Here is a 60,631-nt window from a genome sequence, read left to right on the forward strand (position 1 = left end):
TCGTCTGCACAAGATGTTTTAAACCGGATGCTCTTCCTGACGTAACCCTCTGCATTTATCCGGGCTTGGGACCGGCCTACAGTTTGCACTGGCTTGTGCCCCCCATAGGGCTGCATTAAACAAAAAAATCTTCTAATCTGGTTTATTTTGACGATGGTTGTTCTTTGGATTATATTGTATATTATCGGTCGCTGCTGTATCAAGTGAATTTCCCAACTGTAGGATCAATCATGTTTAGTGATGTGTCCATGCACCACAAACATGCTTTCAGTGTCTTGGGCGCTGGCTTCTTTTCCACACTCTGGGCTCTGCTTCTGCTCGTACAAGCAAGCAGCCGACAGGAACTCGCAGCCCACTGGTTGGCACGCCATTGGCCCAGCAGTATATGGGGTGAGATGAGGGCTGGCTCACTACACGAGACAGATTCGCCCCTAAAACGAGCCAATTTTACCATAGCAAGAAATAGGCTGTAAAAAATGTCTATAAATCTTGATCCTTGGGGTATTTTTGATGAAAGCATGCCGCAGGCATGTTAAGATGCCCGGGAACAGTTGTAAACTATGAAAAAAAAAAAATGCATAATATGTCTCCTTCAAGATTCTACTTTCTAGGATTTGCAGGCTTTCTTCTGGCCAGCCACTTGATGCTGAAAGGCCACAAAAGACAAGCTGGGGCTCCAACATGGTGGGGGTGTAAAGTGGATCTCGTGTGGTGAATTATGCATAATGCAAGCAGGCACTCGTACCTCAGTCCTTCATCGTTATTAAAGGGAAGCACCGGCGGATGTCAATCACAATTCAATTCTCCTCATCCGTCTTGAGACGGGCCTTTGACGTGTGAGATGATAGATGGTCGCCACCGGTCACGGGCCTCTTGCTCCTCTTCCTCGGTCAATATGATTAGAGAGCCATCAGGCACGCTTAGAACCTAGACGCAGCAGAAGCGCGTGTGATTAACATATACCAACACACACACACACACAAGTCAATGGACGGATGGTATGAATTTAAAGCAGAGTGGGTCAAAGGTACAAGACGGAAAATGAAATGTAGATAGTTTGAGAAGAGTAAATTGATTTTTTTCCCCCTCTTGCATTCTGATTAAAAAGCAATAAATTATATTCAGGAGCATAGGTAAACACAATACATTTATGTGGACTATTTTGACAACAGACAGCAACAGTCTATCAGTATTTGTTGCATTGATTTTTTGTTTTCCTAATATTAAAAGGTATCTATGGATTTTTGTCAATATTTTTTTTCATTGAATTATTATAAATAAAAAAGTATTTGTAAAATAAAAGTTTACTTATGTAGTACATTCAACCTTTTTAAATGTTATTAAATAATTAAATGATACATTCAATTTAAAGTAATTATACATTTATACATTTTATTCCTTCCTCATTAATTTGTGAATTGATTTATTGTCCATTCATTTCCTGAACTGTTTATCCTCACGAGGGTCACGGGTATGCTAATAATCAAATAAAAATATTAGTAAATAGTAACAACCCCTCGTCCATCTGTTTGTTTTGAAAATCAAATGTTGCGCTTGAGCACAAACGTTTGCCCACCCCAGGTATATGTTATATTCTATAAATTGTAATTAAAAACTAACAATAAAGGTCATTATGGTTTGTTGTTGTTCGCTATAAAGCAACATAAAGGCATCTTATCAAACATTATTTGGCTGGAAAAAGAAAGGAACAGCTATTTTGTTATTTTGTATACCTTTAAGGAAAATGTTGTTGTTGTTTTTTGGGGGGGATGAGGGGGGAAGAAATGTTAAAAATCCCCAAAATAGTCCGTTTTTCCATTGGACTAGTGTATATAAGGGGTGTCCCAAAAGTCACGATACCCTTCCTTTTTTCCACTTCGTTTCAGGTATTATTCGACACATTATAACACTGGAGCAGCGTTGTAAAATACTCAAATATCCATGGCAAGTTTCTCCAAACAGGATCTGTTCTTGACAAACCATGCAGCTGAAGGCCCACCACAAGTGCAAGTTATGAAAAGTCTCTCTGGAGGGCTGCACTGTAACTCAGCATCAATATAAGCTTGATTTAGCAGATGCTTTGGGGGCGTGATAAAGCTTTACCCATACCGACTTCAGATGGACAACCTGATTTATACTGAATTGTAGCAGTGTGACGGCCCTAAAGCTTATCAAACTGGCGCAGAGCTGCAGTTGGGGACAGAAAAACTTCAGCCAGGCGCAATTTTAAAACGCTGCCCCTTTTAAGGGAATGATATGCTTACAAAAACTGCAAAGGCTAAACTGTCAAAATTCTGATGGCCTTACATGTCTCTCTGAATGATACCTGGAACAAAATTTTAAAAATGGAACTTTATAGCAACTTTTGGGACCGACGGTAATTGCTAGTTTACAACATCCATCACACAGGTCAGCTCGTCTGCGATGTAGCTAAATATAACCTTTAGTCTGAAGCCATAACACTATGTGTGTGTGTTTTTAAACTCCACACAGAACATATTTGTTTTTAAAAGGCTCCCTCTCCCTGCAGAAGGTAATGAGAAATACCCGAGGGAGGCCCCTGGAAACCGAATTGCTCATGAAGGAGGCGGGCACAGGTCGCCATGGTTACCATACTAATCAACTCTTCTCCTGTGATTAATGTAAAAACGTTTGTTGTCAATTATGGAAATGAACAAGATTGAACGAAATAGGTGCACCTGTTTTAATGCCTGATTAAAAATAGAATTTAGACATACCGTAATTGCAACTATTTAAATGTACAGCAACAGCACGCATAGCAACAGTCGCCAGGGGCGAGTTTGTTCACTCACTTTGCAAGTCGGCCCTCGTCAAAAGGTGACTCCCCGTGGACGTTTGTCTCTGTAATATCACGTTAAATGTTCGCGGTGGTCAAACATGTCAGGCACGAGCTTACATCTCCATGGAAACGATGCCACGTGGACAAAAATTAGGTGAAAGGGTGCTTAAGGGCTGTCTATCTAATTATCATAGCCTTCACTTAATCACCTGTCAACTTCACACAAAAGGTGTGTATTTTTATTGCACAGCAATACAATATTGCAGCTTGCAGACCCTCTCTCCCATGTAGCTTGATAAAGTAACCAAAATATTAGACACAGCTGACTGTATGATGCAAACGACAACATTAATAGCAAAAAGGAGCACTGTAACGTCATCTTTACACATATTGTTGCATATTTGAGGGGTTGATAAACAGGTTCAGTGCACCATAGACAGGTTTCAAAATCATTTGAATGCATTTTGCTACGCAAATGCTGCAAGTAGAGCAGTAGCGTTCACATGATTCTCCTCCTGAAGGGAACGTCATGCCACCTGCGGCGCTACGCTGGAACTAATGGCGCTCAAGGTTCGCCGTGTTGTCTTCAAACTAACCTCCAGTGTGACCGGCAGCTGGAGCGGGCTGCCACTTCAATGATTCGCCACAGTGGAGAGAGCACCTGGAGGCCTTCAAGTCACTAGGGAGACTGCGGAACATTTATTTAAGATGATGTTCCTTTTACGAAGTATCAGCTTTGATATTCTGTACAGGCAAAAGTACTGGGATGCAGCACTTAATCAATGAAATATGGAACTTGAGTGCTTACTTGTCCCAGAATCTTAACGAGTACGTGGCATAACCAACCAATCATTGGTGCTGCATGAAACAAACCAATTTCTTTATCAAGAATTAGATCACTTTTACTGCATTGGTAGTGATTGGTAGTGTTAGTCCTTAACCTTCATTGGTCAGTTTACATGTCAATCATTCTAAGTAACAATAGAGATTGATTGGTTGCAGCGCTTACTTACCTTTGGTCAGTCTACATGTCAATAATTAAACAGAGCACGAGTGCTTGATTGATTAGGTTACTTACTCTTCATTCGTCAGTCTACTGAACAGTCATTGGACACAACAGCAGTGATTGGTTGGTTACATTACTTACGCTTCATTAGTCAGTCTACATGTCAATTATTAAGACATGCCACAAGTGATTGGTGGATGTTTTGACACTGTTGTGACCAATCACTGCTGCAGTGTCAAATGACTGTCGAGTAGACTGACCAATGAAGAGTAACTAAAATAATCAACCAATCATTGCTTTTACCGCCAATGCTGGATACATAGAGCAGACTGACTGATGAGAAGGAAGCACTGGAACCAACCAATCACTGTTGTTGCTTCTAATCATCGACCTATGGACTGACTAATGACAAGTGACATTGCAGCATACAACAAAACACACGCACACACACACACACACAAACACTGAAGATGAACATGTACATGAGGAGAAATTTATTTTCGTGACTGAAGTGAGCAGAAGAGACCATTAAACATCACTGGCCATCTGCGGGGGTTCCAACGATGAGCATGAGCGTGACGCGGGTGAAGTCGCCGATGCTGGCGGTGGAGATTCCCGTGATGTGGCTCAGTTCTTTCACCACCTGCACCACAAACTCAACCAATGAGCGACAGACACGGCGGCGCTCGAATGCGACTCCCAATTCGAGAGGGATTTCAAAGAGGCGGCGTTCTTTCACCTGCTCCCAGTCTTTGACGTGGAGGATGAAGGCGGCAGCGGCGATGACGCCCACGCCCAGGAGCATGCAGTCTTCTGTTACCGCCACAAACTTCTCTCTGGCGTTCACAGGGCGTCATGCAGCCTTAACATTTGTAACTCAAGTCAATAGTTGACAGTAATCAAATCAAATTTGTAAGGATTTCAATGAAACTTTGTAAAGGGGTGGCACACAGATCAAGGAAGATCTTATTTGGGGGAATAATAGTGGGCGGTACGGTGGACGACTGGTTAGAGCGTCAGCCTCACAGTTCTGAGGACCCAGGTACAATCCCTGGCCCCGCCTGTGTGGAGTTTGCATGTTCTCCCCGTGCCTGCGTGGGTTTTCTCCGGGCACTCCGGTTTCCTCCCACATCCCAAAAACATGCATGAATTGGAGACTCTAAATTACCCGTAGGCATGACTGTGAGTGCGAATGGTTGTTTGTTTGTATGTGCCCTGCGATTGGCTGGCAACCAGTTCAGGGTGTACCCCGCCTCCTGCCCGATGACAGCTGGGATAGGCTCCAGCACGCCCGCGACCCTAGTGAGGAGAAGCGGCTCAGAAAATGGATGGATGGATGGATGGAAGAATAATTACATTACAAGCATGATCTGGGCAGTCCGTAGAACATTCTAGAAAAGAGGTGTTACCGTACCTCTGCTCTGCGGTGGGATTGCGGGTCTGCGTGGTGATGGCCAGCAAGGCGTTGTAGAGAGTGTTGCGCTGCAGGCTGACAAACTGGAGCACGTGGCGGCACAGGTGGTGCAGGCGCTCCACGGGGGCGCTCGGCTCGTTGTGGCCTGCGGATGAGGGTCAAGTTCAGACCTGGGACAAAAACTGGGTTTTTTTACCGAGCACTAAGGCTGGAGCGATTAATTGGAGTTGATTGCTCAGGAGTTGTTGTTGTTTTTTTTAAATACATTTTTGTAGGCTTCCAAAGTTTAAATTGCATCCTCACTTACGTACACTGCTTGCACTAACAACCTGGCTGCAATACAAGAGAAGCTACTATGCAAAAGCACAGCCAGTTTTGCAGACTTAGCGACTTTTCCGACTCTAAATTATAGAAAAAGAGTGTGAGAGACCTGGAGGGGGTTTTGTGGTAAGGCCTTTTCACACGGCAGCCGATACTTCACATCCAAACCAACGGGAAACGGCACCTGGCAACTTCCTGTTCGGTCACTTAGCAACGGGGGCCAAATATGGGTAAGTAAGAGCCATGCCACTGTTGTCTCTCCACTGCCCTACACCGCGAAAACCAAGAGCAGTGCTTTTACTCTTCAATATGGACCAGTCTAGCCATGCGGTTTGACATTTTTGAACGTTTAAACTGTTAATTCCTTAAGGGTCGTGTTTACAATACGTTCTGACAAAGGGGACATTTTTTCAAAAGGAAGCACAGCAATTCCCAGAAGGGGAAAGCAAATTTTGTTTTGAACAGTACCATTGTCATTTGCTTTTTCTATAAATGAGGGGCGGGGGGGATTATTCAAATGGGAACTTGACATTTTTTTATTGAAAAGACTGAGATTGTATTCTAAAGCCATATTGTCCAGCCCTACCAAGCACCTCCAGAAGGATTTCCACATAGGTGAGAGGGTTGGGATAGTCCAGTTGGAATTCGAGGCCCTTTAGGACCGTCAGTTCCGATTCCAGGACGGCCTCCTTGGAGAAGTCGAGGCCGACCGAGCGCAGAAAGCGCACGCCCATGTTGATGTCGACGATCTGGAAAAAGATTGGCGTTAGGATATGTTTAGGTGTGATCAAGGTGGTAAGTCACTTCCTGTCTTACTTGGCTGTGCAGTGACAACTTGCTGGCCAGCTGCACGCAGGAAAATACGATCAAGGCGAACTTCCCTTGCAGCTGCTGGAACGCGGCGTCCTCGCGGGCCCTCGTCTCGAGCGGGCTCGCGCCTCCAGGCGTCAGCAAGTTCGTAATGTGCATAACCATGAACCTGAGATTCATAAACAAAGCCTTTTAATCCCGATAATGGGAAGGAACTAGGTATATTCGATACCACTTTTTTTTAGACCGATACCATTATGAGTTGTCACTCTTGATTACTCACTGATACCAATACAGAGTATGGATACCATACTTTTGATACATTTTGATTAACACAATGACAGAATATTGTGAACAAAGACCTTTCTTTCAGACACACATGATGATTCACCAATGTGTCAAACTGCCACAGGGTAGCGCCGACTACTGGCGGGGAGGACTTACTTGATGTCACATTTTGTTTTGCCTTAATTATAAGTGGCTGGTATCGGTACGCGATACTTTGAAATAAAGCCAGTATTGGCCCGATACCGATACCTGCTCTCAGTACTCGTCCATAGAAGTATTACTGCACTTCAGATATCAGTACGTTACTTGAGTATTTACTATTCTGATTACATTTTCTTTGACTTTTTTTACTTTACTTAATTTTATTTAAAAACAGATATCTCCTCTACTGCAGTAAAAAATCATGTTTACTTTGGAACTGAAGTACATGTCAGAGTCTGTAATTTTTTTTAATTTTTACTGAAATAGAATCAGTACGTCTACTTTTTTTTTTTTTTTAACATCTGTACTTCTACTTGACTACAACATGTGAATGAGTTCTTTTGCCACCCTTGTTTAATCCGTACGACACAGCAAAAATTGACGCCCTTTCTTACCTCTGAAGTAATTCGACAGCGTGGTACGCGGTGGGCGGGTCCAATCTGAGCTCTTGACACATCAGCAGAGTGTATTCTGTGGAAACAGGAGTGTCAGCAAAAGAAGCTGATATACAACAACAAGGAAATATTATATACACGCGGAGGTAGCTGATGGAATGAAACGGCGGCCATTAACTCTCAGAGTGTTATCGATTGTTCCCCTGCCATTCATGAGCGCCTTATTAGCAGAGTGCTAATTCAACATACAGTGCAGGAATGCACAACAGCAAATATGCACGAGTGCAAACAGTCATATGTCATATTTGAAAGGGGTGCGTATACTGGTGGAACTGTTTTAGGGTTCCCGGATTTCATTCCCTGAAGTTGGCCATTTTGTTTCGAAGTGGACATCTGGTTGTGATTTCCCGTGATTGTTATTCGGCAGACTCTAACCAGGGGAATGATCCCATGCAATGGATTATTTCTGTGGAAGTTAATGAAAGGTAATGTTGGGGGGAAAAAACTTGCTGGGAAATAACAGTTTCTTTCAAAGTTTGTTTAGTTACAGAAGAAGTAAAGCAATTCCCAGAATGGAAAACATACAAAAAAAGCTAAACTTGTTTTTAATAATATCATTGTCATTTGCTTTTTCTACAAGCGAAGGAGGAAAAAAAAAAACCGATTAAAATCAGAAATGAGATTTTTGTTCTTTTTTCCAAGGCCATATCAGCCCTATGTAACGTCGTGCTCAAATTGGTGCACAAAAATGTGAGTTATATATCAATGTATAGCATTTTTAAAAATGTGTTTTAACTGAGCAAGTTGGCCACATGAAAAAGTGTACATTAAGTATATTGTGATGTAATTAAAATGAATGATTGCACATATATTTATTGAGTTTCATTTATTTTAATTTGTTTATCTCATCAAATCATTGGTAGGTTGTTTTATTGGAAATAATAACCTACCGCTCACTCGATAACTTAAAGGGACTGCGCACAGAAAAGCACATTAAAAATATAAAAATTTCAGGCACTACAGCGCTCCAAGTGTGTCAAACTCTTTCTTGTCACGAGCCACATTGTGGTTACAGTTTCCCTCAGAGGGCCATTATGGTTGTGGAAACATAAATATGTTTAATCGCCTCATCACAGTATTACATATAGACAACAACTTGATGGATAACGACTGTAGTTTTGTTATCAGTTTGTTCAACTATTGTTCAAGTTACTGTGAAATGGGGTTTGGCAACAAAAACATGGTTGCGATACCTCAATGTTATCATTTATTACATATGACAATTAGAAATTTCGGTACGTATTTTACCAAGAATCATGGAAGTAGACCTACATGAATTGCTTTTGCAGGCCTCGTAAAATGAACTGGCAGGCCGGATCTGGCCCCCCGGGCCTTGAGTTTGACACCAGTGTTTTAAACCGTCCTTCTCCGTAAAGTGTAAACAATTTATTAGTGTATAAATGCTACCATTTTTAGGTTTTGTCGAGCTTGGGCATACAAAATAGTTGTAATTCATACTTCTCTATTGGAAATGTTACTCGAGAAACGCCGTTCTGGACGTTAGCGTTCTAATGTTATTACTTACCAAATATTATTTTCTCCTTGAAGACTCCGCTGCAGGTGGACAAACTACGGAGGTTATCTTTGTTTTTCTCGTTGAGATTCGTGAGAAAGTCCGTCAGCATCTCGACGGAGGCTTGTCGAAACTTTAAACTTTGAGGATTCGCCTGATTTTCCCTCGCCATTGCCATTTGTGACGCAGACTTTAACGAACCTACTTGTCTTTTGTCGGGCGCTTAATCTTTTAAATGTTGGAGTCACTCAATTAAATGTCAGGTCAAACTTTCAATTCGTCGTGTTTCTTTTGCTTCTCACGTATTTGCAGAAGATGGCGCTGTTTCCTTGGCTTTCGTTTCATAAGAACAGTAAAGCCGCTTTGTGCACCTGGGGAACGATTTTGTAGTGACACATGTTTAATAGCTGCATTATTGTGGCACAAATCTGACAACAACGTGGATGCGCGGTTAATAGTGTCATCCACAGTGTCGCTGTTTTGCAACTCTGCAGCGGAAACTAGCTAACTAGCTGGACAAACATGGCAGACAAGGCGTCGAAGCGGACTGACGTCCCGTTCGCGACCAGGATAGACCCGAGCAAGGGGGAACTGTCCCCGGAGCAGTTGCACTTCATCAGGCAGGTGGAGCTGGAGCAATGGAAGAAGAAGACGCAGAAGCTGCGGACGCGGAACGTGCTGACCGGATTCGCCATTGGGGCGCTCGTGCTGGGCATCTGTATCCTTTTGCTAATGCTAACGTCAACGCAAGGTGAAGTCACGGCTAACAAATATTCTGAATATGTCAAATATTTGACATGTTATGTGTTAAACTTTAGTCTACACTCTTTGCAATCATGACAAGGGGAATGAAAAAAAAAACCGGATCGAGAGTTCTGTAATAATAGTGTAGTCGTTTTTTCACCACTAAAATTGGTTGAATAAAATGTTTTATTATTATTCTTTTAATTCAGATAGATTTTTTCTTTAAATAAAAAAATACAAAGTGTTAGGGTTCTTTACAAGTTACCAAATATTTTGCAAAAGCAAACTAAGACACAATTGTAAGTTGTTTTTTTCTTTCGTTTTGGTTGTTTGTTGAATACTTATGGCTGTGTGATATTTTTTTTTCTTTTTAAAGAAATCTGCAAAAATTTCAACAATTCTGTTTTTTTCCCCGTCAATATGGGGTGCTGTGTGTACATTAATGAGGGAAAAAAATTAACTTAAATGGTTTTGGCAAACGGCTGCAATATAACAAAGAGCGAAAAATTTAAGGGGGTCTGAATACTTTCCGTACCCACTGTATTTTTTCTAATTTCCAATATGTTATATATACTTTTACAATCTTATATATAATGTTATATCCCTATTTATGTACATTACTTCCCTTAACCGCTCACTCTCACGTCTAGATGGCTACACGTTTTACTCCGTCTCTCAGGAGCGCATCATGGACGAGATGGACGAGGAGGCCAAGCGTGCTCGGGCGCCAAAGACTGGCGCCAACTGAGGCGTCCAGGCCCTCCGTCGGGACGGCTACCAGCCTTTCTGTGCTCATCTCAAAGACAGCACTGGACTCCATCTTTGGCAGGGACTTAAGTCAAATAATAATTTGTGTGCGTGTGCAGCCATTTTGTGCGAGATCTGAAGTGACCTTCCGTAGCAGATAATGCAAAATGACAGCACTTAAAACAACATGAAATGGTTGTAATTAACTGTATTTATGTTGATAAAGTGTTATGTAGAATGAAATTGATTCATTTTGTTTTGCAAAAAAAAAACCAAAACAACTCACTCGGTTAATTTTTAAAAATTATATTTATTGAGCTGGGAAATCCATTATAGATGAGGAGAAATACAAAATAAGACCTTGAGGAAAAGGCACAGATGGCAGCAGCTTATTGGAAACACTTATTCTACATTGCACATTGTTTATTTTGCAAATCTTTCAATATATTATTTGATACTTTTTTTTTTCTCAAATGTCCAGTGTGAATGATTTTTTTTTAAGGCACATTGCCAGCTTGGACATTCTCCCTTGTTTTATTTTTATAAATGAATACCATTTGACCGACAATTGATAAATGAAAAAGCTAAAGTGCATGAGGTGCTTGATTGATCTATCCTAATAAAATAATGTATATTTGTATTTTGTTTGTTGCACAAGTAATTGTGTAAACAGTCTATAAATGCACTCTACCGTATATACACGTACAAGCAGAAGCCAGAAGTAGAATTACATATTAGAAATTTGTATTTCCATCTTATACTGACTCGATTACCTCCACCAAGGAGCGTGAACATTAAAAGCACACAAAAATTCGATTTTTCCCCATTTCCTCTTTGATTTTGAATGCTATTGAGCTCAACTATATTTGGTAAGATGATAGGAATGCAGAAGTGTGATTTCACCCAGCCAATCAGTGAAGAAATCCTTATTAAAAAGGTGCAAAGGGGAATATCATACTGATGCCATTATGAGAAGGATTCATATTTTAGGAGGAAAAAATACCTGGGGCTAAATTTTGAATTTTCAAGTATTCTAGTGAATGAATGACTAAATTCAGGCAGTCAGGTTTGTGACCACTAACACATTATCATTTGTGTGTCACTTAAATGTCATTTTATTTTAATATTTGCATTTTAAAATATTTTCAGTAATGACAAGTGTCAAGGTTTTGCTGTTACAGTCCTGTTGCACTTGGGGCAATGACCCAATAAATTTTTGAGAAATAATGCAAATATAACAACCTTGATTTCCACGCTTCGAATTTTGATGAGGTTTGAAAATAAAAATAAATAAATAATGACAAGACCAAAAGCCAACAGACAAGAAAAAAGTAGTTTGCTTATTGCGATAACCCAATTTCTATCATGCATTAGCGCCACCTGCAGGAGTAGTCTGGTATGGAGTGGTTGCCAGCCGATCACAGTGCACTTTTAGACAGGCGTTCACACCTATGGATATTTTAGGGTCTTCAAAGAACCTAACATGCATGTTTTGGGAACGTGGGAGGACACCCAGATGTGCGAACCACTTGCTCACCATGCTGCCCCAGTTTTAAAAGAACGTATCGCATTTTAAAAACAGATTTTTTTGTTGTTGTTGCCTTTTGGGTCTTGTCCAGAAACAGCGATCTATCATGCGACAAAGATGTGCATCCAAAATTGTGGTGATTCGCTCCTTGGCGGAGGGCTGTGCATTTCAACTGTTTGTCTTCAGCCATCTTGCAGTTTCTGTTATCTCTGCCTGGCACAAGATGGCTGGCGTCAAAACAAAACGGAAAAAAAAAAACATGGTTTACTGTACAATGCAAATGGATAGCTGTGGCAGCGTGGAATCAACTCATGTAGTTCTTCACTCAGGATTGACATTGTTATTCCCAACATGTGACAAAGGAAAGTCCCTCATACTCGGTTGGGGTTGGGGGTGGTGGAGTATCGTTTGAATGTCATTCCCCCCACCTCCCAACCGTTTCCTTCTTCGTGACGACGTTGGATGAGGTAGTCCAGATGTTTAGCGTTTGCTCGCTTAGAATTTTCTTACTAGGAAAGAGACATGCATGAGATCAAAAGACAACCAAACAGGAAGAGGACGCGCACGGACACACCGACTCTCACCATTCTACTCATGTCTGAAGCGAAAGTGATGCCTTTGCTGGGTTTGTCCTGGGAGCTGCTGCTGCTTCCTCCCAGAGAGTTTCTTCTGATAATACCTGCGAAAAGGTTCAAATGTCAGCAAAAGGAGAGTCCGGGTAACATCGAAGCTGAAATGTCAAAAGGTAGAAGTTAATTGAGGACTATAAGCCGGGGTAATGACCTAGGGCAGGGTAATACGGCTTTAAAAGGAAATCTCCAATTTCTGACTTAATTACTCATTTTCCCCCCTTTGCTTATTAAAAAAGACAACAACAAATGGCAATGATTGTATTCAATACAAGTTTTGCTTTTTGTTTTTCCTTTCTGGGATTTGCCACTTTTATCATCTTCCACAGAAATAATGGAAATAAAATATTGTTTCTTTACAGATAATTTGAAAATAAGTCTTTCATTTTGGGGAAAAATATCCCTTTTGTCAAAATACATCATTTTAAATACAGTGGTGCCTCGAGAAACCACTTTAATTCGTTCTGTAACCACACATTACTCAAAACTCTCAGATCGCAAATCATCTTCCCCCACTGAAATGAATGTAAATCCTATTAATGCGCTCTGGCATCCTCCCAAAAAACCACACACATTTTTTGAAGGTGTTTTTTAAATAAGAAAAATAGTAATCTATAATAGGGTACTTTATAAAAACATACAGTAATGAGATGATTAAATAAAATGTAAACAGTAGCTACCCAAAAAATTTATTTCATCTTCCGTTCCGCTTATCCTCACTAGGGTCGCGGGCGAGAGGCGGGGTACACCCTGAACTGGTCGCCAGCCAATCGCAGGGCACATATAATCAAACAACCATTCACATTCACATTCATACGTACAGGCAATTTAGTGTCTTCAATTAACCTACGCTGCATGTTTTTGGGATGTGGGAGGAAACCGGAGTAACCGGAGAAAACCCACACAGGCACGGGGGAGAACATGCAAACTCCACACAGGCGGGGCCGGGATTTGAATCCTGGTCCTCAGAACTGTGAGGCAGATGCGCTAACCAGTCGCCCACCGTGGCGCCTATTAAAAAAATTGATCCAGACAAATACATTCAAATTAATCGATAAAATTTATTAATCACCCAGCCCTGCCCGACACCAAGCAAGTATTTCGCAGAATGGGTGTGAGTCCTATCATAGCAATCCCCTTTGACGTTAAGTCACCTTGAATCGGCAACATGTCCAATCGCTGGAGGCTATTCCGACGTGATGGCGGGAAGCCCCCCGCGCCTTTGGACAGGCGTCGTTGGCGGCTGGACAACATGGCGGCCGGGGAAACAATGCCAGGTGGCGGGACTTTGCCCATCTTTTCGTACAGATCCTCGATCTCCTGCTTCTGAGCCGCTTGCAGTTCCTGAACCTCCGACAGATGTCTGCAACCGCAGAAACAAAACGCTCAACTTCAAGGTCAAATGGTGGTGCAGATCTGGATAAACGTGCAGTAGAGTCCTGGTGCATTGGGGCCAAGAGGGGCAGTGCCCCACAGTAAAAATAAAAAATCAGCTCGCAATTTTGTTTTCAAGTCATGATATTTTGGTAAAGATCTGATAAAGGCGCAGATTGGGGGGAAAAACTCCACATTTGGCTGTTACAGTCTGCTAACAATGACGCAAAGTGGGGCAGTGACCTGAAACAATAACCGTAATTTCTTGTGTATAATATGCATTTTTTTCCTAAAAAAAAAATCATCAGTCGATAAAGCGTATAATACATAGGTGTAAGGAAAATTAATTTTATTTCATATTTTATAAACACATATCGGTACTTAGGAGTTGTGGAAAAAGGTGTACTTTCATTCCAATATAATATGTAATGTTTAATATTACAATTGTTGCATTCCACTAGCGTTGAGACCAGGTGGGGCTGTGACACAAAAATAAAGAGTTCGCACTAAGCTGGCACAAATTTTAGCCTTCAAGCTTTAAAATTTTAGTGCAGATGTGGATAACAGTCTAGTTTTTTTTTAAGGCAAATATGTGTGCTAATTGTTTATTGTTATGGGTCACTGCCTGACTTGGCCCCAAACCTAGCAGACTGATGTAGGGATAAAAACTTGTTCAACTGCAACTTCATCCAGATCTGCATAAAAATTGAGAGATTTGAGGTCAACATTGTGTGGAATTTCTATTTTCGTTGTATGATGGGTTACTTCCCTACTTGTCTTCAATGCAAGTGGACTGCAATGACCAAAAGCAATGAAAAAATATCCGCTACACCAAAAGCCCTGCACCAAAATTTGAAAGCTTGAAGGCAAAATTATGTGGAGTTTTATTTGTTTTTTGGTATGATGGCCCAAATGCCAGCGGACTGTAACATCTAAAAGTGGGGAAGACAATATCCACTCTGCATGGTTATCTAGATATGCACCAATATTTGAAAGCTTGAAGGTAAAATTTTGTGGAAATGTATTCGTTTTGTGGGGTGCTGTATGTGTGTGTGTGTGTGTGTGTGTGTGTGTGTGTGTGTGTGTGTGTGTGTGTGTGTGTGTGTGTGTGTGTGTGTGTGTGTGCAAAATGTGCATTAGTGTCTCCTCTCCTGCAGGACCAAAGTGGAACAGTAATGTCCGGCATGTCAGTAACAGACAAGTTTGACCTTAGCGGAGGTCCTGGTGGGTGTACCTAACATTGTGAAACAGTCACTCACTTCTCTCGGAGCTCCTGGAGCTCGTCCAGCATGTCTTCGTCATCGTCGCTGTCCGAGTCGTCGCTGCTCAGGTAGGAGGAGTTGTGGCTGTAGTTCATGGTCCACAGGTGGTGGAGTGCATTGCCGTACTGCGGGCTGCCGGAGGCACCGTCCCACAGCCGGCCTTCCGAATCTGGCGCCGTCACCGACAGCCCACTGTCCGCGGACATGCCCATCAGGCTGAGGCTGCGCGCCCGCCTCCGCCCGCGTCTCCTCGCCTTTGGCCGTTCCTCTACCGCCTCCTCCTCTTCCATCTTCCTCTTGGTGAGGGAGGCACCCAGACCAGTCTCCGACTCGCCCTGCCCTTCCTCGGTGCTGCTCGCGCGCCCTTGCGACAGCGAGGCGAGGCCTGGCACCTCGGCGCTGGGCGACACCTGGAAACGCCCCACCGTCACCGCAGCAGATGGAGCTCCTGCCAGGCAAAAGGAAACTGTCTTCATATTGTGGTTCCTCTTTTGGTTTATTGCGCTTTTACGCTCATAGTCCAAGAGTAGGAACACATGGGCGGGCTGTTTGTGTGATTGGCAGCGCGGCTAATTAGCAGGAACCAATGAATCACCCCCTGACAATTGACTGACTAGCTAATCATTGATCCTCAAATCAAGTAGATGACTTTACGATCATTTGCCATATGATAACATACAGTACATCCATCCATCCATTCTGTACCGCTTATCCTCAGTAGGGTCGCAGGATGATAACATACAGTCACGGAAAAAAATTATTAGACCGCCCTTGTTTCTTCAACTTTTTGTTCATTTTAATTCCTGGTACCACTAAAGGTAATAGTAACCAAGGAACACAATGAGGATGACAAAAATCCAACTGATTTCATAATACTTTGTCTTATTTGACACGCTTAAACTTGTATTCCCAGTGATTTTAGTTTTTATCGAGAAAACCATGGAAAATGGTTAGATATTGATCAGCTCTTAAATTAAACTCTTATGAGCTATTTTTGTTGTCATCATTATGTTTGTCCAAAAATATGAACAAGAAACTGAAAAAATAAGGGTGGTCTAATAATATTTTTAATGACTGTATATCTTTATTTATTAACAGATGGTAGATCATTGAAAAATAGACTAATAACTAATTTATTAGTTAGTTTCATTAGTTGGCCTGCATCGCAAGTTTTTCATGACAGCCATCAGTGGCCATGATTTTATGCTAATGATGTTAGCATGTGTTTGATGAAATGAATTTGTACAGGATCTAATCAATATTGCTTCTTGCTACATGCTCATGACTTTAGCATCCTATTGATCATATAAATGTGTATGTATGTAATTGATATTGCTACTTTCAGCTACATGCTAGTGATGTTACCATCTATTTGATCAAATCAATTGGTACATAGCGTATTTAATTGATATTGTTTTCAGCTAGTTAGTTAGCATCTGTTTGATCAAATTAATTTGTACGTATTTAATTGATATTGCTGTCAGCTACATGCTACCGACGTTAGCATCTGTTTGATCGAATCATTTTGTACAGCATCTAATTGATATGGATTTTTGTTGGATGATAATGACATTAGCATGTTAGCTAAAATTAATTTGTACATTACAGAACTCATATTGCTTTCAGCTACATACCAGTGACATTGGTTACATTAATTTGTGTATGCCATGTAATTGTATTACATTTAGTGTCCTGAGTTCTGTGGTTATCATTGCTTGTACTCTCCTGTTTATGTGTCGTATTAAGGCCACAGTGCCTCAGTTTGCCCACTAGGCGTCCTTGTAGCAGTAAACCATGGTGAGGGTTTAGCTTGGGCGCATGCAAACAGAAGGACTCTGTTTAGAGTCTATAAACACAGACAGGTGTGGTGGTGTGGGGTGGCTGTAAACGAGTGTGTCTGGGCGCCGATTGGTCACCGCTGTTGGGTAGGGGCTGCCATGGCACCGAGGTCCACACGGGATGGAACATTAGCTACGGCACCAGAGGTTACGCAATGGCTCTTGGTTCAATAGGCGATGGTGTGAGCGAGGAGGAGAAAACACGTCAAAAGGCCAAATCAGCATGTATTTAGAGGGAAAACATGGTAAAAATGGCCACTGTGTGCGCATAAATAAGCACATGTGCTTTTTTGTTTGGCCTGAAAACAAAAGTGTCATTTTACAGTCAAACACCAAAGATTTGAACAATTTCTTACCTGAGGAGCTCAATGGTGACACTTTTTGGGTCATCGGGCTTGTGGTGTTCAGTTCAGATAGAGTGCTGATGGATGATAACTAGAAAGGAAGAACAAATAAATATTAATGAGCTTGCTCTTGTTGTTGTTGCACAAAAACTATCACCACAATTTTCAAGAATAAAATTTGTTTTTTTTCTGATAAAAATCAAAAACTCAAAATATGCAGATACTTGTCATTTTGACAGCGACAACAGCATACAGTACAGTGCACTCATGGAGGTGTACAATGGGATCTGAAATTGAGACTGTGTGGCCTTGGTTGAGTTCTGTAAATCCCTGTGCTGATGCCAGCTTCAATGTTATCATTAACATTTTTGTTGCAATAAAAGTGACTGTTCGCCATTACCATGTGATGCTAATGCAGCTAATCGAGACTCACGGTGCTCTCCGGACTGTCCGTTGTCGAGGGTGATAGATCCAACAACGAGGTCGAACCGGGCACTTGGGATAGTACAGGGACTGGGCCCTCCTGAAGTCGGCCTGGGGGAGTGGAGGGTTCGGTCTGCTGCAGTGGAGTTTGTGGTGGGGTAGTGGGACAGGTGTCCTGACAACCTTGAGGGAATCCGTCCGTCGGTGGCGTGTTCCCCGGGCTGGGGTAGACGTTTAAGGGGTACGGCACCTCCAGCGTGGGGGTCTGGTAATGCGGGGGATACGGGTATGCCGACTGAGGGTGGAAGCCCCCATAGGAGGGCATCCCCTGCTGGGCGGGAGGGATGAACGACTGCGCCATGCTCATGGCCATGGAGATGACGTTGGCCAGTGAGAACAGGGGCTGGCTGTGCGGGGGCCACATGCCGGGATGCTGGGGCTGGGGTGGCAGCCCAGGTGGGCTCTCGCTGTCTTTAAGGAGGTTCGGGGAGCCCGGCGGTACCGGGGAAGGAATAGATGGAAAGGTGGGGCTACTGGACACGCGGGCGAGAGGTGGATGGAGCCCACCCATCGCCACAGGCCCTGGTTTGGGGGAACCCGGCGAGGCGGGGTACTGGAACGGGAAGCTACCCATGTAGGGCACGTGGTAGTGTGGCAGGAGGGAGGCGGTGTGGTGGTAAGCAAGAGGAGACCCTGGAAGACAAACATGTGCAATCAATCCACACGTACAAGGGAAGACACACAGTCTTTCCTTGGCCTTCGTGTGGGGCGTAAATCTCTCGTTCACTGGACAAAGATGCTTTGTTCCGTGTGTAATTGCGGCCCCATCACCATCGTGACTGCGAGCGAAGCGTAAATGTGTCCCATGTGCACTTCTGGAACTCATTTTGGACTTGAAAATACAGTAAGTCCTCATTTGCACATCGCACCGCACGGAAGCGTTGGGAACGTCACGCATTTGGCTCCTTTTTGTTGGTGACTTCCAACATGTTTAAATATTAACATTAGTGAAATAGTTTTGTTTTCTTTACATCTGCATCTACTGAATTCGCAATTATTTACATATAAAAAAACAACATAAAAGTCATATATTATAAATAAATATAATTGTAATAAGTATATATTTATTGAAAAATATAGTACAGTGGATATATACAATATATATGGTTATATACAATAGTTTCCATGCACAATACTTTTTAAATAACAACTATTAAACAAGGCGGCACGGTGGTCAACTGGTTAGAGCGTCAGCCTCACAGTTCTGAGGACCTGGGTTCAATCCCCGGCCCCGCCTGTGTGGAGTTTGCATGTTCTCCCCGTGCCTGCGTGGGTTTTCTCCGGGCACTCCGGTTTCCTCCCACATCCCAAAAACATGCATTAATTGGAGACTCTAAATTGCCCGTAGGCATGACTGTGAGTGCGAATGGTTGTTTGTTTCTATGTGGCCTGTGATTGGCTGGCAACCAGTTCAGGGTGTACTCCGCCTCCTGCCCGATGACAGCTGGGATAGGCTCCAGCACGCCCGCGACCCTAGTGAAGAGAAGCGGCTCAGAAAATGGATGGATGGAACTATTAAATTAATTAAATTAATCTTAATTCATTAGGAATATAAATGTAGCCAAGTATTTTATTTTTAAGAAAAATGTTAATTTTACGTAATGTATATATTATTATTTAATAAATATACACTAAATAAAGTATACAACATTTAATTATTTTAATATCTAAATTAATAAAAAATAAAGATGCAAATAAATAAAACAGCAACACATTAGGAATAAATATACATTTAAGTTAGTACTTTTTAGGTTAATATGTGTGACTATAATAATGGTATTTATAGTTTCTACGCTCAATACTTTTCATACAACTCCTCAATTACAAAAAAATAAAAAGTAATTAAATGTTTTAGGATAAAATGTAAACTGTAATATATTTTACAATACACACTACATTCAATAAATATACTTTCAATAATGTGTAGATACAAATTGAATACATAAAAATATGTGAATTGTAAATAAATACCAATGAAACAATAATATACAAATATACACTGAATGCATTACGAAAATAATTTAAATACATAATTTCATACCCTAGTGTGGATAAGCAGTTCAGAAAATGGATGGATAAATTATAAATAATCATTAATTTAATATTACATAATATAAAACTAAATAAATTGTCTCAAGAAGGTTGATGCAAGTTGCTACACGTACTGTAACTATAGATGTTTCTTGACTCCGTAGCACCTGTACGCACTCCCTACAAGTACAGAAAATAGGCACATTTCTTGACTAAGTAGTGCCCGTATGCATGCCCTAAAAGTACAGTAAATGTACATTTCTTGATTTCTTGACTATGCACTCCCTACAATTACAGTAAACATGAACATTTATAGACTCAGTTAGACCTGTATGCACTTCCGACATGCACAGTAAATGAATGAATGAATAATTGCCTTAAGGAGAGTCAACATTTGATGATTTTAATGGTGATCCAATTCCACAAACCATTAAATCTACGAGACTATGACAGCTTTTCTCCCTTTCCATATTTGTTAGTTGTACAACCAGTTTTTAACGGTCATCGGCGCCATCTGTGGGCGGTTTGGCAATTGTCCTGAAATGCTCCCCCTGTGTGTGCGAGGGGCCCTGAGGCGGCGGAGGCTCGAGCGTTACCTGGTGCATTGTGGAACGACTGCGAGCGGACAAGCGGTCGCCCAGGTAAAATCCCATCTGGAGTGAAGACGTCGCCGTTGGCACGTGGATGCGAACCGCCTACCTCCGCACACGAGTTAGCCACAGCAAAGTCTTGAGGCACATAAACACACACACACACACACATGCTTGAAACACGATGACATCATCGACATGTCATACAGAAAACATGATTAGCTGACGTACCGGGCAGGGAGGAGGAGAAGTGAGCTCGTGGGAGGCTCTGACTCTGCAGATCCGGCTGCGAAAATAAAGATAACACCTGGGAGTGAATTAACCACTTCTTAGTTGCTGTATGCACCCCCTACATGTACAGTAAATGTGGATGTGTCTTTACTGATGAGTAGCTGTATGCACTCTCTCTAAAGTATAATAGATGTGGATCTTTTTCACTGATTAATGGCTTTATGCACTCACTACAAGCACAGTAAATATGGATGTTTCTTCGCTGGTGAGTATATGTATGCACTCCTTACAAGTATAGTGACTGGAAATGTTTTCACTGATGAGTAGCTGTACACACTCCCTACAAGTACAGTAGATATGACTGTTCCTTTACTGATGAGGTTTATGCACTCCCTAAAATTATAGTGAACTGATGTTTCTTGACTAAGTCATACTTCTAGGCACTCCTACAAGTACAGTAAGCATACAGTTCTTGCCTCAATAGTACTTGTCTGCACTCCCTACATGTATAGTAAATACAGTATGGCTGTTTCTTCACTCGATAAGCCACTAGTCGCCGGATAGACACCCTTGAGGTGGAGTAAATATGGGTGTTTCTTAACACATTTGCATCTGTATATGATGGGTACAAGACAACAAATATGGATGCTTCTTTACAGATTAGGCCACAAACTGTATGCAGTCCCTTCAAGTCAAATAAAAAGTATTCACCAATTAGCATCTAGTAGGCATGCACTACAAGCTATTTTGTCCGGCAACAAGTCTGCTAGATAGCTAAACTTGTATTCATCCATCCATCCATTGTCTTCCGGTTATCCGAGGTCAGGTCACGGGGGAGTAACTTTAGCGGGGAAGTCCAGACTTCCCTCTCCCGAGCTACTTCGTCCAGCTCTTCCGGATGCACGTATGGACACCCTTATGTTTGAACATGGTGTTCGTTATGGACAATCCGTGATGAGCACCGAAGTCCAATAACAGAACACCGCTCGGGTTTTGATCGGGGGGGCTGTCCCTCCCAATTACGTCCTTCCAGGTCTCACTGTTATTGCCCACGTGAGCATTGAAGTCCCCCAGCAGAACGATGGAGTCCCCATCGGGAGCGCTCTCCAGCACCCCCTCCAAGGACTCCAAAAAGGGTGGGTACTCTGAACTGCTGTTTGGTGCATAGGCACTAACAACAGTCAGCACCCGTCCCCCCACCCGAAGGCGGGGGGAGGATATCCTCTCGTCCACCGGGGTGAACCCCAATGTACAGGCGCCGAGCCGGAGCCAATAAGTATACCCACACCTGCTCGGTGCCTCTAACCGTGGGCAACCCCACAGTGGAAGAGAGTCCAACCCCTCTCGAGAGGACTGGTACCAGAGCCCAAGGTGTGTGTGGAGGCGAGCCCGACTATATCTAGTCGGAACTTCTTGACCTCACACAGCAGCTCGGGCTCCTTCCCTGCCAGAGAGGGGACATTCCACGTCCCTAGAGCCAGCTTCTGTAGCCGGGGATCGGATCGCCAAGGTCCCCGTCTTTGGCCATCGCCCAGCTCGCACTTCACCCGACCCCTATGGCCCCTCCCACAGGTGGTGAGCCCATGTGAAGGGGGACCCACGTTACCCATTTGGGCTGTGCCCGGCCAACAGACGCTCATCTTCGAGCCCCACCTCCAGGCCAGGCTCCGGAGGCGGGCCCCGGTGACCCGCGTCCAGGCAAGGGAAAACATTTTCCAGTGTTTTTATGCATCATAGGAGTCTTCTGAGCCGTGCTTTGTCTGGTCCCTCACCTAGGACTTGTTTACCATGGGTGACCCTACCAGGGGCATAAAGCCCCAGACAACTTAGCTCCTAGGATCATTGGGACACCCACACCCCTCCACCACGATTAGGTGACGGCTCAAGGAGGGGACATATGGTGGAAATATGTATGTAAATATCCATGTTTCTTCATTGATTAGCAACTGTATGCAATCTCGAAAATATGTTCTTGTTTTATTTATGTTGAATCACACAGGAAGTCTTTGTAGTTTGTGTCTATTTGCATCCTGAGGCCACATGAGTTTGTCCAACTCCCTTTTGGAACTATCTTCCCAAAAGTCTCAGAATAGAAGCTGACCTCAAAGGCAAATCAGTCACAGCGCACCCTCACACACGCATCCACACGCAAGCTTTGATGCTGTGACTACATTACTTTCTCAACTTCACTTAGTTTTGTTCAGAGATTTTCTTGTAGGAAATGTACGAACGAAACGTCAAATTTACGTTACACGTTACGATCGTACACACTGCGGCTAACCTGGGAGGAAGACAGTGGGTTGGCTGTGCTGTGGAAGGCAGGCTGAGGGGGGCGTTGCCCGCTAGGGTGCACTGGCTGCTCTTTGGCCATGAGTGCCTCTGCCCGCTTGATGATGTCGCCCATGCGGTAGATGAAGCCCTCCTTCTCCGATGGCAGGATGAACTCGTTGTGCACCTGTAGCAAAAAAAAGCAATCAACATCAAACACAATTCTTTTGTATCCAATGCAATGTAACTGTATGTAATCCCTACACGTACAGCAAACATAGACATTCTGGTTGTGGGTTCTGTGTAAAAGACAAAAGATTAATGTCAACGTTAAACAATAAAACTTTGCAGCTCTGAAAATTAGATTTTCTTCTAATGCATATGACATGCACATTATTTGTTTGGCAGTTGGCCATTTTGTTCTTCATCCACTTCCCAGTCAAACCTTGTTTTGGAACCATTTTAGTTGCACTAATGTGTTTAGATGTATCGGCAAAGTCCGCCTTCTTCTTGCAAAAGTACTTAATTTGTATTTATAGTACATACAAATGGATCATTAAGTGCAGAGCGTAAGTACTGTGACCGTGAAGTGGACAGGACGTTCTATTTGTGTGTCCATCCATCAAATGCGCTGCCATCCTCCTCCTCATCATCGTTCATTGCTTCTTTTCCCGGGAAAAACACCTCACGCGTGAGTAACGGCACTGTGCTGCACATTCACGCGGTTGTTGCGGGGAGTTGCTGTTGCGCGTCAGACGTGGTGATCGAGTAGCTGTCAGCGCGCCTTCATTCCGCTTCAAATAGCCAAGCCAAGATGCCATCAACAGGCACTCATTTTGTGGGTAACAAATCAATCAGTCCCATAGACATAATAGAGCAAAGATATAAAGGACGTGATAAGGAGGGAGAAAGATGATCCTGAGCGATTATTCTGTGGTGTGGACTGTGTTTAAGAGTATTTTCATTACTGATTATCTTGAGCGATTGTCCTGTGGCATGATGAGTGAGTTTAATTTCAAGATGATCCTGAACGATTATCCTGCCCTGCCGTGTGTTAAGAGTGATTTTCTTTAAAGATCATGCTGAGTGAATATCGTGTTGTTTGTTAAGATTTATTTTCTTCAAAGACCATCTTGAACGATTATCCTGTCGTGTGGGGTTCGTTAAGAGTGATTTTCTTTCAAGATTATCCTGAGCAATTACCCTGTGGTGTGGGATGTGCTAGGAATAATTTTCTTTAAAAATGATCCTGAAATACTATCGTGTGGTGTATTAACTGTGGTTTTCTCGTGATGTTAAGAATCCTATGTATGTATTGAATAACTCTAGATCTAGAATAAAGGGAGGTTTGTAGTGGCGGTGGCTGTCACCCACCATGACGCCGGCAATGTCATCCGGGTTGTCTCCATCCAGGTCAAACTTGAACGTCACCATCTTGTCGTTGTGCGTCTGCAGCTGACACTCCACCACCCGGTCCACCTTGTCGGACAGCTGCAGGGGAGTTGGGAAGTGACCATACGCGACCGGCGGTGAGGCTCAAGTGCTAAGTGTCCAAAACTAAGCAAGGCATACAATGTGCGGCGTCATTGTACCCCGGTGATGCGCAGCCTGGAGCGTACCCGCCGCCTAAAAAGCTTGGCAGCGGTTCGTCTAGCAACCGTTTTCTCGCTCTTCTCCGTCATGCCCTCGTAGCCGTCGCTCAGGCCGGAAGTCACATCGGAGGCATAGCTGCAATGGAGATTTATATATTTTTTTTAAATAATAATAATAATATTTGCATTAGGAGCAAGGGGAGGGAGTGTTGGACTACTCATTTTCTGATCCATAGATCATTGGTCCATGGGGCAGTTATGATAGAGCCCTATGAATTCTGCCTTCTACCAACTGGCAGATCAAAAGTGATCATACGCTGAGCGTTAAAGCCAAGGGTAAACCTATCATTCCCTAAATCCAATATCAAAACACGTTTTTGCAATATGGGAAAACACAGATTATTAGAGGTGACATCCGTGTGTCATCGGGAAAACAAACAAAGCGAAGACGGCTGCTGACATCGGCATCGCACGCACTAGAAATCGTCACAACTTAATGTGCCTCTCAGGCATCTAGTAAGATAATGACTATTCACACTATATTTCACAGCAACAACAGAAACAGCAAGCACAAAGGTAGCCATGCAGATTGTTTCTGTGTTTTGTGTAAGATCCTACTAAATTGTTGTTGGTAGCATGCAGGACTCAGGTGTAAACAAGAAAACAATTGTCTACTTGTGGGAATCGGGTGTCTGTCCAGGGTGTGCTGAGTAAATACAATGAACACATTATAGGTTTCAGAGAAGCGCGGAGAACATTCCATGTACATTTTTAAAAAAAGCCTTCACCTCGGCTAATTGCGTCGCAGGCTGCCCAAACATTTATGGGTTTGGCAAGGGGCCTCCACTTTAGCCCCAACTCCTGGGGCCGCTTTTAAGTTACAACCATTACTTTTTTTTCCATGTGCAGGCCACTTGGACTTTGGGGTCCAGGGACCCTTTACATGGGAGAACTTCTTACAAGCACCTCCAAATAATCCCAATAAAACATAACAACCGTGTGCATCCCTAAATGCCATGGGAATATTTTTTTTTTTTTTTTTTTTTTTTTTTTAACATTCCAACCTCGACATTGACGACCACTCATTCACTGCCATCAATGGCTAGATCATTCAAATATCCATGTTAACTGGGAGGGCTAGCAGTGAACTTAACCGAATTCAATTTAATTGAACCCAATATTTGTCCATCCTTGCTAGCTGACTGCTTCCAGTAACATAGCTAAGAGGAGCTAGTTTACAAAAGCACAGTCAGTGTTGCCAACTTACAGACTTGGCCAACCCGTGTAGCGACTAATTTTCCAAAAAGTGACTACCGTGTTCCCCTCCTACGTCGCGGTACATCGTTTTACGCAATTGCTTTTTTTAATGGGTTTATACAGTACAGTTGATCGCTGATATTTACATGGGAAAGGGACTGGGCCCAACCACAAATAGCAAAAACCCATGAATAACCTTACCCCCCCCCCCACCCCACCCCCACCCGTATTAACACGCCAACCTATCAAACCCCACCACTTAGAACGTGCATGTACACTGCACTTTTTAAAAAAATTTTTTACAACATAGTAATTTAATGAAAACCAATGGTCTAGGCTATTGAGCAATTTCCTGGAGATCCACAACACACAGAAACAATCTGCATGTTGAATGCCTGCTCTCACGCTGAGAAAAAAGCCCCACCAAAATCCATCCCACGAGTAAAAACGGGCCTTCCACCACATCTAAAGAAAGCCACCTCTGGTCCGTCCTGCCTCCACCCTGTTGTGGCACATCGACAGAGGAGGAGGAGGAAGAGGAGTTGCGTACCTGTCACCAGGAGAGTTGAAGCCGCTTGGAGATCCTGGCTTGACAGGTTCCGTGTTGTTAGATACAGCAATGCTCTGTCAAGACACATAGAGAATGACTTCAGCGCCATATACAGCACTGTGTTTTACTACATATAAGTACATTTTACTACGTGTTTTACACACTAGAGATGGGCATAATAATCATTAAATAAAATGATCATTTCTTTTGTCACTGTTATCTTTTTAATTGAATCTTGGGATCGTGTATCTAATGTTGTGTACTGAGATTGTCCTATATGTACAAAATCAATAACGCACGGTATGGCTCGCAAGTGAACAGTGGGTGTCTGTCACATACAAAAGGTGCACAAATGACCACCCACCGAGGGGAAGCGGAAGACCGGGATGGGTAGGCCGTCGGCGGCTGGGGAGTGGGCGTAGGAGGCGGGGGACGTGGCCTCGAGGGGGTCCTGAAGACCCGAGTAGCTAAGGTCGCCGTCCGTCTCACAGTCAGCTGTCTCAACAAAACACACACTCTGTTAGCATGTGACGCACACGCACGCACACACGCACACACACAGATGCACATGACACACTTGATGTCCTCGAGCTTGATTTTCTCACTCAGTCAGAACATTTCCATGCTCTTTTTTTTTTTAAGGCTAAACATTGAGTTCTCCACTCAGCGCCATGTGCCAGTCACAAGCTGACGATCGTGTACGCGTGTTGCATTTTTAACAAGCAAAGTGTATTACGTAAAGCAGACGCACAATTAGCCGAGGAGAGGCTGTTCTGACGGATGTGAAAGTGCTGGTTGGCCTCTGGCTCTTCCGGCTCTGCAGGGCAGCCGGAGCTGACGCCGGAGTCTGCCGAGCCGGTGACGGGGGACAGGAGGGGGGATGGCACGGGGGCTGGGGGTGCCGGGGACTCGGCGGTCGCGACCTCGCCAACTTGCGGAGAGGATGAACGTGGCCTCTGTTCCTCAGCCTGCCGCCTCATCTTTTCCCGCTGCCGCTTGATGGCCGTCACCCGGTCCCGGATGGCCTTGGCCACCAGCTTGAAGTCGGCCTCGCACACGAAGCCCAGCACCACCTACATAAAAAGCACACAGACACACACATACACACATAGTCAGGGGCATCACATTTAACAGTTAAATAATCTTTATTATCTAAGAAACCATCTTTGGAACATAAAAAGATGTAAAAGATCATCCAATTTTTACTTGAAATTATTTTAATTGCTGGAATTGACACAAGAAAGAGGCAAAAGATTTTGACGTGGAAAGATTATGTGACATCCCACTGAGCAGCGCTTTGGCAGCTGGCGCTAGCCGAGCAAGACATCGAGTCCGAAGGCTCCTATCAACAGCCGAGTCACATTACGACATCCATGAACTGATTACAAATTTAATCTCGATGAAAAGTTACGCTTTAATTAAAAGTCACCTCTATGGCCACGGTGTTATTGAAGTGCTCCTTCCTGCTCACATTTGTTTCCAGTGAAAAAAAAGCTCTGCCCTTGAGCGACACTCTGTGTTCTCTTCACGCCTGTCAGGCTTCGCATCAGCTGCCACAACATAACACGCTGTACTGTGACAGCCTTGAACCACATGAGACACGACACCTTACAAAAATCGATAATAATTTGTAAAAACAATTTTGAAGTATGCAAAATCACAAACCAGAAGCAGAGCCAAGTCCTCGACCAAGGCCAAACAATCCTTATTTGGGTAGGGAGGCACACACCTCCAGTATATGTTTAATAGTTTCTTTTTTAACCATGAACAAAAAGGGTTTTGAATAAAAGTAAAGGAGGAAAAAAAAACACAAAATGTAGAAATTTTATCCAAGACTGTTTTTTTTTTCTATACCCCCCAAAATATCCAAAATATTTTTAGTATTTGGATTTTAAAAATGAATTTCTAAAAATCACAATATGTAGAGAAGTTTAAAAAATACACCAAAACCACTAAAATGTGACAGTAAAAAAAAAAAAAATAATTGGGAGACTTAATCTTAAAATCCCCTTTATTTTGTTTCGGGGGGAAAAAAAAAGTCCTTTATTTTTGTTTTAATAAAAAAAATATATATATAAAGAAACAAAATTACAAATTGGTTTGGACATAATCAAATATATTTTTGTATCTTTAAATGTGAGATATTGTACTAAATTTCTTTTTTTTATAAAAAAAACCCATCTAACATATGTTCTTTGCTTTGGATTTAAAAAATAAATAAATAAATAAAAATACGGAAATTCGAATTTTTTTTCCCCTCAAAACATTTTTTGCCATCCAAAGAAAGGCAAAGGTTTCAGATAAAGATTAAAAAAAATATATCACAGCATCGAGAGATTTTGACCGAAAATTGTAAAATCCGAAACCTATTAATATATAAAATATTTTGTGTGGTTTGGATTTAATTTAAGAAAAAATAATCTCATAATTTGGAGAATTATATTGCATCATCTATATCTTACATTTTTTTTAAATATACATTTTATATTTGGAGATATGTGACTTTTATGTAATATTTTTCCATAAGATCTTTTTGTTACCAAATGTGATTAATCTTTCACTACAACACCAGGAAATGAATGGGGTTGCATTTGTGGGCACGTGTTGGTGCTCCTCACCATCTCCTGCGCCACCTCCTCAGGGACGTCCTTATACAGCTCGAAGAGGAACTCGATGGCGTTGTTGTCTTTGTACTTCCCGTGAAGCTTCTTGGTGTCATCCATGCGCAGCCACAGCTTCAGACCCGACTTGAGCGTGTCGTCCTCCTCGGCCAGCTCCACGTGCACGCCGTGGTTCTCCTGGAAGAAGGGGTGCTCCAGCAAGTCCTGGATGGTGTACCTGCGGCAGCGTTTGTTTTACTACGACTTGGAACAGATCACGTGTGGTAACTGGAGTGAAGGGAGGAGAGGTATACCTTTCGTCGTTGTTCATGCGAATGCAGCCTTCAATGATCTCCTTGAGCTCCGGCACTTTCACGTTGTAGAAGCTGTCAGGTTTGATGCCCTGCAGGCACACACGCACGCATGCACGCACATACACACACACACACACACACACACACAAACAAACACACAAATATAGTGTCAAGGACAATACAAAGTCACAGCAACTGTGATACACAGAAGAGGTTTTTAGAGCGTGTCTTTCTCAACGTTGCTCCTAGTTTGTCAGTCAGTCAGTTAGTTTGTTAGGAATACTAACAAATTATCTTATTAGTTAGTCAGTCGGTGGGTACTGTAGGTGGGTAGGTTTATGCAAAACGTACAGTAGTTGGTAAACTAGATAAACTACGCATATTAAGCAGAATTACCAAAGACTGTGCTCAATTATCCTCAGTTAGTTAACAGTGTTAGGAAAATTGTACTTACTGTAGTTGGTTAGATAAATTGGTCAGTACGTACTGTAAGTAGCAGGATTACGCAAAAATGTGTGGGACCCCCTTGCAAAGGAGATGTTGCATCTCAAGGGGTTTATCCCACGTAAAGAACTCCAATTAATTGGTTAGTGAAAAAAACTATGCTTGCTTGGTTAGTTAATTAGTTAGTGAGTTAGTTAACAGTATTATAAAAATATGCTTAGTTTGTAAGTTACTGTAGGTAAGTAGGTAGGCAGCAGAATTATACAAAAACTGCACTCAGTTGGTTAGATATTTACAGTAGTTAGCTAGTTAAGCACTTGAATTAGGTAACATCCAACCATTTTCTAAAACACTAACCCATCTGATTTTGGCAAGGGGACAGGGTACACCCTGGACTGGTTACCAGTCAGTGGCAGGGCACATATCGACAAACAACAATTCGCACTCACATTGAGCCCTATGGGCAATGTAGAGTAACAAACATGTTTTGGGAATGTGGAAGGGAAAAACCCCTTGCGAGAACATGGAAACTCCACACCTCGGAACTGTTCAGCAGACCTTCTTACCACTAATCCAGCATACTGCCCTACTTAGATAAAGTATTACACAAAAAAAGTAATTCATTGATTTTTTTAGTTATGGTTGCTTTCATTCAGAACTGTAAAAAAACCTCCCATGGTAAACCTCAAAGCCACGAGCACGGAGAACAAGGGAGGGTTTTTTTTCTCACGAGAATGTGGCCAGATTAGCGCAGCCTGCAGAAGCACAGATAAGCAGCAGAGGAGGAGGAGGTGAGGTCAAAGAGATCTGCTGGCCTGCAGAGCAGCAGCAGGCCGAATGGAAGTCAAAACACGGCAACAATTGGCTTTATGCGTGTTGCGATCTGACATTTCACAGTAGCGCGACATGATCCCATCATCTGCTTGTATGGAGAGACGCTAAGAGACTAATTCATTAGCTCACGGCTACGCAAACTTTTGTGTCACAAACAATGGCCAAATTTGGGACAGATGGGCAAAATAATTTGTAGATGAAGTTAAAAAAAAAGAAGAAAATATTATTTAAATAGTTTATTTTAATATTTTTAAAATTAAATAGTCACTTTGAATAATAAAATAACAATCATTCTCATATTTATTGTATTATTCATAATTAACAATGATAATTAATTAACCAATTATTTAGTAAATTAGGTGCAAACATTAAATGTTTCCCAATCGCAGGGCACATACAAACAAACTCACATTCACACCTACGGGCAATTTAGAGTTGTCAATTAACCTACCATGCATGTCTTTGGGATGTGGGAGGAAACCGGAGTGCCCGGAGAAAACGCACGCAGGCACAGGAAGAACATACAAACTCCACACAGGCGGGGCTGGGGATTGAACCCCAGTCTTCAGAACTGTGAGGCAGACGCTCTAACCAATCGACCAACGTGCCGCCACAAAACATGAATAAAAAATGAAAAAAACAGAATACATTTTTAATAAACCAATTATTTAATAAAATACATTAATGAATAAATGTTAAATAGGTATTTATGATTGTTTTATTTTATTTAGTTATTTACAATAAATCGATCTGGCAATTATTTAATGACATAAATGAATAAAACATAAAATTAAATTTTAAAACATCTAAATTAATGCAAAAGGTATGACAGGACTGGTGAAAATGTAAATGCTTTGTGACGTCACCGCTTAAAGAATTTACTGTATTTGGTTTACTTTTGCTTCTTTTTTACTCTGCTGACTGCAGCCAGGTCAGCATTGCAAATGAGAATCTGTTTTTAATTTCCTTGCCTAGATAAACAAAGGTTAAATTAAATAATAATATATATATTTTTTTTTTTAAAGGACGACATGGGACGTATGTGATACCTTGCCCACCCCATTAGGCAGTGTAGGTACCTAATAACCTCATAATGTGGCCTGTGGGGGCCCGTTGCTCGGGAAGCGCCCCCGCAGCTGGTGTCAGGGTAGCGCTATGGACTCCCCATGGCTTGCTGGCATTCGTTTATGAGGTGTGCAATTAAATATTACAACGTGTGCGGGAAACTGTGCCGACATTCTATATCGCCGCTACCTTCGAAATGCAAGCCGACGTCGTCCACTTGAAACTTTCTAACTTTGCGTATGTGACGGAATCGTGCACAAACAGACGTCTTTCTGCATCGTAGACTGACTAAGATGCAAATTTTCCAAAACACATCATTCCCGCCCATTGTGCAGTCAGCACAGCGCTTGGTGAAAAGTTCGAGGGCAACGGCGCCAATGCGCAGACATTTGACGTCACCGCTCAAATGTTTTTTTGTAAATTCGAATCATAAACTCAGCACCTATTGTGAATCATGTCACATAAAATGCTTGGTTTGTATGCTAATGCAAAATACAACAAAATTACTGTTACTTAGTCAGTCAGTTATTTAGTTAGCAGGTTAGCTAGTTAGTCAGTCAGGATGATTATGCAAAAAAAATGACAGTTAGTGCACACCGTTAGGTAGCAGAATTCCACAAAAACTACTTATAGTCAGTCAATCTGTATTACACAGAAATTCCATGGTTACTTAGAAATACATATTTAGTTAGACCATAGTTAGTTAGTTAGTTTGTTAGTTATTATATGATGCAAAAAAATACAAAAGTACACATTGAAAGCAGAATTCCGTAAAACTACTTAACAAACTAAGTGAGTTATTGCGACTTACCTAACTAACATTAGGCAAAACCAAAACTTAGTTAGCTAGCATGTTAACAGGTTTTCACGTTGGGAGTGGAACGTCATGATGTATCAATCAAACAAGTCACGTTTGGCCTTGGCAGAGGTCCGCGCTCCACATAATGCCATTTTTACATAAAGTGATGGACACAAAGCGACGAGTAAATTGAGGATGAGATTAAAGCTCAATCACACACAAACATTTAACTGAGTAAACTCGAGGAAATGTCAACTTTTACACAAGACATCTGCATCATTATGGGGGCATTGATACTCACGCTGGTGACTTTGCGGTAAATCTGTGCTGCGTTCTGGCACTCAGAGTAGGGATACTCAGAGGTGGCCATCTCCAGGATGCACATGCCGAAGGCGTAGACGTCCACCGCCTCATCGTACTTCTCCTCGTACATCTCCGGGGCCATAAACTCTGGCGTTCCTGTCAACGCAATCGTCATCAACGTTAAAACAAAAACAGAAATGCTATTGATTTTAAAACAATTTAAGGGCAGTCACACTATACCGTATACCCTCATAACCCTGACCAACCTTTTTGAAACCAAGAGGTACTTTTGGGGTACTGATTAATGTGAAGGCAACCAGTTTGATACACACTTCTAAAATACCAAATGTGTTCAAATTACCCTTAAATATAGGTTATTATTAATCATTAATGAGAGTCATCTATGTTAAGACACTGATCATGTCAATGATTTAACATTATGCAACACTTCAGTACTACAAATCTCTGCAAGTGTTAACGTTTTCAAAGGATCGCTCCCACACCTTTTTTTATTTAAGGAAATCACAATGTCCCATCATTGGTGAGCTATTTTTAGAACAAGCCCATGAGCTACTCATTTGGTCCTTGGGGGACACCTGGTGCCGTCGGGCACTTTGTTGGTGACCCTGCTTTATACCGTACACTGTATGCACAAAAAAGCCTGCTCATTTGCTATTGACGTTCTAGTCATGCCAAAGGTGTTCTTCCACACCAAACTCACAGAGGCACGCCTTTATGGACCTTGACTACACTTAGTTAGCTAGTTAGTTAGTGGCAAATGTATGCTAAAACTACAGTTAGTAAGTCTGTAGTTAGTTATTTAGGTAGTTGGCAGAATTACACAAAAATATAAACTTAGTTACTTATAAATAGTAGTTAGCTAGTCAGTCAGTCTGTATTTAGTAGGGTTACACAGAAACTACATAACTTAGTGAGTTACACAAAAATCTATGGCAGTTAGATAGTCAGTTCGTCAGTCAGTATGATTATGCAAAAATAAAAAGGTAATTCATTAGTTAGCCGGATTACACAAAAACTACATACCTAATTAATTGCAATTACTTAATGGGTTACAAGTTAGTTAGCTCGTAGCATTATGTGCAAATTACACTTACTTACTTACACTCACTTAGTCAGTGCATAGTTAGTTCGTTAGTAAGCAGGATTACAGAAAATCACACTTAAATGTATTTCGTATGACTGTCAGTCCATTGTTACTTAGCAGGATTACGGCAAAAACCACTTTGGAAGTTACATTCAATCACTTAGTCAGTCACTCCACAGTTACTTATTTAGTTAGTTACCTACACTTTGTGGGGTAGTTGCAAGTAATTTAGTTGGTTAGTTATTTAGCCTATCTAGCAGTCTTACAGAAGAAAATACACTTATTTACTTACAATCACTAGTCAAGTCAGTCTATAGTTAGTTATCGAGCAGGACTACACTAAAACTATATTTAATCAGTTACTTAGAATCAGTCAGTCCATTGTTGAGTGAGATTGTGGTTAACAGGCTAACGCAAAAAAACAGTCCGTTACTTACAAACAGTTAACATGATTACACTAAAAAAAAACAACATCATTGATTGATTGAGTGATTGTGTCATTTTTGCCCCACATGCTTACCGATCACACTTTTGGCGAAAGAGGCGCTCTTGAGCGTGGCAAGCCCGAGGTCACCGATCTTGACGTAGCCGGTGGGCCCAGTGATGAAGATGTTGTCGCACTTGAGGTCTCGGTGGATGATGGGAGGCGTGCGCGTGTGCAGGAAGTGGAGACCCTTCAGGATCTGACGGCTCCAGCGCTGCAGCAGCTTCAGCTTCATCTCCTTGAACCTTTTTAGATAGCTACAGAAAAAAATAAGACGCATAATTAAGCCCAAATCAGGAGGTGGTGGGGTTTGGGGGTGGCAGACTCACGTCTTGAGCGTGCCAGACGTCATGAGCTCCGTCACCAGGATGATGCACTTTTGGCCCTTCACCGACGATTTCCATGAGTCGTGGAAGCGTACGATGTTGGGATGCTGGAGGCCCTTCAGCATTTCCACCTCCTCACTGAAGCGCTGACGCTCCGCCTTGGTCAGCTTACGAGTCTGTGACGTCACAGGTATTAGCATAAGCTAATTGTTAGCACACATTGAAGACAATAAGCATGGTTTTTTTTCTACAAAGTAATATTGAGGGTTGTTAGTTCATATTTTTATTCATGTAAACTCTATGTAAGGCAAGTAAGAACAGATTCACAGATTTGCAATGCGTACCTTGCAGCAGACAGAGTAAAAAAATAAAAGCAAAATAAAAGCTAATACAAATACATAGACAACAAACTGTCCAGTGGACTATGGTTTCATAATGAATAGACTTTACATCGATCTGATCGGCCTGATCGGTATCGGCCGATAATTAGCATTTTATGCTGTGATCGGCTGATCGGCTTTAATGTCATAATTCGCCAATCCGATCAATGATGTCATTGAGCGGCTCCGCAAAAGACATTTGCTCCACGTCGCCGTTGTGTACAGTATATTCAAATCCAAAAGCTAGTTTATTTGTAGCCTTGTCGCGTGTCTTTTGACGTAGTACTGTAAATATCTGACCACCAATAAAATTATTTAAAAAAATAAAAATAAAAATAAAAAACGTCGGCCGTGTGGGACAGAAAACACGTCTGAAACAGACAACACGTAATGCGTGGATCAGACCACAATACAATTTTGGTCTTTCACGATTGCAGTATGTCAGACTACTGCAATAAAATCTTGTATTCCGATGCCACCGCATCCTGTTTTTTTATGATCACTGGGCTTAATCTTGTCAACTCAAACGCGACCGGACACACTCGTTACCATGGCGACAACAACGATAATGGATCGCGCCATGTGTTTATCAGAACAAAATGGGGAAAAACGTGTGTTGGTCGTCACCGGTGCTCGGGAGAGGACGTTCGTTTAAGGCTTGCTCGAGGTATGTTCACGCATTTTTAATACGATACGGCTTGCAAGCAGGCAATGAAACGTTCTGTAGCCTAGCAAGCTAGTGCTAGCACTAACGGTTGTGCGTAAACATGTAGGCGTTCATGTCAAATCATGGACGCAAACTCCACACAGGCAGGGTCAGAGATTGAACCCCGGACCTCAGAACTGTGGGGCAGACGCTCTAATCAATCACTCACCGTGCCGCACAATACCAATGTGCATGCTAAAAATTGTGTTGTTTTTTATGTCTGTAGATTCTCAGTGATTCAGGTCATGCTAACCTGCAAACATTGAGGCAAGTGGACTTCTTTTGTTTGTCATATTATTTCTTGTTTCCCAAAAACGTTAAAAAATGACTTGAGCAATTATCCAATTAGGGTAACGAAATAATGAAACACTGTAAGAATGAAACACTAACATCAAAGGGGGTAGCGCTGCAGTTAGCATATGATACCAGTTAACTCACAGCGCCAGCATGTTTAGGAGGACCAAGGGGGACATGTACAATTACATAACTCATACAAACAGTGGTTTGCTAAATGGCTGTTACTTAAGTTAATTAGCAGCAGCAGTGGAAACTTCAGGCTCATCCACCCCTTGGTTTCATAATTGCAGCAATTTTCCAAAAAGAGGGAGACAGGGCATTACACGTTTGAGCCTCCCCACTACCAATCCATACATGCACTTCAACACTGCAATGACGCCACACAGACAAAGACATTTCTTGTGCTTCCTCCCTGCTCCCTGAATGGAGCAATTTAGGAGCTTGGCGGAAACCTCTCGGGAGACTGTGCTGCCATGAATCCCGCATTCAGGATGAATTCTAGGAAAAAAAAAAAAAAACATCTCCACGTGTGTGTTTGCGCTTACAATAAAGTCGAGGAAACCGGCTCCCAAACCCTCCACTTCTTCCCACCTCGCTACCTGTCTGCGTGTCTCTAAAATGTCAGAAGGCCTCCTGGAGCTGGAGCCACAAAGGGCAGCTCAGAGAGATAAAAATCAGCTTACAGATGGCAGATTGTAGCGCGTGCACGCACACCCACACACACACAGGCATTGAGCAATGGCATGTTTGTAGCCATGAAGGTAAACAGAGTAACTTAATCGAATTAGTCCTCTTTAAAGACGGCGGCACGACACAGGACAACCCTGTTGAGCTTGGGCAGCGTGATTAATCGATTTTATCGGTTAATTTGAATTTATTTGAGTTTTAAGTTTGATTTTATCGGAGTTCAAAGCACGACCCTGCTGATGTGCACTGCTTGCACTAACAACATGCCGGCTAACAGAAAAGGAGCTACAGTAGTTTGCAAAAGCACAGTTAGTGTCACCAATTTATTTTAAGCTTTCTGACTGTTCTTAAGACTCTTTTTCAAAAAGGTGACCAGAAAGTTTAATTCACACTAAGAAACAGACAGCACGAGTGCAATCATTTTCACATTATTTTACGTATGACAAGAAAGGAGCCCGGTGGAAGGCAATCAAGGAGTTCATCATGCTGAATTTTGCCAAAGACATGGTGCCCAAAAAGCTCTGGAAAAAAAAAAAAAAAAAAAAGATATTTAATTATATTAATATTTCTGTGGCAGTTGATGCAAGTTAAAGCTGGGAGAAAAAACAATAGCTGGTATCAGGGGGAATAAAGCAAATCCCATAAGGAAAAAAACAGAGCAAAACACAGTTTTGCACATCATTTCATTTTCAATAAGCAAAGGGGTAAAAAAAACTGATTAAAATCAGAAATCCGATTTTTGCGGAAACAAATGAGATTTTATTTTAAGACCTTATTACCCAGCTCACCTCCCGAGAGCCCACCAAAGCCAAAACCACAAGATGTTTTACTCAATCTTGGTTTTACGTGCATGTGTGTCATGAACAGAACAGAGGATAGAACCCAAAAATGCACAACTCCAAAACAAATGGACAGTTTCAAAAAGAGAGGTTTAATATACAGGCAGAGGTTGGTACACAGGCAGGCAATCCAAAAAAAGGCAACAGTATCCAAAAACGTGAGGCAAAAAGGTGAGGTCCATAATCGGAATAGGGTCTAGTCTTACTGTGAGTCTGTGATGTGGAAACAAGGAATGCTGGAACGCGACGACAAGGCACAACGAACTAGCGACTAGGAAGAATCAGACAGGAGGTTAAATACATGGGGTAATTAGAGTAAACGAGGCACAGGTGGGGAAGATGCTCTCAGTAGCAGGTGTGTACCCATGACAGTACCCCCCCCCCCCCCCTTAACGGCCGGCCCCGGAGCCCCAGGATGCGCAACGTGGAAGTCCCGAATGAGAGAGTCATCCATGATAAACGCAGACGGCACCCATGAACATTCCTCAGGCCCGTAGCCCTCCCAGTCCACCAGATATTGAAACCCCCTCGCCCTCCGACGAGACGACAACAGCCGCCACAGAGTGAAGACAGGGCCTCTATCCACGAACCGGGGGGGAGGCGGGGGCCTGGAAGGCGGGGCTTGAGCAGGCTGACGTGAAAAGCAGGGTGGACCCGCATCGACCTTGGGAGCCTAAGCTTCACGGTGATAGGGTTGATGATCTTTGTGATGGGGAAGGGCCCAACGAACCTGGGAGCGAGCTTCTTGGACTCCACCCGGCGTGGAATATGTTTGGTAGAGAGCCAAACCCGCTGACCCACTTTTTAGTTCGGGGCCGGTGCCCTCCGACGGTCAGCAGCGGTTTTCTAGGACCGTCCCTGGCGCAGCAGCATCTGGCGGGCTCGCTCCGAGGTCCTCCTGCAGCGTCTCAACAGGGTCAATGCCCCTGGAACTGTGGACTCTGGGGCTATGGCAGGAAATAGAGATGATACAACGAACTGGCGACTAGAAAGAATGAGACAGGAGGTTAAATACATGGGGTAATTAGAGTAAACGAGGCACAGGTGGGGAAGATGCTCTCTGTAGCAGGTGTGTACAAGACAGGGGGAAGACAACAACCAGAACACACACCCATGACAATGAGTGCAAACCTCCAGAATGTACAAAGTGGAAGGATTTGTTGGAGAAGTCCTCCCGGGGCGACTTTCCACTATGGACCACAAGTATATGTTAAGTCATCTTCCCTCAGTGAAAGCCACAAAAATTGGACACTGGAGGGGAAAAAAATCTTGAGGAGGCTAAATTGAGTGCACGACTTGACTGCAAACAAACAGAGGTGCTGTTGTGTCAACTACTTAGTCGGGTTCGGCGATATGGTCTTAAAATCACATCAGTTTTTTTCCTCAAGAGTCTAATTTCCTATTTAAATTTTTTCCCCCTATTTGCCAAAAGAGAAAGCAAATTACAATGACGATTAAAAACTACCTTTGCTTCTTTTTTCAATTCTGGGATTTGCTTATTTCTCCTGATACATAACAAGCATTGAAGTTTTCCCCGAGAATTAACTCGCACCCACATTCATTTTTCATTTGCATTTCTGAGGGAATGTCTTTGGAACGTTGCAATGCAATCGTGTGCCTGTATTGCAGTGGGAGCAGTCTAATGCTGGCAAGACCTTCATTGGCAGACAACAGAGTTCTAGTGCATGAAGAGCTGGCCAAAGAAGGAATGGTCTGGAGCCGGCCATCCGAGGCTTCTGTCCAACTTTTCCATGACACATTGGCTGCATAACAACACACACACACTGGAACACAACTGTGAGTGTGATATGTCCAACAAAAGAAGTGTCTCCAAATATTTTGAGTTCATGTATTTTTTAACTGACGGGGGAAAAAAACGCTTATCCTCACTAGGGTCGTGGGCATGCTGGAGCCTATCCCAGCTATCTTCGGGCGAGAGGCAGGGTACACCCTGAACTGGTCGCCAGCCAATCGCAGGGCACATAGAAACAACCAACCATTCGCACTCACATTCATACCTACGGGTAATTTTAGAGTTTTCAATTAACCTACCATGGATGTTTTTGTGATGTGGGAGGAAACCGGAGTACCCAGAGAAAACCCACACAGGCATGAAGAAAACATGCAAACTCCACACAGGCGGAGCTGGGATTTGAACCCCGGTCCTCAGAACTGTGAGGCAGATGTGCTAACCAGTCAACACTGTGCCGCCTCCGAAAGTAGTCACTTTTTGAAATAGCTCTAAAATAGCTTACTTTCACTTTTAATAATAACAATAATGCATTTCACTGATATAGCGTTTTTCTGGACACTCAAAGACGCTTTTGCATGCCTTATTCATTCACTCCACAGTCATACAGGTACTTTCTTAGTGGTAAGATACATGTGTAGCCACAGCTGCCCTGAGGTAGTCTGACGGAAGGGTGGCTGCCATTCTGTGACTCCGACCACCACCAAACATCCAACCACATTCATTCGTAGGCAATGTGGGTTGTCTTGCCAGGGACAAGACGACGACATGCGCTCGGGTGGGGATACGAACCGGCGACCCTCCGGTTTCAGGGCGTACACTAACACTCAGCCCACACGCCGACTTTTCTAACTTCGTTCAATAAAACTTGTGCAATTTCCCGCCTCAGTCACATTTTTTCCCTCAGTTTCATTCATCAAAGTCATTACAAGGATACATATCGTTTTGAAATGTGTTTCTTTAGCATTTAATGATATGGGTAGAGTGAGTTATTTAGTTCTAATCCCAATTTTAATTTCATTAGGGTAAGCTTTGAATAAATGTTTCCTTATTAAAGATAAAGATACAAGCAGACCTAGTGCGTGTGTTGCATAATGCACAGAGAAGCATAAACATCCAGCTAACGTATTGCTATGAATAAATGTGTCTCAGCTTTTCCATCATCTCTTGCAGCTGCATGCTAGCGGGAGATGGGATGTTGATTGAGCAGATGGGGGTCTTTGGGGTGGGGGGGGGGATCACTTGAGGGACCGATCCATGCCATACGAGCGCTGTTATATAAGCGCAGTAGATGGCGCAGGCATTAAACTGGTTTTAAGACACACCACCCCATCTCAGCGGCTCTATTGTGACAACCGGTGCACTAACACAGCAGCAAACACTTGCAGTGGTGTGCCAAAAACTTGGGCTGAGAAAAAAATTGCTTCTCGTCACTGAGATTTTAATATTGCTTGGGACTCTAGTGCAATGCTTAGTGGATTTAGTGGCCCTCTTTATTACCTTGGCCAAGGAGATTATGCTTTCATTGTATCGTTGGTTTGTTTGTTTGCTTATTAAGGGGAAAACTGATTTCCATGACGCTTTCTATAGGGGAAACAAAACACCAAAACACAGGATTTTGCTGCAGATCTAGTTTACTTTTTTATTTTGTAAACATTAAATATTTTGTTTAAAACTGATTTGCATAAGACTACTGTATAGGCGGGCGGCACGGTAGTTGACTGGTTAGCACATCTGCCTCACAGTTCTGAGGAGTTTGCATGTTCTCGCCGTACCTGTGTGGGTTTTCTCCGGGTTCTCCGGTTTCCACCCATATCCCAAAAACAAGGATGGTAGGTTAATTGAAGACTCTAAATTTCCCGTAGGTGTGAATATGAGTGCGAATGGTGGTTTGTTTCTATGTGTCCTGCGATTGGCTGGCGACCAGTACAGAGTGTACCCCACCTTTCGCCCAGATAGGCTCCAGCAAGCCTGTGGATACTGAATAAGCGTGTGGCCAAGGAATAAAAATACTGCTGCAGATCTGGATAAAGGTGTAGATCTAGTTTATTTTTACATTTTGTAAATGTTGCAAGATAGGGTATTTAGCAACACTTTTGCTATAGGTGAAATAAAATTAAATAAATTGAAACCTAAAATTTATCAAGATTTTATTTTAAGACCACATTGCCCGTCCCGACTTTCTCGACAGCAAATGTTTCGGATTAAGGTCAAAGACAAAGAGGCGGGAACCTGGCAGGTCCGAGGCTGACTGACACACACTTTGTATTGACACGCGCACACAGTGAGGCTATTGAGGTGTGTTGCGGCCGAGAACTAAGGTGCCAGTGTGCTGCTTCCAAGCCGAAGCTGACGTGCCGCCTGGGAAGTGAACGTTTGGTCTCCAGAGGATGGACTGAGGGCACGTACACGCATCCACCACCTCGTAAAGTTAGTGACAACTTTCAAGTACAGACAGCGACGAAACGAAACAAGCCGAAACGTGGACCTGTGTCTGAAAGTTCGGCAACAAGCACACCGGGACAGGAAGTGGCAATGAAGAAACACTATACACATATATCTTTTTTCGCTATAGGAAACAATGTGAATTCATCTTTAACAAATGCTTTAGGCAATGTTTTGATTAGTATCTTATCATTTTTAAATGTCATACAAATGTACAAATGTTTTCGTTTTAATGACAAAATGTCATTGATCTTGCTTTTTAATAGCGTTCCCTGAAAAGCCATGCATAATGGACATCGCCCCCCACAAACGTTTATGTCTATATAAGCCACAAGATGGCAACAAAGCAATACTTTTGTGTAAAGGAAGTTCCTCAATTCACTTCACTATCTTCTTTTTTTGCACCAAGATGCCACAAGATGGCACTACTATTGTTTAAATGACGCTCCTCAATTCACTTCAACATACAGTAGTTCCTTGTCATCAAGATGCCACATGATGATGGCAAAGCGCCACTCTTGACTAAATAAAGCTCTTCAAGGCACTTCAATATAGTTCCTTTCCACCAAAATGACAAGATCTTGGCAAAGCTTTTGTCAAAATGAAGCTCCTCAATTTAGTCAACATAGTTCCTTGGCACCAAGATGCCACAAGATGCTGCTGAAGGAACATTTTAATTGCCTTGGCCTGAGTTTTTCAGTGAAATACGGAAGATAGGTTCCAGAAACGATCAACGAGAAGGTGAACCGCACTGCCAAACCGCAAATATGCAGAGGTTCATTGTGCTTAATTATCATCCGTGTATAAAAAGAAGCTAACCAGCATATAATACAAGTAAAATAAAGTCAAAGTACTCGGCCGTTGAAGATAAAGAGGAAAACAAAAAAACAATGGCTCTTGATCAGAAATCCAACATTAATTTTCCCAATGACCTGATAAAGAAAAAGCAGTTGAAGGCCCATACGTAATTACAACATGAGAGAACAGTAACAAGTACTGATTTGTAATGTACCGTATGCGGCGCATCTCAGGAAGTGTTGCATCACCGTGTCCCAGAGGTCCCAGATTAGCCTATTTACTCGGTTATTCTTAACGTGCCTGACCCCGGCTGATGTTTGCTGTCACTAACCAACTAAGGATGCGTCTATAAACTGCACTTAAGCTCTTTGGCACTGATCCGCCATCAACCCACTCCTGCTGACCTGTAAAACATACAAGCCGCTCATGTACGAAACGACATTACAACGATTTCTTTGTCAGTTTTACACCAGAAAAATTGTATTTAAATTAGTATAAATGTGGAAGCTGTAATTTACCCACTTAAGAAACAATGAGATCATTGTAACATACTGTATGTGTATTGAACTTGTGTGCGTGACCATCAGCCAATGGAATCGCTGCTTTACAAGGGGAGCAAGTGGGTGTGTGTGAGGCAGGCAAGCGTTGAGGCGATGAGAAAGTTACTGTAGCTTCTAGTGTTCAATATATGTACACAGGAAATACAGAGACCAATCGTGTCAGCCAATGAAATCGCAGCTTTGCGAGTGGGTATGTGAGGCAGGCAAACGGAGAGAGGCAATGAGAATGTTACAGCAGGTTCTAGTAGTAAATGAACACACACAGGAAATAAAAAGACCAATCGTATTAGCCAGTCAAATTGCAGTTTTACAAGTGTCAGGCAAGCAAGCGGTGAGGCGATGAGAACGTTCAACAAGGTTCATTCACACACAGGAAATACACAGACCAATAGCCTTGGCCAATTGAATCACAGATTTACGAGTGGAGCAAGTGAGTGGGTGTGTATTTTAGGAAGATCCGAGTGCTGTGAGACTCGCGCCTGCATAAAAAGATTCCGGTTGTTCACAGGTGACTCAACCTGCATGGTCGGTTATCTGGTGTTTCCCACCAGCTGGGCGTCGTCACGCTGCCTCAGCGGAGGGTCAAGGTGACAACTGTGCTTTTGTATCAGGTTATCGGGAGTCAGATTGCCTTGCAGATGGCAGTATATGCGCGCAGATGTGGAAATGGTGGAATGAGCTTCAAATGGTTGCTTCAAAACAAAATGTTTGACTTATGGGTTTCTTTGTTTTTGTGCGTCTTGTCCTGATGTCTTAATGCTTCAGGAGGTGCTACCGAGTTAGTTTTTGCACGTAAACCCCTAATAATTGTCAAATGTCACCAGGATATACGCACCGGTCAAATTTGGGGAGCTTTGGGCTATTTTAAAGCTAAAAAACTGGTGATTCAATGTGGGTACAAGGCAGTTTCAAGGGGCCCTTGGCACGGCCTGGTGCCATGTACAATAAACATGTACAGTATGTATGTAGGGAGGGTGGAAATTAGTTCAAAATGGCTCCTTTACAACAAAATGGTTGACTTACGGTTTCATTTTTATCTGCGTCCTCTCCTGAATCCTGAAAGATGTGCCTACCTAACCGAAAGACATTTGGTTTGATCTCTTCAGGGGGATGCTACCAAGTGAGTTTTGGTATGGGGACCTCTAAATTATGTACAATTCACCAGAATACACATACAAATCAGGTTTGGGCGATGTTAAAGCTTCAATAGAGGAGATTCAATGCACATTACATTATAGTTTCAAGGCATGGCATTGCGCTCAAGACTGACAAATTGTCCTTAGGCAGAAGGTGGAGCATTGTTTACAAGCGTAAATAGCTATGTTTTTTTTTGTTTTTGTTTTTTTTTTAAGCTTTTTATGAGCTTCGAGGAGATTAAAAACACCCTTAAGTATCACAACAGAATCAGCCCGAAGAGGGTATGGGAAGTCTGGTATTTTGGTTTTAGGGCGGCCAGGCAGACTACAACCTGGTTGCCGGTCAATCCAAGAGCACATATAGAGAATCAAATTCACACAGTCACTGAACGGGAACTGCACCATGACAACTAACTTGTGATAAATAATAGACTATACATGTCAGAAGTAAGGAGCACGTTGGCCTTGTTGTTGGACATTTGCTTCACGATTTTGAAGTTCTGGGTTTGAATCACGGCTGTGTAGAGTTTGTATGTTCCCCTCGTGCTTGCTTGAGTTTCCTCTGGGTACACAAGCATCCTCCCACATTCCCAAAACCTGCATGTTAGGTTCAATGAAGACTCTAAATTGTCCACTAAGTGTGACGGTATGAACACTTGTTTGTCTATATGTGCCCTGCAATTGACTGGCGACCAGTCCAGAGTGTACACCGCTTCTTGTCCAAAGTCAGCAGGGACAGGCTCCAGCTCACCTGCAGTCCTAATGAGAACAATACATTTAGAAAATGGATGGACGGATGTTGGAAGTTAGTAATAACACTGGTGTTGTGGCTACAGTGGGTGTCATCGGCATCCAGTTACACTCCACTTCACGGATAAGGTCCCAGCGGGGTACCAGGAGCGGATCTAGTTTACAAAGCGCTGCTATGCAAAGGCCGCCGGTCACGTGACCAGTACACATGAAAGATTGATGCCCACAGCCTTATTGAGAGCCAAAACGGAGAGAACACGGTGTTCGATTCCCTCCCCCCCAAAAAGTGTCGCGTTGACGGAGAAAACACACAAGCCTCTCCAAAATGGGTAATGGCCGATTCATGGTAGGAGTGACCGGAGGTTACCCTCTCGGACCTGCTCAAAGTTTATTTAGGAAGCAGGACCGCTGCAATGTACATGAACACACGTTTCCACCCCGCAGCCACACACTGTCAACACTGTAAAGAAAACACCTTGGCCGACTTCACCACTGGCCTTTTCTCCCGCTTCTATCAGCAAAATAACAAAACGAAAAAGGTGCCGCAGGATCAGCGTTCACGTTGCTGATTTTGATTGAAACGTGACTCAATGCGGCTCTAACACACTACACATTTCTAGGTTTAAAAGAGCAGCAAGGAACAATTGCTCATTCTTCCAGTGCTCTGTGACATGTGTGAAGTGTAATATCCACTGACAACTTCACAGAGCACTCAAATGCCATTTGTTACCTAAGGAGAGCACCAGAGAGTTCACTGCATTTTGACTGGTGGTCACAATGGTGTGGTCACAAAAACTGCTTTTCATCACCGAGCCACCAAAATACACGTTTCTATAATGTCGCGGTGTGGCTCACGACATCGCAAAATACAAATAGCCCCACAACTATGCAGACCACTTAGCCGAACATTATTATAAGAAACTAATGCTAATCTGTGCTAAACCTGCAGCTCTGCTTACCTTTTGGCTTTGACATGATCATGCTTTGTCCGCCTTTAAAGCGGTTCTTTTGTTCTGGAGCTTTGGTCAGCCTAGCTGCCAAGTCATTGTCTTGGAAACATGCTGCGGGGTGGTTAATATGTTAATTAGCTACAATATTTGGTAACAATGGGGCGGAAATGTAGAATGGCATTTTCATAAATAGGGAGAAATGTAATACTTCTGGAGGTGAACATTTTTATTTTGAAAAGTAACATTGTAAACCGTTGTTGTCGATAAAGTTCTCAAAAGCGCCCATCCCACCACCAGCGTCTCCGCTACACCAGAGCCGACTAGATTGAGGAAGTACAAAACTCTTAATAGTCTGACATTACAATATTGCAATGTCAGACTATTAAGAGTTTTGTCAAAGAGCTTTGATTCTTGACCCTTACCAGAGGAAGGGTGTCAACCTTGAAGGATTAAAAACGTTAACTAGACGAGTTTTGCTAAGTTTTATTTTGTAAGTTGTATACTTTTGTAATGCTGTATGGCGAGGCATTATGCCCTCTTCAAGCTCCGTCTACGTCGACAGAGATCTGAGAACAATACTTATATTTTGAGTTCTTATTTTCTATACTTAAGGCCTCTGTGTATTATGTATTTGTAATGTTGCTTCATTTCATGTGTAAATCTGCCAGTTGATGGAAAACACAAGGGGCTTGGTGCTAACAGCAGCCGCCATTACATGCTTTTTTTTTTTTTTGTCACGTGGCATGGTGAATGCATTGTTATGTTTTCCTTTGACACGCAGCTTTGTGAATAGCTAGATTTGATTTAGGTTACTAATCTTAATCTTTATTTAATGGACTAAATCAATTTAACCCACAGGCCAGGTTTTTCCCCCTTGGAGAAATCCTTTGGAATCTCTGTGATTCCGAGTGGCGAGCTACCAATGGATTTGCGATTCCTCGGACCGCTACCAGGGCTACTTGTGATTCCACCTTCACTGTAAACTTATTGCTACACCAAGGTCGCGGTAGGAATTGGAATTTTCCTCTATTTGTATTTATGTAACTTTGAAAGTGCTGTGTGCGCAACTCAACACACATTGCTTGTGGACTCTTGGGATTTTTGTCAGAGAAAGGACACTTGAAAGCATTGTTCTTTGATTGTTTTGTACTTCATATTGTCTTTGAATGGAATTTTGATATTGTTGTGAACTTTAAAGGGACATTTATATGGTCAATTTGAAGTGTCGCTACAGATTTCGCAATGTGATTTTGGTTAATTTCATAAACCTACAATTGCGCTTGAACCAGAAAATTAAGCAAATAATAGGTTTATTATCCAGACTAAAGGACCGGTGAATAAAATAAAACAGAAATAAAATAGGAAAAAGTGATTTAACTTAAAACATTTTGTCTCACTCCTTAAGTCAACAATGAGGGTTTTTTAAGGTGCATATACCAAATGATGTGCCCAAAATTATATGTTAACTGTCGTTTTGTCCACTGTCTTGTTTGTTGTTATAAGTAAACTGCCGGCTTCATGTTTAATCTGCTTCGACTCTGGCACTTTCTTTGCTAGTCTTACCACTTATCGAATCTAGAACTAGCCCAGTAGTTTATCTCCCTCTGCCTAACAGCACAGGTGCTACATAAGCGATAAGGAAATGTCTGGATGCTAAAAAGCTCAGCTAATGACGGCAACATAGAAACACACAACCACAGAAATATATATATCATGGACTGACTTGAAATGTATTTTTCTTTACAGATAATGTAGATTGTACATACGAGGTTTCTGCCCAACACCAACGATATACATGTATACAAGGTATATAAGCCACAGCAGTGCACTCGTGGTCAGGTATGTTTCCTGGAAGGTGGAAAACATCCATCATGGCGGCACTATGGCGGAAGGGGAGGCCGTGTAAGGCGCGCGTAACGACTGGTGCCAGCACGTAAAAGGCCTCAGTGTCACTCAGCAGGCCAACTTTCCACTCGCCGTCTTCCAGCACCAAAGACATTTCAAATAACTGCTGCTTGTGTGTAAACGCAGCGCTTATAAATAAAAGCTCCACACACCGAAAACATTGAAAGCACACATGCTGATTGACTCTTTTTAACCATATTATCACATCCCTGCTTCCTTGTAATCTTCATTTAGACATACAGTATTTGAATTTTTATTTTCAAGTCCACTCCAAGTAAAGAATACATCTTGTTTTGCATTTATCAACATATAAAGTCACAGACGTTCAGGGATTGACCTTGAGATTAGAGCTTGTTTCAAACCAAGAATGCTGTTGATTTTTGATGATAACTTCAAATGAGTACTGTCCTATGTCTCAGCAAGAACCCTATTGCTTTTGAAAGTCGGAACATTTTGGTCAAAACCTTACATATGAAGACACGCTCCAAAGAACCCTGTTGATGCTTTGGTTTGTTTTTTTGCACATTTTTAAGGACAGTGTAGGGTTTCACACCAAGAACCCCATTGATTTTGATAACTTTAAAGTGTTACTCATCTGTCTCTCGTCAAGAACCCTATTGTTTTGTACAGTTTGAAAATTTACATGGGCACCTTCGACGAGATCCGTTCCATGGAAAGAACACTATTGACAGAAGATATTTCAGACATTTTAAAGGACGGTTGTCCAGTTACAGACACAAAACAGTCCTCACTGCTAATCAGTGACAACTTGGAAGTTTTTTTAGTTGATATAAATTCAAAGTATTGGAGTCTAATTAATTTTTACTTTTTTTAAAGTGTCAGTGTTGAAACCCATTAAGCTCCAGAAACGCAACAATTAGTCAAACTTGCACTCAGCATTGGTAAGACACTTTTATCTGGGGATAGCAGCTGTATCTGAGCCTGCAATAAGCACATCCCGTACTATAACACTTATTGCTGGCACGCACACACACACACACACAAACTCAATCAAAACAAACAAGCAAGTCAAAAGCGGTGCTGTCAAACACAAATAATCACAGACGATCCTCCTGACGTTGAGGTCGCCAGTTAGGAAGTCTGCGACATGCGCCATGTCACCATTTTGATAAAGGTGCCTTGCTCTTGATTTACTGTCCAGTCATGCCAACATGAATTCTGCTTTTTTTTTTTTTTTTTAAGTGTAAACATGAGCTCACTGCTACTGCTGCACCTCTGACGCACATCTTGTAAATGCTTCGCGTTTTTTTTCTCTACTCCAGACTCCTCATAAACAAATACATTTTCTTCTGCGACAGTGGTGGATAAAATATAGCCTGGGTGCCATATATTGCCCGTACATTCTTTAATGCGGCCTACCAAGCATTTATGTTATCAAAAGGCCTGTAGTATTTGCTGCATTCATTTAGCTCTTCTCTCTCTCTATATATATATATATACACACACACCACCACAGTCAGTCCATTATATATATATATATATATATGCGCATGCACGCCACCACAGCCGACTCCTAACCGGTCCGCGGTGCAAAGAAGGCTGGGGAACACTGGGAGAGAAGGATTTAATGGCTCTAAAATTGAAAAAGTGGGTGAAAAGTCTGAAAAGTAAACACAAAACAAACACAAAAAGTGAATATCTGAGGTGTATACGCAGACACACACACACACACACACTTAAGTACCCCTTAATCCCCTCAAAATCTCCAGTAGCGACAGTTAGCCAGTAATGCTAGCTGCATGCAGACATGCTCCCACAGGAGGCTGATGAAGCTCGTGTTTGTGTGCCTTTTTACGACAGACTGGGGCTTTAATGATAATTACATTTAAAAAGCACACAAAAGGGAAAGTGGTGCTAGTGACGCACGCACAGCGATGTGGCTTTTATTATTTAAAAGGCGCCATGCTAGCAGAGGAGTAGCTAGAGTTGGCTTTTGGCTGATTAGCCAATCACCGTGACAGACTATTCCAGTAGTAGAGGTAATGGCTAGCTGGTCAACAAAAGATAAAGTGTTCAACTAAAGAGAGTCCTTTTTGCGATATATGTACTTAAAATAGGTGAGTATAGTCCGTATAGTGAGGGGTCACTGCATCTCCAAAGTTTGTTTATTTAATTTTTTTCAGGGGGATAAAATAATTATTTGTGTTTCTGCTGCTTTACGTTTGGACACTTTTGTTTCTGTCCCCTGATGAAACCGACACAAGCCAAGGCCATACTCACTACGCTGTTACCTCGGCAACCTAGGGCAGAAGGTATCACTGCGGAAAAGAACAGAGTTCACAGGAAGCCCGATTGATGACTATAAGGAAGGAATTAGCATGTATCCCCCAATATTGTGTACCCCAAACGGAAAGAAAGGGTTATTATTATTGTGTTTTGAATATAAAACAAAATGAAATATAGTTTGGAAACACATGCTTTTCATCTGACAATGACAATACAATATGTGTCATCAAAGGTATACCAATGCTAGTATGCTATAACACTTAAGCTTGAATCATCACAGCCTTCTTCACCTTCCTTGGGCCCTTAGTCTGTTAGCGTGAGCCGGCACTAACAGAACGCAGTGCTTTTTGATTGCAGACTAACAACCAGGAAGCAATGAGCATGGGCTGTGTGAGCGATTTCGCACGTCACTGAGGGTCACTTTATGGCGGAGCTGACTTGTGCAAACTGACAATAAACTGCTCACCATAAGGTATCCGTGCTGAAAGAAAATGTGTGGGAAAACAGGTGTGTCCAGGTGGGAACGTAATTTCATCAGTTTAAAGCCTCTGCTAGTTTTTGGGTAGGGAGACTTATTGTGAGTAATTTTTTTAACTTTAAAGCGCTTGAAAATTTATTGATTATTACTAGGTGTACAATGGCTGCAAAGGGAATGCTTATTCTAGGATCCCTGAGGACACTGATGACATATGAGTGAGAGAGAGCATTTTATTTCAACATACTTTCTACTCGACTCGCCATCTGAAGTCGTTCTAGATGACTTGCAGGTGACGCACCTCCGCCTGCTGCAGCATCAACACGGCAAGCCTCAGTCGTGTTTAGCCACCAACACGTCTCTGGTGTGCCATGCAGGGGGGTAGGGATGGGGGTAGACGTTAGGCAGAGACTTCTGCATCCCTGACCTTTCTCTGCCGTGTGGTGCGGTGGAGCCCTCTGCTAATGTTGTTATTGGGCTTCGGGGGCACAAATGATAGTGCCATCTGAATTCTGCCTTGCAACAGGTGGAAAGCATGTGATGTCCATCCATCCATTTTCCATAGTGCTTGTCCTTATTAGGGTTGCAGGTGATCTGGAGCCTATCTGAGCTAACCTTTGGGTGAGAGGCGGCGCACAACCTGCACTGGTCACCAGTCAATCGCAGGACGCATACTGCATAGACAAACACACTCACATTCACACGTATGGAAAATTTAGTTTTCAATTAACTTTTTGGGAATGTGGAAAATAATTGTGATACTTTATTATGTAGTATAATTTTTTAAACCCTGTATGAATAAATTTGCAGCCTTAGAACAAAAGACACATTAATACAGGAATAAATGTTTTTTATTTGATAATAAAGTCCTATTTTTTAGAGAATATAAGGTGTAATATTACCAGAGTAAAGTTGTATTTTTTGAAACAATAACAAAATAGACTTTCTACCCATTAGTCATAATAATAGGGCTTAATCTTGGAAAAGCATTACTTTATTCTAATAACATTTCAAGTTTGTTCTCTAAAAAATATGAATGTGCTCTTGTAACATTCCATTTTTTTCCATGAAAATAGGCAATTTTTTAATTCCAATGGCATTAAGGACACATTGGTAATTATGCATAATTAGCGTTAGGATTATAAGTGGGTCCTTGGAAAAACTGGACCCAAAAAGTTTGAGAACTCCGTCTGCCAGCTAGTTAAAGTCGTAAGACCTCTGCCAAGTTTTCTAATGAATAAATTGGATTATTTGTTGCCCTGCGTGGTTTAGTAGATTGCTGTTTAAGTGGAGAGTAATTTACCGGTAGTTTTCCTGGTATTCAGCCCGGCTAAGTGGCTGTTTGCCGCCCTTTTTTGTTCATGTAATAAACACCGCTGTCTCCACCAAAATGAGTACCGTGTGTGCGTGTGTGTGTGTGTCAGTGGCACAGGGATTTCAACGGTGACTTAGGGCATCACCTCGGGAGCCAGATTCGGCTACCAAGTTGAAGTGACACTGTTGATGTTAAACCTATAAATCTTCCATTGAGCCATCAAAGCATAGCAGGAGGCAGCTGCTGCTGTGACTTGTTTACATCACACAGGCACACACACGGAGCGTGGAAAGCATGTAGAGAGCCGGCCTGGTTGTTAGTGACAACAAAGATTACGGAAGACCCAGCTTGACTTGGAGCTGCTCCAAGGTCGACAAGGAACGACACGCACCCGTGTGATTCATGATCGCTGTCCAATGGCAACACGGCCCATTGACTTTTTGAACTGAAGATGATTGTCGTCACGTTGTATTAATGAGCCAAAAGTGAACAAGTTTGGATTGTAAATACTTTGAGCAGATGATACATGACAATAAAGACAATAACTGTTCCATCATTGTTGTGCGCTTTTCCTGCATTTAGAGGGAAAAAGTCCACTTTCAGACAAATGTTTTGTTAGGGGTTTGAAAATGCTAAATCAAGCACTTTTCCATCACTTGCAAAGTCCATCTTCAAGGCTTATGAGCACACAAAAAAGATTGATATTGACTTTTTTTGTTGCTGTTTATTACACTAAAAGAGGTGATAGGGTTAGGCTATAAACAAACAACCTTCTTTAGTGCTAGCAACACCGGGAAGAAAATTCGAAAAATGATATGGATATTGTGTCATTCATTTTAAGAGTGAATGATTCAGCCATATACTGCAGCTAAATCGCATATTATATCCATTTATTTTTCTATAGTGCTTGTCCTAATTAGGGTTGCGGGTGAGCTGGAGGCTATCCCAGCTGATTTTGGGTGAGAGGCGGGATGCACCATGGAATGGTCATCAGCAAATCGCAGGGCACCTACACAGGTCCATCTCAATAAATTACAACAATGTCAAAAGGATAATTTAGTTAGGTAGTTCTATTCAAAAAGTGAAACTCATATTATAGAGATGTACTACACAAACTCAGAGTGAAATATTTCATTTGTTTTGTATATACAGTATGTACTCACACTCAGACTTAAGGATAATTTAGAGCCTTGAGTGAAGCTAACATGCATGTTTTGTAATATGTTAGATATAACCATTACTCAAATGTAAATGGAAGAACTAAGACAACACGATCTAGCCATGATACGTCATTGACAGGAAGCTGACCATAAAAGTACATCCTACCTGAAGCTCGCACCAGGCCACCTCCACCGTGGTCTCTGTGTCGAGGCCTTTGTAGACGGTCTTGAAGGACCCCCTCCCGATCTCGATGTTGAACTTGAGGTAGCGTCCATCAGGCGACGTCGCCACTGCTTTGGTCTCCACGTCCTCCTTCTCCTCCTCCCACCGCGGGTCAAAGTTCATGTGAGGCGACACACGCTGCCCTTTTCTCTGTGCCGGCTCGCCGTCCGACTCGCTAGGGGAGCAGGCGACATCCGGATGGGGGCTGCCCGGGAGCGCGGCGTCCCGGGCTTTTTCCTCATTCTCCTCCTCCTCCTCGGTTCGGGACTCGGGCAGGCTGAGGATGTTCTCGGCCGACCAGGAGAGGGCTTTGGACAGGGCGCCGCTGAAGAGGGGCGAGTCCACGTCCACGCTGATCTTGTGCAGGCCGTACGAGTTGCGGCGCGTGCCCAGGACATGCGGCTGTAGGCCCGGAAAGCCGCATCCGGGGATCTCCACCTGGGCGTGTGACATGGTGCACCTGGCCAGCTCTTGCTCTGGACTTGATGGTGCCTTTGGGTGCAAACACAGTGACATGGTCAGCAGAGTTAGTTATCAGTAACAATGTGTCACATTAAGATGATCAATAGTTATTGAGGAGAAATAAACTTTCACAGTAAAATTGGCAGTAGTCGTCAGTAACAAACTTTCTCAGTGACATGGTTGTTAGAGTTAGCCGTGAGAAACAATCCAACCCAATGAAAACGGGCCTCATTCAGTAACCGTGCGTGCACACAGATTTGTGCTTAAATCGTGCGTACACACGTTTGACGCTCATGCATATCTTCGTACTTGTTTTTGTTCGTGCTCCATGAGCAAATTTAGAACCTCATCAGACCATGAGTACAATGCAGGATTAGCTTTTGAAAAAAAACATCACACATCTTTTACCGAAGATGCACAACATATTGGAAATAGTCATTTATTTAAAACAATAATAACTTTAAAAAATAATAAATCAGGAATTTCGTGTTTTCTCTAGCAGTTAATTGATTTCATAAATGCAACATACTATAGTTTTTTTTATACATACAGGTAAAAAAAAAACTTTTTTTGGAAAACTATTTATGCACTGTTATCCTCACTTTAGATGTCAAAAGGGTTTTTGTCGCTCCCGGTGTTTATTTTCTGTGGGAGACGATCAAAACGGCTCGTTGACTATTTAAGGTTGCCAAACCCTCTTTGAGCCTTTCATAGTTGTTCATGACTTTTTTTTTTTTTAAACACTAGCTCAATGGAAAATAAATAAATAAAGCATAACTACAATAAATTACAGCATGTTTAAAATTGCCTTTTTGAAAAAAAAGGATAAGAATAACAAGCATGAGTCGAAAACGGAATTAAAAAATACTAATGCTGTGATGATGAAGGGAAGACAACTTTAGAATTAAACACACACGCACATACAGAGTACTCACCTGCTCCTCAAGCTGTGTCAAAACACATTTTCCTCGCTGTGAAATAGTCCAAGTTCGTTTTCAACTGGAGTACTCAGCCAAGACCTGCAGATACAACCGGGAGGTGCATGAAATGCATATATGAGCATAACTGTGAGAGCAGCACGATATATCGAGAGCGCGCCCTTCCGCTAGCTCCGCCCCCTGTACGCTCTCTCTCCTCCTCCACACTCACTTCGGTGACTTACCGCAAGGAGGCGCTGAATATGTTCTTATCTGCAACACACACGTACACACAATAGCATCCACTCGATCACCCCCCACAGGCGAACAGAACATGCCCAGCGTGCTGATCTCATCGTTTTACCCAACTTTTCCAAAGACCATACCATTAGGTACATCTCCACCACTAACACCAAATATGCTAATGTTCAGTTTCCATTTTTATTGTTGTAATCGTATCATTTAGATATTGGCTTTTTATGAGTATATTATTTCATATTGCCCAAGTATTTATCTATTAGCATCCTTATTCATGAATATTCATTTACATTTTATTAAATACATTTTATTGTCATTGTGACTTTGTCCTCTTCTGTTTAGTATCAATTATTTTACAAATCTATTTTTATTAATCTTAATATTTATTATCGTCTTATTTTAACATTTTCTTGAATAGATTTTTTTTGTTTAATATTTAAATAATTTTTTTCTTCAGCTTTTTTCAAATTTAATATCAAATAAGTCTATCAAGCTGCCCATTTAATTTATTTAAATAACTCCTAAAGCATATTTTATTTTATGGAATACATCTTATCAACTGTCTTTTCATAATTCAAATTTTATGAATGCATTTTACTGTTAATTTTATTTTATATTCATTTAAATATTTCATTAAATGCCGTTTTCTAGACCTTTACCTATGTACATATTAAGCATCTTTAGTTAATAAACTTATTAAATTAAGTCAGTTATTTTTAATATTCAAATATTTTATGAAACGATTATAAGCTTTTACTTGATATTTTAAGTAAATTCCCACTTTTTTACAAAGTCAATGTCTTGAATGATTTTTTTCTATCAAATGTTTTTAGTTATTTCTTTATTTGATCTATTACATTTTATTAAATACTTTACATTTTTTCTTAGCCCTTTCATTTTCATATTTGTCGATATTTTCTTATACAGTATAAATGTATTTAAGCATCCTTAATATTTAAATATCACATACATTTGTTTAATCTTGTTAAAGTCAGTTTATTCATGTTTAATTAAATAAACTGCCTTATTGTTTGAAGTCATATTTCAATATTTTAGTTTTTTTTCCTTAAGCGGCATTTTCATTTAGCATGTATTTAAATACATTATTAAAACAATGTATTTATTTATTAAGCATTTCATTTAAACGTTCAATATTTGTACTTTTTCAGGGACTTTTAAAAATTATAATTGACCAAAAACAACAACCAACCACAACACACACTGTACATTGGTTGTTCTACAAATTTGACACAAGCACATTATTGACCAAACCAAAATATTGGGAACAGCTCGCGACATGAGGACAGTGCAGTTGTAGACAATTAAAAAACATTTTAGAAAAAGATTAGTATCTTCAAAAAGGAATAGTTTTTATTTACTGGCTAGGTGTACCTAACGTTTTGAACCACGAGTGTTTTCTCCACACATGCAGGCACCACAAAGTCCAATTTATCAAAGTAGTCTTATTTATTTATTTTTACACATGATATCAGGGTGAGGGGAGAAGTTAATTGTGGATTATTTCTGGGAAAGTGTCACAATAAAACTGTCCACTATTTTTGTTGTTAATAATAAATTGGGCTGAGTTGAATCAGCAGTCTTGGTCCAGGTGTCACTTACATGCATCTTTGTAAGATGACTTCCAGAGATGATTTTTAAACATGTCAAGTTACCTCAAAATGACAAAATCTTCCCATGACTAAAAAATATGGATGCAGTGGCAGGGCAGCAACAACAGCAAGAAAGTGCGGCCCTCCGCCATCCAAAAATCTTCCCTCTTCAGAAGAATTTGACGCCTTTGCCGTCGTCCATGCTGATGATTTCGGCTTTGCCTTCCGTCTGCAGCGCCTGCAGCGAGCGCAGCAGCATCCACTCCTCCAGGCCGTGGAACTCTGCGCAGCAAGCAAAAAGACCAAAAGTGAAACATCTATGGCGTGTAACGTAGTACAGGAAATGTCAGCGGCAAATTTGTACCTTCGCCCTCAGTGTCGTCGCCATTGGACAGCTCGTATAGTGTGAACACTGTATTGTTCATCCCGTTTTTAGACACCTGAGATGACCAAACAAACAAATCCAACAAAAAAAAAAAAAAAAACAACAGTTAATTGTGTCCAAACTGTGTGTGTGTGTGCCTGGAAGGAAAACTACATGATAAAATGATCAAACGCACACACGTTTATCCTTGGGGCTCATGGGGAGAGAGAGAGATATATATATCTATATATACATAGATATATATATCTATATATAGATATATATCTATATATACACATATATATATATATATATATATATATATATCATTATATATATATATATATATATATATATATATATCATTCTAAATTTCTAGTCCTTTTACTTTTCGCAGAACCTATTTTCATTGTTTTAATTTTTTGAAATACAAAATATCAAGGTATTCTCTTTTTCATTTTCACAGATCTTTGTTATAATTTATTTAATGCGCAAAGGTGATCATTATTTTCCAGCTAAATATGATTTTTATTTTTCTATTTGTTTTTAATATTTCGTTATACATGAATATATAATGACCATTAAATCTAAAAGAAACAATACATTACAAATATTTTTGTATATTTTCTATTGTATATTTATATGTAACCTTTATTTTTATTTAATTACATATATAAGCATTTATTTAATCCCAGTCATTAAGTTATTTCAGAACTGATATTTTCTTAATCCAAATGTTTTTTCCCCTAAGTATTTTTATTTCACTGAATCAACCTATCATTCATTTGCTGGTCAATTTATTTGTTGATTTAATGGGAAAAAAATGGTCCCCTATTTTTTTATTTATTTTTACATATTTTGGATTATTCTTTTTAATTCAATATTATTATTATAATTTTTTTTTTTTCACAAAACAATTTGGAGATACTGTATATGTTTTCTTGACCATTATCATACTCACAGTTGTGTTCCTCACAATTGTGTGTGTATGTGCGCATTCCACTGCGTACGTCTGCGTACGTGCGTTACCTCACCCAGTTATACATGAGCTTGCCCCACTCCTCGGGCCGCCTCCACATCACCAAACACCTCGACTTGTTCTTGTCCAGCCACTCCAGGTTCCCTGACCACCACAAACGTAAACATAAAAACACACAGCACACTACCAAAAATAAAATGTGAAAAATGCATGCAAAGAAAAGGCATATTCGAAAGGAAATATTACCCTTTTTCCTCAGCTCCTCAAACACAACTTGAATGGCTTCCATTGACAGTTTTCCTGCCATGTAGTTAAGGAGGCCTGAAAGAACCTTGTTGGAAACTTGATTAGGTACACAACCGTATACAATCAAATACAAAAATAGGTGTAGTGGTACCTTGGCTTACAATGCCCAATTTTACAAGTTTTTCAACGTATGATTCGGTCAAACTTTTGCCTTGTGTTACAAACAAAAGTTTGACTTACGAGTGAGTTTTTTTTCTAACCATGGTGTCTACTCTGACCTCCCTGCATTTTGGCAAAAAAGAAGTCAAGCATGCTTGCTTCAAGCTGTTTATTGCCACTACAAGTTGAATTTACTGAAAAAACAAACATAAAACAATGATCACATCTTTCATATTAAAGCAAAAACTGTTCCAAAACAAATGTAAGTCTTTTCATTCTATTTAATTATGTTATTACTGCTATTTCTGTCGTTAAAAACGACTGTTTGATGATGTTGGCTAAATGACATTTCAATTCATTGTAATGGAAAAAGCTGATTTGAGATACGAGTGAATTGAGATTTGATTTGGTTAACAGTGTCAGACAGGTTTTTTACTGAGTTTTGAGAGGATACGTTCAATCTTGTGGTTGTTAAAGACAGGGCTCTCCTGGGCCTCCATCACGTCCAGCGTGTACAGCTTTTGATGGCGACAGTAGGCTATCGCTAGTGAACACCACGCCGCCAACTGTTTCTGTCTCGTGTCCACATTGGGTTGAAGCCTGCACAACACTATTTATTACATACAGTAATTCTTAAAAGTGACACTGTAAAACAGTCTGAGAGGAGTTTCCCGATCTCAATGAGGCATTAACAGGGGATCCCACTGTGTTAAATAAATTACATATAAAAAAAATACCTTAATAGAAATTTTGAAAAAACATTTAAAAATGAACAGTTGCAATAAAGTACAAATGAAAACATATTTATATAAAATATATACAAAATACAAATATATATATATATATTAAACTGATTAAACCGATGAAAAGATATTCACGTAAATAAAATATGAAATTATTTAAATGTTTAAACAAAAATGAAATGCATTCTCGGGGAATATTCACATTTGAATAAATAAATAATAGAATAAACATTTGAATCAATACATAAAATGTGAATATTTACATCAGATAAAAATTTAACAGAATTGTTGAAATACATAAATAGATTTTTAAAAATTAATATCAAAACTTGTTTAATGACAGGTCAAATAATATTCAACAAAATAAAAACAATATTAAACAAATGCTTACATAAAAATATAACATGTATATTAAATATCAATATTGTGAATAATAAATTAAATGGAAAAAAATTCAAGCTATATTTAAATTAATTCAAACTAATATAAAAAGATGTTTAATAGTATAGTGTAAACAGATTTAAATGAAAAATAATATTCAAGCGAATAAAAATTTTATTAATCAAATGTTTGAATAAATAGAAATAGATCTTTAAATCATTTTTAAAAAACAAAATAGACGTTTAAATAATTTGAAAAATAAATTGGCAGCAACACATTTAAAAATATATTTTTATATACAAATAAACACTTGGTCAAATAGATGTCAAAATAATAATAATAATAATAATAACTACTTAAAACATAACGCCAATTCCCAAACATAGCCACACATTTCCACAGGGCGGATGCAGTGCAAGCTAACAACACAGCTAGCTGACAGAATAGCGAATTCATCATCTCGCGGGACACACAAACACCTTCACGAGTCGTTTCAGTGTCATTCATTAAATATTTGCTAGGATATCCAAATGTCTGTCATGTTTGACATCCACGAGAACTGCAATAACATTTAAACTTTGAAGAGACAATTAATTGAGCAAATCCACTTCCGTAGCATTTTGGCTTGTTTAGCTAAAGAGCGGGTTAACACGACGCCAGCGGTCAAAATCCACAAAGTTGGAATGGACAACACAATGAAAGGGCGGATCGATGTTTTATTTTAGCATGTTTAATTGCGATTTAAAAGGTTTACTCACGTAAAAAAAGGAGGAAAATTGTACTGCCAGGGCCACTCGAAACTCATCACGGCGGAAGGGGTGAAAAGCACGTCCGACCACAAAAGAGTTCCGCCCAACTACACCACAACTAAACATTTGGATACGTATCATAAACGGTAACGGTCATTAAAGCTTAAGTTGTATATTACTATAATGTTAAATGAAATTAAATTTTAAAAATTCAGTTTTACTACATTCAGACACAATTACTCTTTCAATGAGCCTCAAATATTCTCATGTAGCGCCGTTGACAGCTTCCACAACCACGTCCGACAACAAAATAGTTCCGATGCACTACATTGCATGGAAAAGAAAAACGGACGTTAATTCTGACTAAATTAATACTGCACAACAGCGAATCTAGTGAGGATGAGCGGTTCAGAAAATGGCTGGCTGTAGAATATTAATAAGTTCAATTAATAGTCTAGTGTGAGGTAACCTTAAATGGTCTCACAGTACATTTCAATTTCAAACAAATAAAAGCATGCCCGCCTGTTAAAAATTTTAGCTCTAATGAATACGTCTCTGTGGGCAGGGTAACCTAGTGGTTATCATGTCGG

At 41.4% G+C, this 60,631-nt stretch overlaps 4 protein-coding genes across 6 annotated transcripts; 1 reads left to right on the forward strand and 3 right to left on the reverse strand.

The window, feature by feature from the left end:
* Positions 1 to 4,277: 4,277 nt before the first annotated feature.
* On the reverse strand, positions 4,278 to 9,168 carry cntd1 (cyclin N-terminal domain containing 1). The gene is made up of 7 exons (XM_061755577.1): positions 8,821 to 9,168; positions 7,236 to 7,311; positions 6,358 to 6,520; positions 6,128 to 6,290; positions 5,221 to 5,365; positions 4,546 to 4,642; positions 4,278 to 4,449 (listed from the first exon to the last, which is right to left on the reverse strand). Exons 1-7 carry the CDS (start codon positions 8,984 to 8,986, stop codon positions 4,342 to 4,344), a joined length of 918 nt encoding a protein of 305 aa, XP_061611561.1. The 5' UTR covers positions 8,987 to 9,168; the 3' UTR covers positions 4,278 to 4,341.
* A 119-nt stretch (positions 9,169 to 9,287) lies between these two features.
* On the forward strand, positions 9,288 to 10,939 carry LOC133469034 (cytochrome c oxidase assembly factor 3 homolog, mitochondrial). Its single transcript, XM_061755579.1, has 2 exons — positions 9,288 to 9,526; positions 10,203 to 10,939. The coding sequence occupies exons 1-2, from the start codon at positions 9,331 to 9,333 to the stop codon at positions 10,298 to 10,300; spliced, it is 294 nt and encodes a 97-aa protein (XP_061611563.1). The 5' UTR covers positions 9,288 to 9,330; the 3' UTR covers positions 10,301 to 10,939.
* On the reverse strand, positions 10,590 to 56,112 carry wnk4a (WNK lysine deficient protein kinase 4a). 3 transcript variants are annotated; one of them, XM_061755574.1, is made up of 21 exons: positions 54,571 to 56,112; positions 53,117 to 53,665; positions 34,554 to 34,726; positions 34,261 to 34,481; positions 32,634 to 32,791; positions 29,191 to 29,279; positions 28,895 to 29,114; positions 27,028 to 27,349; positions 26,641 to 26,771; positions 26,277 to 26,350; positions 24,470 to 24,605; positions 24,252 to 24,368; positions 22,891 to 23,064; positions 20,610 to 20,664; positions 20,385 to 20,516; positions 17,708 to 18,390; positions 17,287 to 17,365; positions 15,090 to 15,540; positions 13,611 to 13,819; positions 12,412 to 12,506; positions 10,590 to 12,332 (listed from the first exon to the last, which is right to left on the reverse strand). In XM_061755574.1, the coding sequence occupies exons 2-21, from the start codon at positions 53,624 to 53,626 to the stop codon at positions 12,243 to 12,245; spliced, it is 4,119 nt and encodes a 1,372-aa protein (XP_061611558.1). In that variant the 5' UTR covers positions 53,627 to 53,665; positions 54,571 to 56,112; the 3' UTR covers positions 10,590 to 12,242. The 3 variants fall into 3 exon arrangements, with proteins under 3 accessions (XP_061611558.1, XP_061611559.1, XP_061611560.1); XM_061755575.1 differs by having other exon boundaries at positions 10,590 to 12,336; XM_061755576.1 differs by lacking the exons at positions 53,117 to 53,665; positions 54,571 to 56,112 and adding an exon at positions 37,666 to 38,291.
* Positions 56,113 to 56,258: 146 nt separating this feature from the next.
* On the reverse strand, positions 56,259 to 60,338 carry vps25 (vacuolar protein sorting 25 homolog). Its single transcript, XM_061755578.1, has 6 exons — positions 60,051 to 60,338; positions 58,623 to 58,768; positions 58,010 to 58,063; positions 57,819 to 57,907; positions 56,785 to 56,860; positions 56,259 to 56,702 (listed from the first exon to the last, which is right to left on the reverse strand). Exons 1-6 carry the CDS (start codon positions 60,095 to 60,097, stop codon positions 56,590 to 56,592), a joined length of 525 nt encoding a protein of 174 aa, XP_061611562.1. The 5' UTR covers positions 60,098 to 60,338; the 3' UTR covers positions 56,259 to 56,589.
* Between the last annotated feature and the right edge of the window lie 293 nt (positions 60,339 to 60,631).

The sequence above is a fragment of the Phyllopteryx taeniolatus genome, chromosome 19, assembly GCF_024500385.1.
Source record: "Phyllopteryx taeniolatus isolate TA_2022b chromosome 19, UOR_Ptae_1.2, whole genome shotgun sequence".
NCBI classification, from domain to species: Eukaryota; Metazoa; Chordata; class Actinopteri; order Syngnathiformes; family Syngnathidae; genus Phyllopteryx; species Phyllopteryx taeniolatus.

Excerpts from the sequence above, each read along its gene's own strand:
- cntd1 (XM_061755577.1), bottom strand. The coding sequence starts at position 8,986 with ATGGCAATGGCGAGGGAAAATCAGGCGAATCCTCAAAGTTTAAAGTTT. Across the intron at positions 4,643-5,220 it reads AATCCCACCGCAGAGCAGAG|AGAGAAGTTTGTGGCGGTAA; the intron begins GTACGGTAACAC and ends TGTGAACGCCAG. Across the intron at positions 4,450-4,545 it reads ACGTCAAAGACTGGGAGCAG|GTGGTGAAAGAACTGAGCCA; the intron begins GTGAAAGAACGC and ends TTTGTGGTGCAG.
- LOC133469034 (XM_061755579.1), top strand. The coding sequence starts at position 9,331 with ATGGCAGACAAGGCGTCGAAGCGGACTGACGTCCCGTTCGCGACCAGG. Across the intron at positions 9,527-10,202 it reads GGCGCTCGTGCTGGGCATCT|ATGGCTACACGTTTTACTCC; the intron begins GTATCCTTTTGC and ends TCTCACGTCTAG.
- wnk4a (XM_061755574.1), bottom strand. The coding sequence starts at position 53,626 with ATGTCACACGCCCAGGTGGAGATCCCCGGATGCGGCTTTCCGGGCCTA. Across the intron at positions 23,065-24,251 it reads ATGACATTGCCGGCGTCATG|GTGCACAACGAGTTCATCCT; the intron begins GTGGGTGACAGC and ends TTTTTGCTACAG. Across the intron at positions 13,820-15,089 it reads CTCCAGGAGCTCCGAGAGAA|ACATCTGTCGGAGGTTCAGG; the intron begins GTGAGTGACTGT and ends CTGCGGTTGCAG.
- vps25 (XM_061755578.1), bottom strand. The coding sequence starts at position 60,097 with ATGAGTTTCGAGTGGCCCTGGCAGTACAATTTTCCTCCTTTTTTTAC. Across the intron at positions 58,064-58,622 it reads TAACAACCACAAGATTGAAC|GAAAACTGTCAATGGAAGCC; the intron begins GTATCCTCTCAA and ends ACTACATGGCAG. Across the intron at positions 57,908-58,009 it reads TGAGGAGCTGAGGAAAAAGG|GGAACCTGGAGTGGCTGGAC; the intron begins GTAATATTTCCT and ends TGTGGTGGTCAG.